The 72,089-nt window shown below is 41.2% G+C and overlaps 3 long non-coding RNA genes across 3 annotated transcripts; 1 reads left to right on the forward strand and 2 right to left on the reverse strand.

The window, feature by feature from the left end:
* Window positions 1-15,105: 15,105 nt before the first annotated feature.
* Window positions 15,106-17,919, reverse strand: LOC108433616. Its single transcript, XR_001858309.2, has 2 exons — window positions 16,852-17,919; window positions 15,106-16,275 (listed from the first exon to the last, which is right to left on the reverse strand). It is a non-coding gene; the product is annotated as an uncharacterized LOC108433616 (long non-coding RNA).
* An 18,736-nt stretch (window positions 17,920-36,655) lies between these two features.
* Window positions 36,656-41,634, forward strand: LOC119263678. Its single transcript, XR_005130453.1, has 3 exons — window positions 36,656-36,881; window positions 38,261-38,533; window positions 38,624-41,634. It is a non-coding gene; the product is annotated as an uncharacterized LOC119263678 (long non-coding RNA).
* An 8,921-nt stretch (window positions 41,635-50,555) lies between these two features.
* Window positions 50,556-54,145, reverse strand: LOC108414792. Its single transcript, XR_001856913.1, has 3 exons — window positions 54,057-54,145; window positions 51,505-51,611; window positions 50,556-51,227 (listed from the first exon to the last, which is right to left on the reverse strand). It is a non-coding gene; the product is annotated as an uncharacterized LOC108414792 (long non-coding RNA).
* Window positions 54,146-72,089: the final 17,944 nt, after the last annotated feature.

Here is a 72,089-nt window from a genome sequence, read left to right on the forward strand (position 1 = left end):
GCCAGAGAATCAAAGAGGTTAATCTTAACATCCCCGAAACGCTCGCGAGACCGGCAAGGAAACGCATCGCAATAACGTCTCTTCCTTGGCGCAAAACCCAATTTGGTATCATAGCCGCAAGAATTGACAGTCGGAGTTTGTGTAGAAGCACTAAGAACGGTTTGATTTACACTTGCAGAAGACATTTTGCAGCAATAGTCGTGCAGTCCACCAGTGAGGAGAATGCTTAAATACTACATATGTAAGCCACACCCTGCTCCCCCCACAACGGTGTGTTGGTGTTAGAAGGGGATGGGGTGGGGGGGGGGGTGTCATAAAACACACACCACAGGCTGACCTGTCCCTCAAACCTGCCTGTCACAGAGAGGGGGGGTCATAAATTGACCTGTCACAGAGGGGTCATAAATCAAGGATCATAAATCATGGGCCATAAGTCACACTGGGGAGGGTCATAAATCATAAACTGATTGAAAGTCCCTTTCGAAGTCTTGTGCATGAATGGTAACAGGGTCTGAGCAGGTTTTGTACAACATGTGTCTATTGTGATCATTGACTTGCTCATTAGTTGCATAAATATGTAGATCAGTTCTGTCCTCTCCTTCACCTGTTTTAGCATTGCGATCATGTTCCAGCATTGCATCTGTTCTTTTTCTTTTCCTTAAGTGATTGAGTAACTGTGCAAACTCCATCTTTTTGTCTCATTATATCTGTGAGCTCAGCCAAAGCAAAATGATTCTGCCATAGATTCACACTTACAGAATCAGCATACAGAGGTTTCCCTTTACAGGACCAAGCTGATAGAAGTCTCCCACTGCAATGATTGAAACTTTTCCAAAAGCTGAGAAATCACCTGTCTGTCTGATCTGTCTCAGTCTGCCATGAATGTAAGCAAGAGGTTTGATCAACCGTAGAAATTATCAGTAATTAGGATCTCCAGCTTTCCCAGCTTGGCTCTGAGTGAATTTATTTTCTCATCTCCTAGTGATAAGGTAATTTTACATCTGTTCTGATGGAGAACAAGGTGTGAATTGTTGCAGCATTGATGTTACAGGCACTGCCACCAGTTGGAGCTGATAATAGTACATGTATTTCATCAGGGTTGTCTGACAATACAGACAGGATTCGTGATGCTTCATAATATACGGCTTTAATTAAGACAGACTTTCCTACTCCTCCAGGACCGGAAATGAACACATGAAATGGGTCAGGATTTTCACCACATGCATTTTGTACACACAAGTTATGAATCTGATAGAATATTTGAGACTGTTTTTCATTAAGTGAACGAAGCAAAGCCACTGCTTCTTTCTTTGGTATAACACAAGGATTATCATGTACCACACTGGTTTCCTTTGGCAGCAGATCTGGTATGATATCATTACTTTCCCCAAATTCAGTGTCTTGTACTGATTTACTGGCAATACATTCTAATTGTTCACGTTCAGTTTTCTGCCCATGCATCCTCCATTGGACCATTTCTCTCTGTCTTCTTCAGCTTCATGTATGGAATCAGCTTCTTTCTCAAACCTTGCTGTGTTAGAATCCACTATACTTTTCACTGCAAGTAGTTCATCAGAAAATGTCACAAAGCCAGTCTCATAAAAATCTTTATAACTATGGAAATTGTTGGGTTTCAACTGATCTTGTGAATAATGAGGTAAAAACAGCTGCAAAATGCTTTGATGATATTTCTCAGGATTCTTTGTTGGAGAGAAACGGGCATATCTTACAACAGCAGCTGTGTGTGACCTTCTCTTTTATGAAGCCTAATCTTTTCTCCAGCTTTTTTTTTTTTTTTGCCTGTCTTGTCTGGCAGATTTGCAATCAGAATTATGGTCAGACTGCATTACTGTGTCAAACAAATTTACTTTTCCAAAATGAGCACTAGATTATAGGCTCATCTTGTCAGTGTTTCTTTCTTTCTTTTCATTTTGTTTATACATATGTGATATTTTTAGGATTGTAAATGTGTTATCATAATGCCAGACTTGACAGGCCAGGGGAATCTGTAAAGAAGGGAGAGGAGAGAGAGAAGGGGGGGGGGAATAACAAAAGGGCAGAAAGAACACAGCACAAATGACACGGCGATGGTTTACCAACTGCTGCTCCTGAAAGAAGAGAAGAAAGTGTACCTGAGACATACAGCACTTGGAAAGACTACACAAATGATGTGTGTGTGTGTGTGTGTGTGTGTGTGTGAGTGCAGAACAGTATATATTTGTCACAACATGCACTTAATAGCGAGGGCGGAAAGCTGCGACATCACCCCAATATGTACACACACACACCCATATATACACCCCCCCACCCCCCTAAATGCCTAAATGTACACGTTCACCCACCCATACAGAAAGAGAAAAGGACATAGACACACAATCATCCACATCCATACACCCTCTGAGTGTGTGTGTGTGTGTGTGTGTGTCTGGGGGTGGATGGAGGGGGGGTACGTAGATCCAGAGCCAATGGTCCTCTGGAAGAGGAGAGCCAGCTGACTAGCCCACTGCAGCGCAAGTCATCCCCGCACGGGCAGGGACCCAGCACGGGGTCGGGCGGTCCCAAGGCATCGGCCCCGGGTCCTGCCACCAGCCCCGGAGGGGAGGGCAGCTACCCCACCCAGGGCCCGCACCCCGAGGCAAAAAGGTGAGACTTTAATAGAAGAGAGAGTTGTTTTTTCTTTATTTAGCTTTAACTGGTTAGCAAGGAATTTTCCGGATTTATTGCTATGTTCAAAGTTCTGCCAACGCAACCTTTGCAGTAAAAATTGTCTTTTGATTTCATTTAATTCCAATTTGAGTTTTCTCAGCTTGCTCATTGTGTGTTCTTGTGGTGAAGCAGCATGGGCAGCTTCTAAGGATTTTATTTTTTCTTCTATGTGTGCAGTAGGATATTATCTTCCCCTGCATTACTGCCTTTCCTGCTTCCCAAAGAACATACGGTGATGTTCCTGGCAGATCGTTATTTTCTAAATATGTTGTCCATTCCTTTTTGAAATAATTAATGAAATCTTGTTCTTTAAGTAATGATGTATTTAATCTCCAGTTCCTATCTGTTGATGTGGTTCTTTTCTGTGCCAAAGAGAGAGACACCGGTGCATGGTCACTGATAGTGATAGGATGAATCTGAGTGTCTGTGACATCCATCATAATAGAATTGCTAACTAAGAAGTTGTCTAAACGAGAATGTGAATGGTGTACTGCTGAAAAGAAGGTGTAATCCCGGAGAGTGGCGTGATGTGAACGCCACGCATCAGAGAGCCCAAAGTCGTTCATATATTGTTTTAGAGTGTCTGCAGACTGCCAGTTCCTTTGACTCATTGTTGTACTGAACCTGTCAATATTTGGATGAAGCACCAGGTTGAAATCTCCTCCTATTATTAGTTTGGTGTCAGAATGATCAATGATGGTCGTCAACATTTGGCCCATATATATTAGCAATACATAAATGCGTATTTAGAATAGACAAGTTAAGTATTATAAATCTACCTTCAGGATCTGTTATATTGTTGCTAATGGAAAAGTTTATCCTTCTGTTAATTAGTATGGCCACCCCCCTTTGTTTTGAGTTGTAGCAGGCTGAGTACGAATGAGGGAACTGAGGAGAGGTCAGTGTTTATGTAGGTGTTTTGAACATATGTGTTTCCTGTAGAAAGACAATATCTGCTTGCAAGTCGCTTAGCCGATTAAAAATTTTCAATCTCTTTTCCCTCAAACCAGCTCCACGTACATTCCATGTAACAAACCTCAGTGTACTCATGTTAAAACTGGCTGTTTGAGTGTTGGATGTTTACTAAAGGTGTATGTGTTGTAAAATTGTGCTGTATGCTGGTGTTGTTTGTTTTGTGTGTGTATCTGCACTATATGTTTTTGTGTGTGTGTGTGTGTGTCTGTGCCTGCATGTTTTGGTCGTGTATGTCTATGTGTCTGTGCTGTGTTTGTGTGTGTCTCCTGTGTGTTTGTGTGAGTGTGTGCTTTGTGTCTCTGTGTGTGTCTGTTGGATATGCCTGTGTGTGTGTGTGTGTGTGTGTGTGTGTGTGTGTGTGTGTGTGTATGTGTGTGAACAAATCGCTTAAAGTAAGTGAACAAATCGCTGGGTGGGTGTTGAAAGAGAAAGGGAGAGGAAAAAAAGGTGATACGTAAAATGAAAGTGCATATACAACAAAAAAAAGGATAAACAAATACAACTTAAGAAAGAAGAAAACATTTAGATCATTTAAGGCATATTAAACCGACATTAATTATTCTTTCTTAGACAATTAATGTCGGTTATAGTATACTAGTCGAAAAGTGATGTTATGATAAAGTATTAGGATAAAGGCGTCTGTGTTGATACAGATCACCTGATTAGTACAGCCATGGTGTGATATTAATGTCGCGGTAGAGTTGACCGTTAACGTAGAGTTTATCCACGGCAAGGCAAGGCAAGTTTATTTATATAGCACCTTTCATACACAAGTCATTCAAAGTGCTTTACAAATGAAAAAATACAGAAAAATGTAATTAATGTAAATAAAATAAAATTTATGTAAATTAAAAAAAAAATTTAAAACATAATTAACTTCTTTTAAATCTATTGTTTTAATCAAATTTAAAAGGAGATAAAAAATTAGAATAAAAATAAGAAACATGATTAAAACAATAGATATAAAAGAAGTTAAATGAATGAGGCCGTTACAGGATAAAAGTGGATCAAACTGAGCTAAAGGCCTTCTCAAACATGAAGGTTTTCATTCTGGATTTAAAAGTGTCTAGTGTTGGGGCTCTTCTAATGCTCTCTGTCAAATGGTTCCATTTCAGAGCAGCGTAGTAGCTATATGCCGCCTCTCCGTGTTTAGTTTTTACCTTAGGCTGCACTAACTGACCAGTTCCTGATGATCTGAGAGTTCTGCCCGGCTCATATTGCTGGAGCATATCTAATAAATATACTGGTCCTGCACCATTAAGACATTTATAGACCAGTAATAGTACCTTAAAGTCTATCCTGTAACATACTGGTATCCAGTGTAGGGATTTAAGGATAGGAGTGATGTGCTCCCTTCTTTTACTCCTAGTGAGAACTCTGGCAGCTGCATTTTGAATCAGCTGAAGCTGTTTGATTGTCTTTTTTGGGAGTCCAGTTAGGAGCCCATTACAGTAATCAATCCTACTAGAAACAAAGGCGTGGATGAGTTTCTCCAGGTCTGCTTTAGCCAGAAAATCTCTGATTTTGTTGATGTTTTTGAGGTGATAGAAAGCTGATTTGGTGACAGCTTTGACATGACTGTTAAAAGTGAGATCAGAGTCCATTTGTACACCAAGGTTACGTACTAGTTCTTTAGATTTTAGGCCTCTCAAATCTAGATAGGCATCTAGTCTGTGTCTTTCATTGCTATTCCCAAATAAAATAATCTCTGTTTTATCTTTATTCAACTGCAGAAAGTTATGTTTCATCCATTTGTTTATGTGCTCAAGGCATTTGCACAGTGAGTCTAGGGGACCATAGTCATTTGGGCAGAGAGCCATGTAGATCTGAGTGTCATCTGCATAGCTGTGGTAAGATATCCCATAAGTATGCATGATTTCACCTAGAGGAATCATATATAAATTAAATAAGAGTGGCCCAAGAATTGAACCCTGGGGTACACCACAGGTCACTGGCACAGTCTCAGAAACATTACCTTCCATTTCCACAAAGAAGCTCCTTCCTTGAAGGTATGAACTGAACCATTTTAGGACAGTTCCTGAGAGTCCAACCCAGTTCTCAAGTCTATCTATGAGAATTTTGTGGTCAATGGTGTCAAAGGCAGCGTTGAGATCAAGCAATAGTAGAACAGACATGTTTCCTGAGTCTGTATTTAGGCGAATGTCATTGATAACCTTAATTAGTGCAGTCTTAGTACTATGATTAGGTCGGAAGCCTGACTGAAATTTGTCTAGACAGCTATTTGTGGACAGAAAGTGCATAATTTGCTTGAAGACAATTTTTTCTATTATTTTTCCAATGAATGGTAGATTAGAAATTGGTCTATAATTATTTAACAGGCTTGTATCTAGAGTTTTCTTTTTCAAGAGAGGCTTCACAACTGCAGTTTTTAATGCACTCGGAAATACACCTGACATGAGTGAGGAATTTACTATTTGAAGAATGTTCACTAATATTGAGGAAAAGACATTCTTTAAAAACTTGGTTGGTAATGTATCAAGACTGCAAGTGGATGATTTGAGATGACTCACTGTATCAATTAAACCTTCTTCATTAATAACACTAAACTGGAACATGTTGAACATGCTTTTGTGTGGTTTTGGAGAGAAAATCGTCTCGTTGGTAGATGTAGGCGTACAGATAGCTTGTCTGATGGTGTGGATTCTAGTATTAAAAAATTTTGCAAACTCATTACATTTCTTGTTGAAACTAGCTCAGGGGCCATATATGTAGGTGGGTTTGTTAGTCTGTCAACCCTAGTGAAAAGCACTTTGCTATTGTTAACATTATTATTAATAATGCTAGAGAAGAAGCAGCCTGCAATGACAGCCCGGGAGCCTCCTTGAATGAAACTCTTACGGATGGGGAACAGGACCTTGCGTCGCTCCAGGACCTCCTTGGGGAACTGGTCGTTAATACTAAAGTCCGTTCCTCTCAGTTCCCGGCCGCGGGTCTTTAACAGCTCTTTATGTTGGATGTGTTCAAACTTAGCCACGATCGGTCTGGGTCTTCGTGCATCCGGCCGTTTACCCCCCAGGTGGTGAACTCGGTGGAAGCCGATGTTTTTAACGGTGTACTCTGGAAGTTTTAGGTGAGTTTGTATGAAAGATTTGACTGTACTTACCGGGTCTTCGTCTGCCTTCTCCGGGATTCCTGAAAATATTAGGTTGTCCCTCATGCTGCGGGACTGGAGATCAATGACCGTTTCTTTAATTTTTTTATTTTCTTCCGAGAGCCGGGTCATTCCCTTGGTGAGCGATTTCACCGACTCTCTAAGAATCGCATTTTCTGCAGCGAGTGATTCTACCTGCTGCTGGCTGAACTCCACTGACTCCCGCAAGGCCTGAAACTCTTGGTGGAGTATTTCCACTAGAGCCAGGCGCGCGTCAAATCTGGATAGCTTGTTGTTGATGGACTCCAGAACTTCCAACGTGCTGCTGGTATGTGGGCTGGCCGCTCCTGGGGATTCTTCGGGGCGGCTCCTCTTGGTGGATGGTGTCTTATTATTTGACTTGCTCATGATAACTCTATCAAAGCAGTCGTCTATATAGGTAAATATATTGCAGTGCTCCGGAGTTTTGGAGTTGTTGAAAGTAACTAGATAAGAAATAAAGAAAAGAGAACCTAAAAATGGTTACTTATTTTTTATGCTGTCTAAAACTAAGCTAGCGGGATAGAAATAAATTAGCTGAAAAGTTTGTTAGCAGTGGCCTGCCGCCATTTTCAAAAAGCTCCGCCTTCAGCCGGTTTTGCAGTCTGCCGACTACTGTCATTTCCGACTCTCTAGCAAATCCCCTTCTCCAGCTTTATGCAGTCAGTGGATGGACTCTCAGATTGTGACAGAACTCTGTACTCAGATGCAAATGTAGCCAGACACATTTCCACTAATTCTGTACTTTATATCTGTCACTTATGCTGTGCGTCCAAATGTTTTGTCTGTCATCACCACATTCAGCTTTCCTCTAACACATTGAGCGGTAGACTCATTCTGATAGCATCTCCAGTTGGAACAAACTGCACTTTGCGAGATCCTTGTTTTAGTTTCATGTTAGTGAGGCGATCTACACTTTCCTGAGCTGAAACTTCACGGTTATGTAGAAAAACACTACCCAGTTTGCGTAAAGCTTGTTTGGCATCTAGATTTCTTTGTTGTGAAGCCTCTTTCTGAGCATGTGACAACAGCAGTCCCATCTGTCTTTCTGCTTTGGAAATGTAGGAGATTATGTAGACAATACAGGAATATCCATCAACCACAAACTGAATGTCTATGTTTGCATTCCATGCCAGTAAAAGATCTCGGTTATATTGATTCACCCAGACATCACATGGTTTTCTCTTCAAAAGGACACTAGTCTTTCTCGTCATTCGTATGTAAGCAGCTTCAAATATTTCCTGATTTATTCCAAGTGAAGTAAATAAATCAACAGATTCAAAGTTGTGCTCAGAACTCAGTATAGCATTCTTTACCTCTATAACTTGATTTAACTCTTATGGACAATATATATCAAACAAAAAGTCCAGGTTTTTTGCAAATCGTCCATCTGCATTCAATATTCTTGTATTTAAATATCTACACAATGTGAGCTTTTCTTGCCCTTGATCATGAAAAGTGCCTGTGCCTTTTGGAAATAGAACCAGAAAACACTCATTAGATTCATCACATAGAAGCCTCACAGGGTCATTGGTTTCCCCAGGTGCCCCAGAAATGATTCCTTCAAAGTGTTGGTCTAATACCTCCTGAGCTCTATCAACAGGTTGAAGGCATGTATCCATGAACATACCATGTTGTTGTCTATCATGCAGTGTCATCAATGCTGTCGTCCTCACAAGTGCTCTGTGTTTTCCTCATCAATATATTGATCATAAGCATCATCATGCTTTTCTGCTTCTGGAGTTTTACTGAGTGGATTAATCCAGTCATTGTTAAACTCAACATCACTGTAGAACTTATGCTCTTTCAGATGTCAGCGCAGTTTTTACCTTTTCTGGATGGACAAATTGATACTGATAATGCCCTTTGTACGTTAATTTCCTCTTTAATTTCACACGGATCATCAGATCTGAATTTTCTGATCTTGGTAAAACTTGGGCTACATCTGCAACATTGGATGGCACACAAGTTACAGGTCCATGAACACCATTTTGTCCCCCTTTTGGTAAAGACACAAGTCTCATGAATGGAATATGCAATGCAATTAAATGCTTTTCAAGTGAGTTTAGACTCTGTAATTCTGGAGGAATTGGATCCAGGGTAAGATTATTTGCAACACTCTCTGCAGGCAGTTTTTTATTCAGAATCTTTCTGTGACATGTGAAGCAAATCCATCGTGACCCAGCAGGGCCGGTTTTAATTGAGCAGTGATCAGAGCACACAGCACTGCAGAGATGTAAATATGTGTCTGATACATTTTTCTGCTACAGATGCAACCAAATGATCTTTTTTGAGATATTCCTCCTTTCTGCATTTCAGTACTTGGTGTTTGAACAGTGTTCGGTGACATACTGAACATGCATATTCTGGCCCTCTGCTTATTTTTTCTCTGAAATTCTGAATGACGTGGTTTATTTCTTGGCTTCTGTTCTTTTCTGTCTTTCTTCTTTCTGCATTTCTGATTTTAGGGGCATTAGCATCCGCACTGTCTGTCTTATATCTCTCAATAGTACTTTGCTCTTTAGCTGTTTGATGGACTGAAGCTGTATGATACAATTCAAAACTCTTCCTTTTAAGTGTTTCTCTGTGAGCTTCATTTCTGGAATATTTATCGATGCTTAATTGCTTCACATGCTCTCTGTGTTCCTGGTCTCTGGAATATTTCAATGCTTGATTGCTTCTTCTGCTCCTTATACTGTACATTTGAACTGTATTGATCTGAACTCTATTTCTGCAAATGTCATTGTCGTGGCAGCACTTTATACCTTTCAGAATGTTTTCTCCTGTTTTCTTCATTGTCATATCGCTTTTTCTCTCTCAAGCTGCGGCGCGTCGATGCATTTTCAGACTGTTTTTCACGACTAAGTGAACAGACTCCAGTTCAAGAACGGCCACCAGTTTTAACACACATCACAACTTCATGGTGTGACTGATTGCAGTGCTTCAGATCAATTCCTGCATCTGGACTGCAGCCCCTGGACTGACGGCACGACGTGTATTTCAACCATTTGTTCTCCGTGTTTGTGAAAATATTTACACCAAGGAAATCAGCAGCTGCTTGAATTTCTAGCTCAGTGGACCAAGCTCCAACATATTTCATTCTACTTTCAGAGATATACTGTGGAGCAGGAGAGTAACCGTCTCTGAGCTGATGGACAGAAATAGCCTCGTTTCTCTCCATGTGCGACACAACAGCACGTCTGGTTTTCCTGAGTTCCAGTTCACTTCCAGAAACGCCCAAAGCTGAAGACCTGAAGCAGCAGGTACCGCCAGCGGTCATCACCCGTGTCTCCAGGGCTCTGCCACTGCAGATGAGGTTCATTACTACACTCATTATACAGAACCCGCAGTTTTAGACCAGCGCTTTTCTGCTGCTGCGCTGTTAAACGACTGAACCGGAAACTTTCACTGCGTTTCTCAGATCAACACAGCGTCGCTGACGAGCGGCTCCGCGCTGCGGCTGAACCGTTCAGCTCGATCATCTGCCGAGACTTCACTTTCATCATTTACCACAGACACACGTTCAGCATCAGGTGCTCTCCGTTTACCCTTCACTGCATCACTGTACAGGAACTGCCCCCTGGACCGCTTTACACCGCGCTGTGAAACGTCACCCACCTGTCGAGGTTCGTTCTCTGCGTGTTCGTCGTGGGTTTCCCGCTCCGGGACGTCAGTGACAGAAACGCCGTTACCTTCGAGGCTTTCCAGCTCCGAGCCCGCATCGGCTACAGTCGCGACCCCGCCACTGATTTCAAACGGCGCTCTCTCCGCTTAATGACCGCCCCAGAATGGTAACGCGGTTTAGGAGAGACTCCATGTTGGCATGGTAAGCTACTGAACTCGTACCTGAATCTTCATCCTCCTCCTCACCGCGTGCGTTTCGTGCGTGCGAGTCAATGAGCACAAACCACGAGCTCTGCTTGATGATGGCACATGTATTGACTTCACAGTAAACCAGCATCAAACTGCGACAGCACTTATTATAGCTTCATCATGTGACAGACACCCTGCATTTCCCCATATTCACCAACTCCAAACAGCCCCACAAACACGTCATCACTATAGCTCAGTTCAAACCTGTGACCATGCAGTGAATGCTCTGTAGGCAAGTCTCTAACTAACAGGTAACCTGACGCATCATGAAGTACACCTGCATCTCTAATGCTACTGTAGAGTCGGTCTCCATTCAGCAGCACGTCATCCAGGTCTCTTGTGGTCCAGCTCAGCGCGTTCTTCACTCTAGACAACATAATGGCTGTGACACTGTTAGCAACACATTGTTTATTCGCATTAACACCAAACCTTGGACGTCCTTGATGGAAGGAGCCTCTCACAGTAGGTTCCCGAGGAAATTCAACAGACAGATGACATGCATTATGTACATTTTCAATGATATTGCCAAGGTCATTGCCAATCGCTCTGCCAAACTCATTGCCAGAGAGCAAAGTCCGAAGACTGTGAGTCAGTTGCTTTTTTGGGGAGGGGGTATATCAGTCAAGGCCTTTTGGTTATGGGGATGAAGCCTAACCCCCTTGGTATGGGGCATCTGAAAATACACACATCATGAAATCTTAGGTCTTCCTTTTCAATACGTTCAGTGATCATATATCTACAGCTAGTGTATTACAGGAAAGTAACCAAATCCTAAAAATAGTTTATTTGGTACACTAAAAGATTCCAGTCTATCATCCAACTCAAGGAAAAGCAAAGATTAATACCTAAAAGTTTTAATGACACCTAGATATGAACTTTAGTACTTATATGCAAGTGTATGTGTGAGATCTCCTCAGTGATGCTGCGCAGCTTTCTCCAACACATCATCCTTGTCTCTTGCTTAGAACAGGAGCATCAGCAACAACTTCCAATTTTCACCTGTTGTACTTTTGCATAGTCAATGACAGTGATGTGATAAGTGATGTGATGACAATGATTTTAGTCATTTTGCATTTGATCATACCACAGAGTCAAAACCACTTTTCTGAGGTTCCTTAAAAAGCAAAGGTGCTACGACACACTTTCAGTTAAGTAACACAACTGCATGGTCCATCTATGACTATTAGTTACGTCATGCTTAAACAAACAAATATGAATTATGAAAATGTGCAAACTGTTTAACAAGTTTCAGACCAAACAATATTCTGCAACTTACACCGAGTGATTCTAATGTCATAACATAGTCAGTATGGATTCAGCACTGCTCATTAACCCTGCTGCAGTGGATCCACCGCCCTGCAGCATATAAACTGTTCTTGGTACCATTACATGTTGCTCATCAGCTGCTTATCAAGGGGCATTAGACATGTCAACTGGAGATTAAATAAAACTGTTTAGGACAGTTAATCTACATGAATAAGATTAAGAAATACTGCCTTTCAAGGGACAAACCAGCTTTGAGAGGTATTCCCAGAAAGTGTAGGTCATGTTTCTCCAAAGTGAAGAATTAACAAAGTGAAAAGATTAACTGGAGAGAAAATACGAAGTGTATTCATTCACTTGGGTGGCTATGAATATTTCCCCAGATCTCTTCAAACCACAGAAAGAAAGTAACGACTTTTTCAGTGTTTACATTATTTCATGAATATGGATGGAAAAACGTATGCATTGAACTACATAATTATTCTCTATGACTGATTTAATTCTATATACTTCACACGGGACAAAGAAAACACACCTTCAACAACTTCTTTCCAACCGATGCACATTCTATCCACAGGCAATGTCGCCGCACATACAGATAAACACACACACAAAACAAAGCAATAAGCCACAGTCAACGCTATTATGATTATATTATACAGCATGAACCTTTACAGGTAACATCTACAAAATAATACAAAACACCGTAAACAGTGCATGGTGTGATCATTTTTTATGCTATTCTCAACTCGGGTCAAATACAGAATTTAAGTCAAGTGTGGCCATGACCCGCACAGCTCCACGGCCCCAGCTCCCTGCAGCTGCACTAAACAACCATTATACCTCTAGAAATAAATCAATAATGTAATCACACTTTTCACCAAAAAGACAAAGTGATCAGCTGCCCATCCTGTGCGTCTGATGCTGTTGCCTCTATTGCCTTGATTGGTGCTGCTGCTCACCAGCCTTCTGGACCGGTTTGACCACCACTGAGCTTCTTGCTTTACAGCGCTGTGCAATCCTCACCCTCAGATCTTTTCTTTTCCCACTTTACTATAATACTTCATACTAATAATGTTTGTTGTCCGGTGTCAACCATAGGAGGATGGGTTCCCCTTCTGAGTCTTGGTTCCTCTCAAGGGTTCTTCCTCTTTTAGGGAGTTTTTCCTTGCCCACGTCGCCGCTGGCTTGCTCATGGGGGCTCGGACCCGGATTTTCTTTTCTTTTCTCTTCTCTCTGTAATACTGATTGTTCTGTAAAGCTGCTTTGTGACAAAACCTGTTGTAAAAAGCGCTATATAAACAAAATTTGCTTGCTGTAAGACATTTCCAGCCACATTAAACAGACAAGAATATCTTTACAAACTTATATTGCTGTATTGAAATATAAAATCACATTTATAAATTAAACCTTTAATAACATCAAATGGTACATCAATGTTTCTCTTCCAAATCACCACAAAAACTCCAGTTCATGATTAGTGATCAGCACACATGGGAAATATTTCGACAGTAATCTAACTCTCCAAGGTCTACTCAGCCTGTAGCCTCTCTATGTGAATATGACTTTTATATTCATTATGGTCTCTCTCCATCACTTAATCATTGCACCATGGATTACTAGCTTAAACTGCTATAACTCAACAGTCATTCCTTCAATCATCTCTGAATTGTAAGCATTTCTATATATGGAGATTCTGATGTGCAAAACTTCATCCAGATTGGCATATATGGGCAACTGAGCACTCAAACTAAATCCTTTGCAAATGTTATGATATGACAAAGTCTGCAGGGAGATGTTGTATGATTCATTTCACTGATCTGAGTAACTTTGTAATTACATGTTATGTCATAAGTTGGACTCCGTTCCTGGTATTTTGAATTAGTTATTGAGACTACAGCTTTGATCCTTAGAAGATGTGATCCTGATTGGCCCATAGGTGGCACTTCAGCACTGACAGACAGTTCAAATCTTTTAAAAATGTCATTACAATGATACTGCAGAGCCTAAAGATAAATAAGAAGTGTCCTTTCATTGACTTCACTGATCTGAATGTCATTGTAATTACATGTTATGTCATAAATTGGACTCCCTCTCTGGCATTTTGAAATTCTCATTTAAAGACTACAGCTTATTATACCGAGGTTAAAAGGTCAATGTGAACAAAACTCAGCGAACATCTTTGTTGAAGGTCCCTGATTTGTTTTCATAACATGTGGAGACCTTTACACCAATTCTTCACTGAGCTCCTTTATTCTAAAAGGGCCCTTATGAGTGCATTGGGTCTCATTGTGTTTGCAAAGTATTTTGTTTCTTCATGTTAAAGGATTTGATAAGCATGAAAGACAGAAATTTTACCATTGCTCCATGTATTCCTTCAGACCTTTTGTAGATCAAACAACTGAAATGTAAACATTTATCAAGTTTAAAACCCCCTGCTAATTGTTCACGACAAATCAAGGCCTTTTGAACTCTGACTTTACAGCCTCTCTGCCTCAGATCTATGAAGTCTTAAATACTTCAATACAGTAATTAATATCATATCACTAAACTAGCTAAATTGATACCACACATTTCTGAAGTTTCCAATTCTAAGACCGACTAGCAGCGATTACTATGGAACACATTTTACTAGACATTAATCTACAAACTGTTTACAATGTCAAACATATTTGGAGTACCTGTGATATTTGATTAGAACCGACATATACACTCTTGTCAGCAAACAGGCAGCGAAACCACAGCCTTTCATGCCAGCAACTCGAGCTTAACACTCAGCGATACAAAAAACCTACTGGATCAGTGGAGCTCCGCTTTGTTTGAAATGAACTACGATGCCTGTTTGCAGGTTACACTGGTCATCTTTCAATGAGAGTAAATTCATTTTACGATACCACAAATGCTGTTAACCGCATATGTAAGTGAAATCATATGGCAAAACGCATAATATCTCATTTTACTGGATGAGGACAAACATTGCCAAGTGGCCACTAACGGAGATGAGCTTACCGTGCTAGTAGGATACCACAGCACCACAAACATAGATTCAGCATTACGAAGTGCCACTTCCAGACTTCAATATGTTAATAAAACATCATAAAACCACTGCCCTAAAAAATATCAATGCATATCAGAGAAACATTATAAAACATTTTATTAATAACAAGAAAAAAAAACAAGTAAACATGCAAGTAACACACATGAACTGCGTAAACATTTTCATGAACATAACACACCATCTTCATATTGGTAGGATAAATAGAAACAGAAATCGTCTGAAATAAAAAGCATCATTTAACATCATTAAAAGTTAATATAATCACTAAACAGTAAACAAATAATTGCAATACAACATTTACATTTCTACAAGTTACACAAAGCATCAATATTGAAACTCAAATGGCCCTTAAAAAGCATCAAGACAGCTAAACCAACCCAGCATAGCACCACCTGATGGCAACAAATGCCTTATGGTTAATTAAGGGTTTTGTTCCAACAGTTCCAGGGCCTGAGCCATATCATGTACTTGGTCTTCCTCCTGGATTTCAGCAGAACCTGCAGCAGTACTGACGTTTGCAACATTCCATTCGCTTTGTGGAGGGTTGGCCTCGGGGCGTCTCCAGTGGAAGACTGGCTGAGCATTTCAGACTGGCCACCTCTGTGCCCAATGTCATTGAAGTCACCGTGTTTGCCTCATTATGTTCAATGAACAACTGTGGAGTATTGAGGAGATACTCCTCAATGCTTTCTACATCTTGGAGGAGATGACACAGCTGGTTACACTCTAGAAATTCCCTCAGCACAGTCATTGTGAGAGTAAGATGAACATCTGCACTTCCACAAGTAAGTACCACAGTGCCGCTAACCTTTGCAGAAAACGATGCTGTCTTCTGTAGTAGGCGACACGACTGGCACCTGTGGTTTAACGATTTGCGATCAAACGCAGTTTGCGTTTGACGGCAGTGACTGTAGGTTCGTCTCTCCCGCAGCTCAATTCCACTCACCAAGCCTTTGCTCCTGAAGATTACTTCAGCTGGTGCTTCACAGTAGGAAAATGCTTCTGGTACCTCAATGGCAGGAATTTCTTGTACAGTGGTTGAGCGTGTTGTTGTCGTGTAGTCCACCCTGGCTGCAGGTGGAGATGTAGCGGAATTCATATGATTGGTCCACACTAACCCGAGGAATCACAGCGTCATATAAAAGTAGCCGGATTTTCCCTGCGTCATCTGCAATCCAGCATCCCCGAAGGCACTCACCACCTCAGAGCTGGTCTGCAGAAAAATAACCTTCGCTGCTACTTTCCTGATCTATACAACAAAATGAAAAACAAAACACACACACACACACAAACATTATACGAAATGGATTTCATGCTTCTCTCTATATTTATCACTGCTGTCAAACAAAAACTAATTGTATCTCAATTAGCCATTTTACAGTTACCCATAGAATGTCAACATGTGTTTCTGCCTTATACAGTGTGTGTGAACATCCTGATGAATGGACAAAAAGAAAAAGGCCCAACATTACTTGGACACAGTCTGGTTCCACTGACTTACATGTAAAGTATTTTTTCTTATCCTGTAAAGTTATAATTTCGGAGATACAAGATTGTCTGCCAATAGCAATGATTATATATATATATATATATATATACATATATATATATATATATATATATATATATATATATATATATATACACACACACACACACACACAAACACTGAATTGTTGCAACACTGTGCTAAATGAAGTAAAGAAGCTGTGTGGAAGCACCAACAATAAATGTTTACTTTCATTTATGTTCTTAAGAAACCGTCTAAATTAAGAATTGAAATAAAAAATGCTCATTAAAGACTTCATAATAAATGCTCGCTTACTTTTGTTTGACCATGAAGATCTAATATATTTTTAACCTTCAGAACTCGACTGTCTGGCGGAGGCTTCATCCCGAACTCTACGTCTCCAACTTCAAGTGATGAGCCTTGATGTAACTGAACATCGAACTCTTCCCCAAAACCTTATAAAATAATCAACATTGGTGCAAACTTGTACTTCTGAAATTATAAAACTTACTTCAAGCTTTACTTAGGCTATTGATTTAAATGACTTCCCTAAAGTTTTCCTGACGTTCCTCAGCCGAACAGGTGTACATGTCTGCGCCGCACGCTCAAACTCCCTGTGCTTATCAGCAGTGAAGACCACCCCACGGTGGTATTGATGCCGGCTCACTTGTAAAATGAAACTGAAATACTTGTTCTTAGCTGAGATTTTTTCAGGGCTTACATTGTGGACGAAACCCTGCAGTTCTCCTGGAGCTGGAGTGTCCACTCTAGCTTTCTTAGATGGACTTGCCATGTTGCTGTGGCTCCCTGCCTGTAACAAAAAGCCACTTGAATGTTCCTACAGGTGACCTCTGTTTCCCAACAATTACCTCACTTCCCCACCTCTTGCAATTAGCCTGTGAGGTTACTGTATATAGGAGGTCATGAGCACATTAACTTGTGGTTGGTGGGAGGACTGGTTGCCATGCAGATAAAGATGTTCTGGTCCAATTGCAAGCACAGTTGACACCGGAGTGCTGACTGCAAAAGGTGGGAAACGGAAGTAAAAAAGGCGTTTTACAAGCAAAACACCATCATCTCTGCAGGAACATGAACTTAAACACAGAGCACAGAACTCTGTCGACTCTGTATTTTTCCGTCGTCCATGATCTGAGGGATGTTTGTGGAAAGCGTGAGCAGCTCGGCGCTCTACTGAGGTTCATTTCATCACCAGCCTGTAAAAACTCTCCCGGCTACCATCAACACGAACTGTACAAAACCCTTTTCCATTCGGCCGCACAGCTCCACGGCCCCAGCTCCCCGCAGCTGCACTAAACAACCATCACAAACCAACGAGGAACGACAAAAAACCAAGGGAGCTAATATTCCTCACATACCGCTGTGGGAAAGATCAGGAAGCGCACTTCCGCTCCGGCTCTTTACGCTGTAGCCGCTACGCTAAGCTAACGCGCGTGCACGACTCCTCCCACCGCAGTTCGGGCTCGGTTCTAGCGACCGGCTGCTTGAACCCATCCGTTTAGAGGATGAGGACACCTATCTGAGCTCAAACCCACATGGCTGGCGTTGAAGTGACAGATATACAGCTATGAGTAACTGTTCTGTGGGGCTTTGGGCCGAACCCAAGGCAGGATTGCTGTTCAGTAAAACCCACCGCAATTTGGGCTCGGTTGTAGCGACCGGCTGCTTGAACCCACCCGGAAACTCCTTAATAAAACTCACATCGGGAACACTTCATACCCCACACTTCAATACTACTGGCAGGAATCTGAAAACAGGCACTGAAACAAACCTTTCTTTCGATTCCTCTCACATCTCTCATTTACAATCATTTCAAAATAAAAGCACGACGGAGTAATTGACTGTTCTGTAACTTCAAACGGCCTTATTCACCAAACGCTATGAAATTTCTGCTTAAAAACCACTCGCGCAATTTACTGACCTTCACTATTCTATAAAAAGACACGGCTTTATGCAGAATTAAAGATACATGGCTTCAGTAAAAAAGTATGGCTTGTTATTTATTAAACCTGACTGTTAGAAATTGGTAAATGTAACATCTCCACAACAATCACTTGTACACCTCTAGAAATAAATCAATAATGTATTCACACTTTTCACCAAAAAGACAGACATTTCCAGCCACATTAAACAGACAAGAATCTTTACAAACTTATATTGCTGTATTGAAATATAAAATCACTTTTATAAATTAAACCTTAAATAACATCAAGGGGCATTCTGGGACATGGCGTGAGTAGGTGCATGTGAGAGGGGCTCCCGACATTTATTTCGAATATACCTATTTTTCCTGTTATTTGACTGAGGTAACTTATTAATCCTATACTGTACACAACCTGGAGCATCTTCGGTTAATAAGATGGCAAGCAAAATGCATCTCCGAAATAAACCAGGCGATAAAGAAAGCGAAGTCATGATGGCAGCGCCATTATCGCCAACACTCCCGGGAGAGTTGGAAAAACTCCGCTCGGTACTGCGGACGGATATGGCAGACACTGTACAATCTGCATTAAAAACCGAACTTGAAAAAGCTCTATCGCCTGTGAATTCTACACTGGAGCTAGTCAAGTCATATTATGAAACTCATGACGAGCGAATCCGTGGAGTTGAGGATGGCCTGAGTGACCACAGTGACCGGCTGGTGAGCGCTGAAGCAGCCATTACATCGCTACAAAATGAGAACACACGATTAAAAGAAAAGTTAGATGATCTTGAAAATCGCTCAAGGAGATCTAATATGAGAGTGGTTGGCATCCCGGAAAACCTGGAAGGTCCGGATCCTGTTAAATTCATGTCGGAATTTTTTGAAGAAGTTTTGGGACGCGACTTTTTTCCGAGGCCTCTTATACTCTCGCGCGCTCACCGAGTTGGTCCTAAAATGTCTAACGGCGCAAAAACTAGTCACACGAGACCAAGAGTGTTTCTGGTTCTCTTCCATGACTTTCAGGACAAACATCGTGTTATGAACCGACAGAAACGGGAGCTTCATTATCGTGGTCACCGTGTGTTTCTACACAAGGATTTCAGCAGTGATCTGGGGAAAAAGCGAGCGGCTTTCAAAGAAGTGAAGTCTTTGCTCTATGAGAAAGGAGTCAGGTTTGGTCTCCTGTATCCTGCCCGGCTACAGGTGTTTCACGAGGGGAAAAGACATCTTTTTGAAACCCCGGAAGCAGCCAAAGATTTTTACTGTTCGTGTTGGGGTCACAGTGAGTCATGAAAGTACTGAATGACTTTTACCTTATTTGATTATGCAGCAGTTACATTGTCATCAGCTGCATTTTCTTAGTACTATGGAAAAATTTATATACGTTGGGCTTGATGGTTGTATTGCTTATTCCCACTCTTTAATTTTCTAGTTAACCTCTGATTTCCAGCTTTTGTTTTCAAATGGTTGAATATGTATATACATAACGGGTGTAGACATCACAAAGTTGGGAGCCACCCGCATTTAGGTTTGAAGTTGTAGAGAATGTTTTGGAAGTCTTACTGTTTAGTTATACCTGCGATCATCCTCTGTTGGGGATTTAGATCTAGGTTTTGGGTGTTAGATATTTTCTTTTGGTTTGTGTGGGGGGTGGGAGGATTGTTTGGGATTTGGCATGGCAGCTTTTTTTCTCTTTTCTTTTTACCAATGTATCTGATTTATGCCCATTCTTTGACCTATGCACTCTCATCCACAGTTTGTACACTTTCAAGGTCTCATATAATAGACCCTGTAATATGGCCACTATAGGTGCAACTGATGGAGGTCATCCTGTAAGATTTTTATCCTGGAATGTACGAGGCCTTAATGGCCCAGTAAAAAGAACTAAAGTATTTTCTCACTTAAAACAACTGGAGGCTGACATATTATTGTTACAGGAGACGCACCTAAAATTGGACGATCATAACAGGCTTCGTAAACCATGGGTTAACCAAATTTTCCATTCCAGATTCAATGGTAGGTCCAGGGGGGTGGCTATACTAATATCTAAAAGGGTACAGTTTAATCCATCCAGTGTAATTAGTGATCCTAACGGTCGATTCATCATTGTGTCTGGATCCCTTTTCCAGAAATCGGTTGTTTTAGTGAATATTTATGCCCCTAATTGGGACGATGTTTGCTTTGCGAATAAAGTCCTATCACTTATACCTAATTTGAATACGCATCAACTAATCTTTTCTGGTGATCTGAATTGTGTCATTGACCCACTACTAGACAGATCCAGTTCGAAGGGGCTTCCTTCTAACATGGCTAAGGCATTCTCAATGTTTATGCAAAGAAATGGCTGTGTAGATCCTTGGAGGTTCTTAAATCCGGCAGCTAAGCAGTTCTCCTTCTTCTCTCACCCACATCAGACTTTTTCTAGACTTGATTATTTTTTTATAGATAGCTTGCTTGTCCCAATGACTGTAAAGATTAAGTACACTGCTATAGTTATATCAGATCATTCGCCAGTTATGATGGACCTGTGTTTTCCCTTAAACATCAGGGAACGCCCCTTATGGAGACTCAATTCCCTTTTGCTTTCTGATGAGAAATTCTGTGCTTTTGTTTCTACTAATATTGACATGTTCTTAGACACAAACAGACAGGAGTCAACTTCATATTCATTACTTTGGGACACACTCAAAGCCTATCTTAGGGGACAAATTATATCATATACCTCACATGTCTACAAAAGAAATAAGGGTGATATGCAAATGATTTCCCAATCTATTAAAGATTTAGATAAACAAATCTCTGAGAGTCCTTCTGCTGAACTTTATAAGAGCCGGATTGATTTACAGACTAGATTTAATTTGTTGTCCACCTATCATGCAGAACAGCTGATACACAGGACTCGTGCAATTCACTACGAATACAGCGACAAAGCTAGCCGACTGATGGCTCATCAGTTAAGGCACCAAAGTGCTTCAAGGCTTATTCCACAGATAAAGGGTGCTGACCAAAGAATAACGAATGATCCAAAGGAGATTAATAACATTTTTAAGGCTTTCTATGGTTCTCTTTACACCTCTGAATTCCCCACGGATGCTACAGACATGGAAAGTTTCCTAAACGACTTAGAAATACCTGTCCTCGACTCAGAAGAGGTTGATCATTTAGACCGACCTATGGGAGAGGAAGAGATTGACAATGCCATTATGGCAACACAAAATGGTAGGGCCCCGGGCCCTGACGGCTACCCTATAGAATTCTATAAAAAATTTAAGGCCAAGCTCGCTCCACTTCTGTTAGAAGTTTTTCTGGAATCCTTGAGAAGTGGTTATTTGCCTCCGACTCTGTCACAGGCATCTATCTCACTTCTTCTTAAAAAAGATAAAGACCCTACTCAGTGTGGATCCTATCGTCCCATCTCTCTCTTAAATGTAGACATGAAAATCTTGGCTAAAGCGCTAGCATTTCGCTTGGAACTCTCTCTTCCCAAAATAATTTCAGACGACCAGACGGGTTTCATACAGAAACGTCACTCCTTTTCTAATATCCGTCGGTTAGCTAATGTGATCTATTCCCCCAGCACCACTGTAAACCCTGAGGTCGTTATCTCCCTCGACGCTGAGAAGGCCTTTGATCGAGTAGAATGGGCCTATTTATTCAGGGTTTTACAAAAATTTGGTTTTGGCAATACATTTATAGCCTGGGTAAGGTTGTTATACCACTCCCCTTCAGCATGCATTCGGACAAACCAGTGCCGATCAGACTATTTTCAGCTTATCCGTGGTACCCGTCAGGGCTGCCCACTTTCGCCGCTTCTTTTTGCAATAGCAATTGAGCCTCTTTCTATTGCTCTGAGATCAACTACACAGTTCCGGGGTGTTAAGAGAGGAGGTGTTGAACACCGTGTTTCTTTATACGCAGATGACCTTTTACTCTTTGTGACTGACCCAAATGACAGTAGTCCTGCAATTGTCTCTCTACTTGGTCGTTTTGGGGCTTTCTCTGGATATAAACTGAATCTCCAAAAAAGTGAATGTTTTCCGATTAATAATTCGGCCCTAGAGATTCGCCAGGAGTCCTTCCCTTTCCCCCTACGCCCGGATGGTTTTACATATTTGGGAATTCATATCACTCGTTCTTTCTCATCTTTGTTTGAGGCTAATTATACCTCTCAATTTAATCACATGAAAGCTGAGTTTGATAGATGGCGCAGTCTCCCTCTTACTATAGCAGGAAGAATACAATCTGTGAAGATGACAATACTACCCAGGTTTCTTTATTTATTTCAATCATTGCCGGTTTTCATACCCAAGTCGTTCTTCAGGTTAGTTGATCAATCAATATCCTCTTTGTGTGGAAGGGTAAAGTACCGAGGCTTAATAAGTGTTATCTGCAGAGGGGTCGCGAGGTGGGTGGGATGGGCCTTCCAAGCTTCATTAATTACTACTGGGCATCCAACATCCAAAAGATTTTATTCTGGCTTCATCAACCCAATACGAACTGGTGTCAGTCTGAGATGAAATCATGTCACTCTTCAACACTCTCAGCTTTAGTTTACTCTTCCTTACCATTAAAGCTTTCCCAGTTTACTTCTAGTCCCGTAGTTTTATCCACCCTTAAAATTTTTTATCAATTCCGCCGTCATTATAAGTTTACTATGGCCTCAGCGCAGGGCCCAATACTTGGAAATCACATGTTCCAACCATCTCTTCATGATTCAGCCTTTAGGCAGTGGAGCTCAAATGGTCTTGTGTGTATTAAAGATTTATACACAAACAATGTATTTGATAGTTTTGACAGCCTACGCAGAAAATTCCTCATCCCAAACAACCATTTTTTAAATTATTTGCAGATTCGTCATTTTATTAAATATACATTCCAATCCTTTCCAAATAGTCCAGTGGAGACACCGTGGGAAAAGATAACTCTCACCTTTAAATTCAAAGGTCTTATCTCTGCATTATATTCCCAGCTGATGTCATTAGACATTCAGGACACGAATAAATTTAAGACCAGGTGGGAGGAGGAACTGGGTTTGGTTCTGTCAGAGGAGGATTGGGAAGAAGCTCTAAGCAAGGTCCACTCCTCGTCGTCCTGTGCTAGATTGGGGTTAATACAGTTTAAAATTCTGCATAGAACTCACCTAAGCAAAGCCAGACTTGCTACTATTTACCCTGGGCTTAATGCTAATTGCAATAGGTGTTCACTGTCCCCTGCTAATCTGGTCCATGCTTTTTGGTCTTGCCCCCAGCTCAGTAATTATTGGGGAACTATTTTTAAAACATTAAGCGAAGCCCTTGAGGTACTATTAAAACCCTGCCCACTTACAGCCATATTTGGTGTGGCGGACGTGATAGTTAACAAAAGGCAATCGAACATCATCGCATTCACTACCCTTTTAGCCCGCAGGAGGCTCCTACTGGCTTGGAAATCCCCTAACCCTCCATCAGCTGCTACCTGGCTAGAGGACGTGATGCTTTACCTTAAACTTGAAAAGTCTAAATTTACTTTAAGAGGATCTGTGAGAAAGTTTTACTTAAACTGGGAACCTTTTCTGTCTTATTTTAAGAATATTACGGTGTTACCTTGACAGAATAAATGTGGATACTTTGACTGTGATTATGTGGGATGGATCATGAGTATGTTTAGCTCGATGTACATGATAATTTAAGGGTATATGAACATGTGACCTCGAGATAATGAGTGTGGATTTACGGATGTAGATGTGCAGTTTTATTTTGAATGATAAATGACTTACGTATTAGACCAGCTGCCTGCCAGAGGGGGTGGGGGGGTTAATTGGGGTTATGTTTGTTTTATCTGTCTGTTGTTATATTATATAATAATAATGGAAGAAACTGTCCGAACACATTTTCTCTGTACTGCATTTGCCTTCCAATAAAAAAAAAAAAAAAAAAAAAAAATTAAAATTAAATAACATCAAATGGTACATCAATGTTTCTCTTCCAAAACATCACAAAAACTCCAGTTCATGATTAGTGATCAGCACACATGGGAAATATTTTGACGGTAATCTAACTCTCCAAGGTCTACTCAGCCTGTAGCAGTGGAAGACTGGCTGAGCATTTCAGACTGGCCACCAGACACCTCTGTGCCCAATGTCATTCAAGTCACCATGTTTGCCTCGTTATGTTCAATGAACAACTGTGGAGTATTGAGGAGATACTCCTCAATGCTTTCTACATCTTGGAGGAGATGACACAGCTGGTTACACTCTAGAAATTCCCTCAGCACAGTCATTGTGAGAGTAAGATGAACATCTGCACTTCCACAAGTAAGTACCACAGTGCCGCTAACCTTTGCAGAAAACGATGCTGTCTTCTGTAGTAGGCGACACGACTGGCACCTGTGGTTTAACGATTTGCGATCAAACGCAGTTTGCGTTTGACGGCAGTGACTGTAGGTTCGTCTCTCCCGCAGCTCAATTCCACTCACCAAGCCTTTGCTCCTGAAGATTACTTCAGCTGGTGCTTCCCTGTAGGAAAATGCTTCTGGTACCTCAATGGCAGGAATTTCTTGTACAGTGGTTGAGCGTGTTGTTGTCAAGTGTAGTGCACCCTGGCTGCAGGTGGAGATGTAGCAGAATTCATATGAATGGTCCACACTAACCCGAGGAATCACAGCGTCATATAAAAGTAGCCGGATTTTCCCTGCGTCATCTGCAATCCAGCATTCTTTCTTTTCAAGGGTTGCCCCGAAGGCACTCACCACCTCAGAGCTGGTCTGCAGAAAAATAACCTTCGCTGCCACTTTCCTGATCATTACAACAAAATGAAAAACAAAACACACACACACACAAACATACGAAATGGATTTCATGCTTCTCTTTATATTTATCACTGCTGTCAAACAAAAACTAATTGTATCTCAATTAGCCATTTTAGTTACTCATAGAATGTCAACATGTGTTTCTGCCTTATACAGTGTGTGTGAACATCCTGATGAATGGACAAAAAGAAAAAGGCCCAACATTACTTGGACACAGTCTGGTTCCACTGACTTACATGGAAAGTATTTTTTTCTTATCCTGTAAAGGTTTAATTTCGGAGATTTTTGGTCCGTTCATGAAGAGGAACCAGAGAGTGGATCACCTGTCCTGTGGAAAGCCTCAGTCGCAGCGAGCGCGCTCGGTGCAGGAAGACAGAACGACTCTCTTAATCAATCAAAGAGTTTATTAAGTCTTCTGCACAAAGAAAGAAGGGCACTCCTTCTTTTATACAAACACGTCCTGCCCTGTTGCATACAAGCAAACAGGGTGGACCCAAATAAGTTGTCTAACAGTCATGAAATGCTAAGCTGACACTCACGGACCACCGGAACTGCCCAAAGGAGGGGGGCTTCTGCTCTGTGTACGATAATCTTACCTACGAAAGACAACAAATGGTTCTGGACAGAATGTTGTCCCGATAAGAGGAGCAAGTTGTTTGTGCAAACTGCCAAGGACAGTAGCTATGCTTGCTGCAAAGTCTGCTTAGAGCAGAGTTAGAGCAGACTTAACCCTTTCATTCCCCTCTTTTATGCCTCACCAACTGGTGAGGCATAACAGGGCTAGTTACTGTGGTGCGTGAGAACACACATACATATGGTTGGTGCTGGAGATGAGAGGCTGGTATACGGGCCGCGGGGGTCGCATCGCAGAGGCCAGCGCGTAGACCCTTTCCATGAGGCATCTGAAAAAACAAGGACCCAAACACAACAACAGCAAAACCATACAGATAATGGGGACAGCCATGGCAAAATAAGGAGTAAGTAGTTAATAAGGAGTTAGTAAGGAGTTAGTAAGGACATATTTAAGAATGTACTGCAAACATGTAGCAAGATCTGTAGTGTTGCGAGTTTTAGAACAAAAATCCTGTGATAAAGAAAGAGAATAATTAATGTGAGGGTAATCATAATGAGTAACATTCAAGCAGTCAGGAGACAGACAGGTGTGTGCTACAGCCTGCAGAGTAGCAGAGAGATCCAGAGGGGCCGTAGTCATGGAGTGCTTGTTCACACTGGAAGGCATCAGGTGACACACGTAGCAGGAGTCATTGGTGTACTGCTTGGCTGTCCAGTTAGCATACTGCCAGAAAACGTTATCCATGGGGGATCCGCCAGCACGTTCCACCAGGCACAAGATTAATATTAGCTGCAACATACTTCTGTAACACAGGACAGGTTAGAGATAGGAAGCAAAAATAGTTAGACGTCTAACATGTATATACATCACTGCGGGGCTGACTGACATCTGGAGGCATGAATCCACTGTGGAAAAAGATCAGTTAATACCCCCGTGCGTGTGACAGCGAGTACAGTAGTGGGTTCAGAGAAAGGGGAGTCTGAAAAACCCTTTCTCTCAAATTTCTTGACCAATACCTGATCGCCCGGCTTAAAAGCATGGGTTGAGACCCTGGGAGGGTCTGTGATAGTTTGGTTGACCCTCTCCCAGTATTCATTCAGAACAGTTAACAACCCTGCGGTGTACTCGCTGCGACGCACATCCAAGTCCGCCGTTCCCCCTCCCATGGCGTCAGAAATCGGCTCTGGGGGGAACGGCGGACTTGGATGTGCGTCCCATGACAATTTCATACGGCGACAGACCACCCAGAGTGTCTGTGCGCGCCATCCGCAGTTTGGCCAAAACTACAGGTAAAACCTTCACCCAATTAGTAGTGTTCTGCGTCTGCATGGCCTTTCATAACCGCCCTTTTATAGTCCAATTAACCCTTTCGACCATACCCGAGGATTGAGGGTGATAGGGGATGTGGAAAGCCCAGTCTATGCTCAGGTGCTTCGCGAGCATCTGTGTGACTTTGGAGGTGAACGGTGTGCCTTTGTCGGAGTCTGTTCCTAAGGGGACACCGTAACGCGGTATGATTTCTTGGCATAGTTTTGTCACAACTGTATTTGCATTTTCTTTATTGCATGGGAACGCGTCTGTCCAACCAAAAATTTATCTACTAAGACCAGTAAATATTTGTACGGCCCTACAGTCGTCATGTGTGTGAAATCGATTTGCCATTCTTGGAAAGGTGTTTCCGGTTTAGGAAGAACTTGGTGCGGTCCGGCCGGTTTTGGGTTATTCTGTGCACATGTAAGACAACGGTCTAATATGCGATCAATGGCAGAGTTCAAATTGTGAATGCAAAACAATTCGGACATGTCACGCTTTACCCCTCTTCGTTCCCGATGCGAAATACCATGAAAATCGGGAACGAGGAACAGAACACAATGTGCGGGCGTCGCGCAGCGGTTTGACGGCTGGATCGTAGCCCGATGACAGCCAATGCTTGATATCAGAGTCCGAGGCGGTGGCCTGAATACAGTCAAGATCACGACCAGGAAGTAAGTCAACCGTGAGTGCAGCACAGGAGAAGGAAGCCGAATTCATAAAAGGGCAAGTGGGGCCATGAAGAGCTCCGCGTTTTGCGGCAGAGTCGGCGGTATTGTTACCAACAGAGTCGGGGTCGCTACTACGCTGGTGAGCGCGAACTTTAACAACGGCCAGTCGGGAGGGCAGGAAGCTAGCCCTGATCAGGTCCTCGATAAGCGACGCATGGGAAATGGGTTTGTTATCAGTAGTAACGAAACCGCGTTGATGCCAGATTCCCCCAAAATCATGAACTACGGCGAAAGCGTAACGGCTGTCCGTGTATATAGTGACATCTTGGTCTTGAGCCATCCGATGATGGCTCGGAACATGATCCATCAACATAAAATGCTAGGCCAGAAGGCAACAGGGTGGAAGACACGTCAGGGCGAATAGAAGTTTCACCGGCCAGACGGGTCTCGCAGTCATGCACGTCTAGAGTGGGACTGGAGGCGTCGTGTGGTAACAGAAGTAAACGCATTAAAGCGGAAGAGACAGTATCTAGTGAGGAGTGCGGACGCACAGTGAGGTTTTCGGTGTTCAACAAAATGTTCTCATAGCCTGCACGCCGCTGAGCAGACAAGTGCTGTGTAGAACAGTTATTTAGGAGCTGACAGACCTGATGAGAGGTGTGTAAGGTCAAGTCATGACCTAAAACGATTTTTTCAGCATCCTGTACCATTAGTGCGCACGCCGCGACCGCTCGGAGACAGGACGGAAGGCCTTGGGCCGTAACGTCCAATGTTTTAGAATAATATGCGCAAGGGCGCAAACCTCCCCCGTGGGGCTGAGCCAGAACCGCAGCAGCAGTGCCCCCCGACTCCGACACCCACAGGTGAAATGGCAGAGCGTAGTTGGGCAGGCCCAAGGCTGGTGCAGACTGCAGTGAGGACAGTAGAGCAGAATTTGCACAGTTCATGGCTGTAGTCCATGTGAGGCGATGAGTCATGGCCTGTTCGTGAGTGAAGGAGGCACGCAGTGTTTTGTCATGCGCGGAGCAGTCAGGAATCCACTGTCTGCAGTAATTGATGAGGCCGAGGAAAGACATCATAGCCTGCTTGGTGGCGGGCTTGGGAAGCTGCGTGATGCATGACACTCGGTCAGCGGAGAGGAGGCGTTGACCTTGAGATAGTTCATGACCCAGATATTGGACCCGTGGTAGGCAGAACTGCAGTTTCTTTAGTGAAACCTTGAAGCCCAGGGTAGCCAAGCGCATGAGGACCAGTTTAGATGCCTCAGTGCATGTGGAGCTGTCAGGGGCCGAAATCAGAAGGTCATCTGCATACTGCAGGAGCACAGCACCCCCGGGGAGGGAAAGGTCAGAAATGAGGTCTCGGAGTGACGCGGTGAACGCCGCAATCGAGTCGCAGAAACCTTGCGGCAAACGAGACCACGTGTATTGGTGTTGGCGATGAGTAAAAGCGAAAATCGGCTGGGTGTCAGGTTCAACAGGAATGCTGAAAAAAAAACAGAACTAACATCTAAAACAGTAAAAAATGCGTGTTGACACGGAATGGAGGTCAATATCAAAGAGACATCAGGCACAATTGGGGCGATAGGCACGATGGCGTCATTAAGGCGTCGAAAATCTTGAGTGAATCACCAAGAACCGTCCGGCTTGGGGACTGGGTTAATCGGTGTGTTATAAGCACTTTGACATGGGACGACCACACCTAAAGAGAGAAGTTTCTGTAGAATAGAGTCTATACCACACAGTTTGTGCTCGGGCAAAGGGTATTGTCATGATTCAGATGGTTGGCAAGGGGAGGAGCACATTTTGGTAACAAAAAGTGCAGCTGTCCTGTTATTTATCTGTCTTTTCTTAAACCTAACTTGCCTGGCACTGCTGTGGATTGAAGTCCACATTTCAAAAAAAAAAATACACAGTAGTGATCAGACAATGCAACATCCTTAATAGAGGCTGAAATGTTAAGACCCTTTGAGATAACCACATCCAAAGTGTGACCATGGCAATGTGTGCTTCCAGTCACATGCTGAGAAAGTTCAAAAGATTCAAGTACATCATAGAGTTCTTTGGCGTAATTATCCTTGTGATTATCAATATGAATGTTAAAATCACCAGCAATAACAAAATGATCAAATTCAGTAGAAATAAAAGATAACATATCTGTGAAGTCATCAATAAAATTAGCATTGTACCTTGGAGGTCTGTAGACAGTTACTAATAATATTCTTTGTGCCCCCTTTAAAATCGCATCTAAATATTCAAAAGATGTGAAATCACCAAGTGGTAACTGCTTGCATTGGAAAGTATCATTAAACAGCATTGCTACACTTCCGCCTTTCTTGCCGGTGCGTGAAACATTTAAAAAGTTAAAGTTTGGTGGAGCCGTCTCAGTTAACACAATATCAGCACTATATGAGTTTAATGTCTCTGTTAAAAGCATGAAATCAAGCCTGTGAGTTGTAATTAAATCATTAATTATATAAGACTTATTTGTAAGAGATCTGATATTCAGTAGAGCTAACTTAATAACCTGTGCACTTTGTTTCAAAGACTGTGAGTTACTTCTAACATACTGCAGGTTGGATGTATTCACAGTATCTGACCTAAACTCCTTGTTCTTTCTGCTTCTGATACGAACTGGAATGGGAAAGATAATTTGGACACAGGGTCCATGCTTGTTTTGGAAACAATACCGCTGATATCATCACTGTAGTAGCACAGACCCAAAAGAGAGAATGCAGAAAGGCTGAGCGCAGATGGCGTAAAACCAAACTTCACACACATAAAGAGAGTTTCTTCAGTTCATCCCACACCTTTTTCATGTCATACCACGATTTATAGCTTTCATTCATGTAAGATAGGTCTCATCCGGGATCCCCTATGCCCTCATTAATCCCTGGGGTATGCGGGTATTTGCGGATTACTTTCGGTCCAACCAGCTAGGTTGGACAAAAATGGATCAACATAATAGCCCAAATTACATCTACGCATCCATGCAGCCGGTGTCTCTTCCGGCTCTGGTTGGAACGACGTGCCCAGTATGGAAAAATACAGTGAGAGCTGTACTGAGAGTTTCCACCATAGGACGTTCCCTGTCTCCCACTAAGCGCTTAGGTTTAAATGTACCCTCTCTACTCTCACTCTCGTACTCCCGCCCACCCTACAGGGCTGGGTCGGTTCGCTCTGAACACCCAGGTGATCTCGACAACCAGGTAGAGGTCCAAAAACGATTAATTGGACTTACCTGGGTGAAGAGAACACGTCGGAGGTCACCATTTGAAAGGACCGGCCGTTTTTGGTCCGTTCATGAAGAGGAACCAGAGAGTGGATCACCTGTCCTGTGGAAAGCCTCAGTCGCAGCGAGCGCGCTCGGTGCAGGAAGACAGAACGACTCTCTTAATCAATCAAAGAGTTTATTAAGTCTTCTGCACAAAGAAAGAAGGGCACTCCTTCTTTTATACAAACACGTCCTGCCCTGTTGCGTACAAGCAAACAGGGTGGACCCAAATAAGTTGTCTAACAGTCATGAAATGCTAAGCTGACACTCACGGACCACCGGAACTGCCCAAAGGAGGGGGGCTTATGCTCTGTGTACGATAATCTTACCTACGAAAGAGAACAAATGGTTCTGGACAGAATGTTGTCCCGATAAGAGGAGCAAGTTGTTTGTGCAAACTGCCAAGGACAGTAGCTATGCTTGCTGCAAAGTCTGCTTAGGGCAGAGTTAGAGCAGACTTAACCCTTTCAATAACAATGATATATATATATATATATATATATATATATATATATATACACACACACACAAACACTGAATTGTTGCAACACTGTGCTAAATGAAGTAAAGAAGCTGTGTGGAAGCACCAACAATAAATGTTTACTTTCATTTATGTTCTTAAGAAACCGTCTAAATTAAGAATTGAAATAAAAAATGCTCATTAAAGACTTCATAATAAATGCTCGCTTACTTTTGTTTGACCATGAAGATCTAATATATTTTTAACCTTCAGAACTCGACTGTCTGGCGGAGGCTTCATCCCGAACTCTATGTCTCCAACTTCAAGTGATGAGCCTTGATGTACCTGAATATCGAACTCTTCCCCAAAACTTTATGAAATAATCAACATTGGTGCAAACTTGTACTTCTGAAACTATAAAAATTACTTCAAGCTTTACTTAGGCTATTGATTTAAATGACTTCCCTAAAGTTTTCCTGACGTTCCTCAGCCGAACAGGTGTACATGTCTGCGCCGCACGCTCAACCTCCCTGTGCTTATCAGCAGTGAAGACCACCCCACGGTGGTACTGATCCCGGCTCACTTGTAAAATGAAACTGAAATACTTGTTGTTCTTAGCTGAGACCCCACTTCCGTCGGGTTTGGTCATTTTAAGGCGGAGGTACAAGAACACTATCTCTCCCCTCGTTGTCCTCCTCTCTCTCTCGTTTTCCTCATTCATTACTTCTTCAAAGTACTCTTTCCATCTACTCAACACTCTCTGTTCACTCACTAGTACATTTCCCTCTTTATCCTTTATCAGCCTAACCTGCTGTACATCCTTTCCAGCTCTATCTCTCTGTTTAGCCAAACAATACAAGTCCTTTACTCCTTCTTTACTGTCCGGCCTCTCATACAGCTCATCATAGGCCTGAGCCTTTGCCTTTGCCACCATTCTTTTTGCTATGCGACTAGCTTCACAGTACTCCTGCCTACTTCCTTCATCTCTCTGGTTATCCCACTTTTTCTTAGCTGCCTTCTTCTTCTGAAAACTCTCCTGGACTTCCTCATTCCACCACCAACTTTCCTTGTCTTCTTTCCTCTGACCACACGAAAACACCCAACACATTCTTGCCAGTTTCTCTCACCACCTTAGCTGTAGTTTCCCAGTCCTCAGGTAGCTCCCCACTGCCCCCAAGGGCCTGTTGCAAATTTTCCCTGAACTGCCTGCAACCATCCTCCTCCTTCAGCTTCCACCATCTAATCTTTGGCTCTGTCTTCACTCTCTTCCTCTTCTTTGTTTCTAATCTCATTCTACAGACAACCATCCTATGCTGCCTTGCTACACTTTCCCATGGCACCACTTTACAATCTCCAATCTCCTTTAGGTGGCATCTCCTGCTAAGGATATAATCCACCTGTGTGCACCTCCCTCCACTCTTGTATGTCACCCTGTGTTCTTCCCTCTTCTGAAAATACGTGTTCACCACAGCCATTTCCATTCTCTTTGCAAAATCTACAACCATCTGACCTTCCGCATTTCTGTCTTTCACACCATACATAACCAGAACCTCTTCATCCCCTCTGTTCCCTTCACCAACATGTCCATTGAAGTCTGCACCAATCACCAATCTCTCCTCTCTAGGGACACCATCTACCACTTCATCCATCTTACTCCAAAATTCCTCTTTCTCCTCTAACTGACAACCAACTTGTGGTGCATAAGAACTGACCACATTCAAAATCATACCATCAACCTCCAACTTCAGGCTCATGATCCTGTCTGACACTCTCTTTACATCCAGAACACTTTTCCCAAGCTGTTCCTTTAGGATTATCCCTACTCCATTTCTCTTCCTCTCTACACCATGATGGAACAGTTTGAATCCACCTCCAATGTTCCTGGCCTTGCTTCCTTTCCATCTGGTCTACTGGACACACAGAATATCTACCTTCCTTCTCTCCAATCATGTCTGCAAGCTCTCTGCCTTTACCAGTCATTGTCCCTATGTTCAGAGTCCCTACTCTAACCTCCACACTCCTGCCTTTCCTTCTCTCTCGCTGCCGTCTAACCCGCCTTCCTCCTCTCCTCTCTGATGGTCTTCGAACTACAGTAGTCCAATTTCCACCGGCACCCTGCTGGTCAACAGCAACGGAGGCTGTCGTTGTGAACCCGGGCCTCGACCGATCCGGTATGGCAATCATATTTGTGATCCGCATGATAGTTTTGGCACAAGTTTTACGCCGGATGCCCTTCCTGACGCAACCCTCACCATTTATCCGGGCTTGGGACCGGCACCAGAAGTACACAAATTACACCCCTAATGGCTGGTTTGTGAATATGACTGTATATCTAAAAGACACTAATACCACTTTGTTACCTCTCATTTAATCCACACTGTGAGGAAAGCCAAAACTTTAAAGGTGAGTAAACAACTTGTTTGAAATAATCATGTTTTTTCAGTGTTTCTGTATAAAGATAATGTATGTTGCAGAAATTCAGTGTATTATCACTGATCCTTCATATTCAGTGTTTAGTCACTTTTTTAAATTCTTCACAGCCCTCTCAGCAGAAACAAGAACAAGAACAGTTCATTTAATATCCAAAATGGTCTACAGCCCTAAACACAACAGAAACACATTAGAATAAACTAATTTCATCAAAACATCAACACTAGTGTTCTTTCAGAAACAATAACAGCTGTTGATAATAAGGCAGATTAACTCTGTCTCAGTCAATTAAGTAGTAAATCATTATTTCCAACTGAAATGACAATGTGTGTATATATAAATATATATATATATATATATATATATATATATATATATATATATATATATATATATATATATATATATATATATAAACATGAAACAGTACATAAGCAAGGAAAAAAGGTACGGGGCTCAATCTACCTGGTGTGGTCTGCAAATGTAGTTTATTTTCAAGTTTGCTTCTGAAGTTCAGTGTATCAGTTTTGCAATTTGGGCTACAGAATTACAGTTTTGGTATATGATCAGTTTGAAAAAGAGAACTTGGTTAATGCTGCAAAAGCTTGTAAGCAAATGTAAAAAACTGTAGTATAATAATGAACTTAATTAGCTCATTTCAAATATCCTGTAGGATATAAGCCCTGCAAAGCTGGGATAGCAGATTACATGTAGGGCAACCTCACCTTTGTATTCAAGGCTGCCTCACAGTCTTTACACTGTCGGCCTGGATGTGCATCAGGTGCTATTGGATATGTGCATCGTCCAGGAGAACAGATGTCCTCACAGCGCAGAGCGATGCTGGACATGGCAGGATTCTGAAAGCTCAATAGTCCAGTCAGTCAGAACACACACTGTCTAAAAGGTTTACTATAGACTCACTGATCCAGCCCCTCCGAGCCACGCCAGCCACGGGCTGCTCTCCGGGCTTTCCCCCTTCAGCACTTTGTTTTGGACAGCGAGCAACCGCGTGGCCCAGGGGGCGGGGCGAGAAACCACCCGCGCAGCTGCAGCCGCTCACTGGGCTGAGGCAACGCCGTTAAAACAGCTCACTGAACCTCAGTCGGGTGAGTAGCTTTGAGCCGTACTCCATGTGTGCTGACTGCTGTGAGTAGTGTATATATTTTTTTTTGATCAGTGTATGATTTATGACCCTCCCCTGTGTGATTTATGATCCTTGATTTATAACCTAGATTTATGACCCCTCTGTGACCGGTCAATTTATGTGTCAGGCCGGTTTGAGGGACAGGTCAGCCTGGGGTGTGTGTTTTACAACACCACAATCAGTGGAGTGGGGGGGGGGGGGGAGTTTATCAGTGTGATTCCAAAAGTGTGTTAAGTGCCACAAATTAGTTTGAAATGTTTATTTAGTCTTCCTGAAACTGTTTTGCTCCAGAGAAGTTTATTGTTTATTTTAATATTTGCTCTGGTTGTGTACAATATTTAATAAGAGTCTGACCAGGTTTGAATTTGTCCAAAGAAACATGTTTTCAGTTTTGTTTTTTAAGAATGAAAGAGGCTGTTACACTATAGGATAATGTTCAGTTGGGCTTTTAAAGGCTACAATAAAGGCCACAATAAGGTTTTCAGTTACTTACCTGTCATTTGGAGAGATTCTGAGCTTTATTTTGAGGTTTTGCCAGTGAAGCTGCTACAAGTTTCTTCCATTAGATTGTTTGTTTTCATTGGGGGTTTAGAAGAAACTAAAAAAGAAATCCTTTTTGTAAATTTTCTTTGGAAAGAAATGCTAAATGCCTGCATGTGGGAGGGGTTGAGGGGGTGTGTGCGATGGGGCTTAGGTGTGTGATGTCTAACCAATCAGAACTCGGATCGACACAACGTGGGACAAGAGGTGTGGCACATGAGAAAATGGTATATAGAGCCGTGCAATAGCGGCCCCACATACTTTCAGCTCCAACCTTTGCTGTTGAGAAACTGATCGAAGCCGTGGACTCCAACATTCTCAGTGAATATGCTGCATGCTGTAGACTTTTGCCCAACATTGTTATAAGAAATTCAAGCAGCATCACAACATTTCTTTGTTTAACAGGATTTTCTTGGTGCATCTGAGCTTGAAACGATCCTTGCTATTAGAAGTATTGAAGGATTATCTCAACTTTGTGAAGGTTTGTCACAGTCTCTCATTTTATTTGTAGTTGCTGACATTGTCAGAATAATTCTTACTTTTTTGTTACAGAATCTGAACACAGTGGTTATGAGAATCCATTGGGTGAGTTGACTGTTTATACTGTATATTTTTCTGTTAGTTGTTGGTGTGTAATTGTAACGCAGATTTCAAAGAAGTTCATTTATTATAATGTATTACATAATACATATAAATGTATTATTAATATTATTATTATTATTATTATTATTATTATTGTTAAGTAAATAGATAACATTAGATTAGTAAGAAAAAAAATCACTTTTCTCTAAGGTAACTTAATAATAGAAAATAATTATAAAAATTAAAATCCATATTATTTATCGGTAACAGTATTTAAACTGCAAGCAGACTAGCTTGTAGAACCCCTGGGACCGCCCACTGCGCAAAATATTAACCAATTAGCAATCAATAAGTTTCGCTACGCGAGAGGATCTCTCTCTGGTTGGTGGCTGAGCGGTCTGGACGTCTCTCCTGCTACGCGCTAAACACTTTGGATTTTAATAAGTTTGTGAGTAAATATTGCAGGCTAAGCAGCATCTGCAGCTTTACTAAAGCTAGAAAGCTTAAGTTCGCTAATTTAGCCGCTAAACTGACCGTGAGGAGGACCGCTGGTGACTTTCGTGACTCGCACACGGGAGCCGAATTATCGTCAGGGGTTGCCAGATCGGAATGAAACCCCTAGATTGGATTTGGTGAGTGATCAACTTGTGAAAGTTAATATTTTGGCTAAAACAATGCTCACAGTTAAAGGTCCAACTTCTAAAATAGTACTGTAATATACTAGGAGTGGGGTAATTGAACTGTTTTAATTTTAGTCATATTTTTCTGTTGGGTTACTGTTGTAAGATGGTTCTGTGTTATTTCCAAGTTAAAAATGTTAATTGTGTAATTATATGATGATGAAACTGCTGTATATAGTCCTGAATGTAAAGAAAATTGTGATTAGATACTAAAGGCCCTGTATTACAAACAGGCCAGTTTTGTGGGGATGGAGACCTGCGGCCTGGTTACAAGAAACCCAGTCGTGCAGGAGACAGGATGGCGAGCCACAGCCCAAAGGGCTTCTTTCTGATCTTCAAACCTTGAATATCCCTATTTTTCACCCATGAGGACTTTTTTTTTTTTTTCACGAGTAAATTGCACTTGACTCTCACCTAATGGACAGGAGTTAACAAACTCACAGGAACTGTTGATCGATGGAGTAACAAGTCTCCCTGAATTCAAATGGTTGATTCCCATTCTCAAGTGTTATAGTTAATTGAATTGATTGAATTGGTTTGTATAGCTGATTATTAGTGGGTTTAATATCAGTCTATTCATATATTTGTTTTATTTTTGTGAAACCGCTCATTTTTGTTATTCGGATTGTTGCTGATAATTATTGAATACTTTGAAAGAGGAATAGTAAGTAATTATTTAAAACTACTTCAATATTTTACTTTTATTACAATACTCATTTCAACTCTTTAGACTTTAACAATTTTTTCCCCTTATTAGGATACTTACCCTAATACTCACCTGGACCCTCAATAACCATATTTACCCTAAAGGCTGGTCCGGAATCCTAAAAGAACCTGAAAATAAAGACAAGTTATCCCAATAATTTATACACTAATTATAAATACCTACCTGAGCACTGAGTAATAAATACAGGAAGCCAAACCTAAAACAACAATTACTAGCGTAAAATAAGTACTCATTTAGTATAATAAGTATAACTTTAATAAGATACTAAAGAGAAGGAAACCAAAGAATACATACCTGTGTTCTGATATTTTTGTTGTACTGAATTGATTTAGTGGTCTTATTTGTTTTCTTTGGGAAATCTCACTGCACCCATTGTTTATCTTTGTTTACATTAGTTTTTTTTATTTAACTTTATTTTGTGGAACCCACTTTAAACGTGTTAATACACTAGTTTTCATTCACCCGGGCTTGTGTCTCTTATTTCCACTGCTCCCAGAGTGAGCCTATCTGGTCCATATTTTTCCCTTGTATTTAGAGAGTAATTGTTAAAGTAAGCACCCCTAGTGGGGCGTTACATAATACTAACTCTTATTTTCTGTAGCAGCTCTGACCCGTTTGGTTGAAACAGGCATCTTAACACCGCCAGGATTCGATGCAGCACCCGGTACCTCCACGGCTTGTGAACCTGGCGCTTTGACTGCATTTAGGCCCTGTTTAACAAGCAGTCCTGGGGGCCTGCCACAGTGTGGAGAGAGTCAAAGTGCTGATGATGAGTCAGCTTCCCGTGGAAAACGTCCAAGAACGTGTCTGAGTACAAATAACAGCTCGATTTCACACGGGAAACGTCTTCGGTTAGATGATCGTTACAAATCTGTGGGTAAGAAAATACAAATTAAAGTGAACACTTTACAATGTAATTTTTAACATTAACTGCTGTGTGTAAATTTTTTCCTTAAACTGTTTACAGATTTGCATACCAGTGACCGAGCTGCATGTGGTGGTGGTGTGGAGCAGACAGGAGCGGCTTCGGAGTTTGACGCTGTTGTCTGGACTGAAGCTTTTGAATACGTGGGACCAGAACAGTTTCACAGAAAAGCCGGATGATGCTGTGGATACTGGACTAATTAATACAGGACAAATCCAATATCAGAAGTGAGAGACATTGATGGAGAGGTTTTAAAAGCAAATCAGCTCAAAGCAGCTCTTACCTTTCTAGCGACATTGGTGGGTCAGCAATCTCATGAAATTACGAAAAATACTATTGAGCAGCGTAGACAAGGCGCTATTGTGCGTAGATTAAATAATATTGTTCAGAAATGAGCAGAAAAGAATCAGGAATTGGCAAAAGAAAATCCTATACTGTCTGAACAGGTAAAGCATATACATGTGGTACAGGTTATGCGCGAAGAACAAAACACATTTTAAATCTTTAACAGACGTAATATTTAAACTCAACAGGGTTTTACAGTTAAAAACTTCAACAAAATTGTCTGTTTCAGGGTCATCTATGTAGTTATTGGTTGGCAATTTGAAAATATTTCCGTTCTTTACATATTCCTGTTTACCTGTTAAACAAACCACATCATCAGTACATGATAGATTATTGTTTTAAATAATAATTATTAGCAAAAAGAAGCAGACAATAAAAATAATGGGGTCTAAAAGGTGTCGGGAGTCAGACAACACTCCATGCGTTAGCGCAACAAATGATGTTTGGGCACAGATGTCTATTAGCGATCAATTGCAGTGTTTAAATGACGAGTGAGTCGGCTACTAGTCTCAATCTGCAAAACACTCAACACGACGTAAACGTTAATGATTATACCGTACATGATGGTTTACAGATGACATTGAATACAATGCACAGCCCAACAACACGCCGTAGACGCTGTGATAATTATGGACATGCCATAGATTTTATGTATAATACAGCCATAACTGATGCCTGGGAGCAGACATCTATTAGTGGACGCCTGATATGCTTAAATGATGAGCGAGTCAGCTCTAAATTTCTTAGAAAACCTGGTAGAAAATAACATGCTACACTTAAACAGAGAACAGACAGGCACTGGTCTGCAGACACAGATTTCCTACACTCAATCCAGCAGCTCCTAACTTTGGTTTATGTAGTGATGACGTGTCACAGTTGGTGAGAGATGGTGAAGTGGATGTACTGTAGTACCGAGAATTGGGTTCAAGTGTTGTGCTACACAGGACATTGAATTTACGTGATGCCCCATCCACAGATATGGCCTCATACTGTCTATGTACATGTTATCAGACATTGTATCGTTCTCCAGGGTGTTGGCTGGTGATGGCAGCGTTATCGACATTACTCTAAGAGGTGGTAGTTTAACGTCTGATGTAAATGCTGTGTTGTTTTCAAGAGACGGTTACAACATTGACAGGTTTGCAGATGCAATTGAAAGGGTTATGCAGAGTAACAAGAACATTCCAGCAGATAATAGTTTGGTGTTGAGTCTCCATAGCTATGAGTAAAAATGGTGGTGTTCGTCGTAAAGTGCGTGATATTGCACACAATCAGGTGATTGATGGGAACAGAATGAACCTCTTTTGCCCTACAAATATTTCAGATCTGTCTTGCTCATTTTCTGAACCCACATGCTGCACAACACGTTAGAAACTATAGCCGATCAGATACAGGCAAAGGCTGGTTACACGCGCGATCACAAGGTCGGGTTTGATGACATTTGGTCGTTTCGAATACAAGTTTGGTGTCCTAGTCGTCTTCCACTAGAGCAGTTCAGGTGGTTTAGAGAAGTACCAAACAAGACAAACCACATTCAAGGACTGTTTCTGTATCTCCATGACGGTCATATTACGTGATAAATTTGAAAGCGTTCGTGGGCGTGTCATATGTACAAGTTTTGTTAAAGGGTATAGTAACGCGAGAGATCCTAGTTGTAAATATCATTGTGATGTGTGTCAGGACACAGATTGCAGTCAGAAACCCGACGTATCAAGTATTGTGAAGACTGTTAATGCTACTGTAAATCTGATTATTATGAACAACACAAGAAAAACAGCTTATTACTGGGGAGATGGCGTCCTCATGTGATTTGACAAAATACTGTAGATCATGCGGTCGACATTATCATGTTAGTTTAACTAAACCAAAACCCCACAAGTGTGTCAGGATGTTGTGTTCACTGCGGTGAAGAATTAATATCAGATACAACACATGAATGTTACATACAGCCAATCAAATTAAAAGAACCAAGTGAATCTTGCATCTTCTTTGACTTTGAGACACGATTTGAAAATGGTAAGCATGAAGCTAACTTTGTCTGCGCAAACACATTTGACAGTAGAGTTCACAGCAGAGGGGTCAGACTGTGTAGAACGACTCCTCAGAGTTTAGAACCCCCAAATATCAGGGCTACACATGGTTGGCGCATAATGTTGCCGGTTTTGACAATTTCCTATTACTGGAATATTATCCAAAAGCGGGCATTGCTGTCAAAATCACCATGATGGGGTGTAGACTGATCTCCATGTATGACGAAGCATACAAACAGCACTACATAGACTCGCACTCGTTCATTCCAATGCGTTTGGCTAATACAGCATCGGCGTTAAATCTAACATGTTCAGAGAAGAGACATTTTCCCCACAAACTTAATCTGACAGAAAATGAGAACTGTGTGGGACCAGATCCTGAGCAGAGTTTTTACGGCTATGACTGAGTGACGAGGACAGAAAGCAGTTTGAGTGGTACACTGTAAAAAATTTCCCTGGTAAAAAAACGGTAAAGAACTGGCAGCAGGGTTGCCAGGAACTTGCTGTTAAATTAACGGTATCATACTGTAGTAAAAATGTAGTTCATTACCTTTCCTGACAGGTACAGCTACAGATATTTCCTGTAATGTAATGTTTTTACTGCTTGTCTTACCAAAACAACAATTTGTCCTATCATAGTGAAGACAGGTAACATGGCATTTTCAATCATGTGACTTTAGCAACGAAACAAAAACAGTATGTCTTGCAAGACACTTGTTTGTTTATTGTAAATAAAGTTTTGATTCCACTTGTGATATATTTGAATATTTTTCACACAAGAAAATATCATTTCAACAAAGAAAACCATTTAGGCATAAGAACATACAGCAAGTATTCTCAAGTTTCTCTTTGAATACAATATCAGCATAAACAATTTTTCCCCATTTTCTATAATCAGTCTGTGACAAAATATTCAGCTTAAAGAACTTACAGCAAATAAAAAAACAAATGAAGAAAACAAACTAAAAACTGTAGCTGCCATATTATCAAAGCCAAATTCGTGTTCTTGGGTATCAGGCTGTGTGACAGACATTGATGACCAAAATGCTACATTATCAAAATCAAGGAAAGAATGCCAGTATAAATGTAAACTTCACCTTGCTAATACTGGTATTATCTGAGAGTCATGTGACTATATAGCCGATCATATGTGCCACATAAGCTAAATGGATATTATACTGTAAACAAAATTCAGTGTACAGCATATGGTGCATTATACAAGTATAACACTTCAAAACAGTAACGGCTGTTGACAGTAATGAATGTAAGTGAGAGAGCAATAGGGTGTCATGGGAGTGAGTGACTGTGTGAGCTCACTGACGTATATGAAATCCCACTCAAAGTCCACAAGCTTCCTCAAGAGACTGGAGACGTTGCGATTGACTGTTGTTATTTTCTTATGGATGACTGCCAGTTTTCTTCGACGGCACTTTGCCCCGTCCAGCCTTTGTGCCCCTCTCTGGGTTTATTCCCACAAAGCATCTGAAAAATTATAGAGTAAGCTGGAGATGTTGTGCAAAAGTAACATCTTGTAACGCAAATGTGTTTTAAGCTACAAAAATGATACTCTTCAAATGTTTTTTCAAGAATTCTTTAGTAAAACAATGTTTCTATATAGAACCATGAACACCCAAAGAACTATTTGCATGCTTAAATGGTTCTTTGCATAATGAAATTGTTCACAGATTGATGGATAATTTGTTGTGTATGGTTCTGTATAAAACCTTTTTGACAATGATTACAGATAACATCAAAAATGGTTCTGCTATCCTTAAAATGTCAAACTTATAACAATTGATAGATATACAGCACAGTTTCTGGTGGTGTTTGATTTCAAAAAGGAGTTGTTTGTTTATGGCAGGAACGATGTTTTACTACGTGAAGCTTGCATAAAGTATTGTGACGAGTTTATTCAGTGTACAAAGCTAGACCTGTTTAATTATACAACATTAGCATCATGTTGCATGGCTGTGTACAGGACACTTTCTTCCCAAAGACACACTAACGCTGACACACAATGCGTACATTAACCAACACAAGACCTTCTCAAATGTTTCAATTGAATGGCTTGAGTATATTAGGAGTACCAGAGGTGTTGATGTGCACCACACGCTAACTCATGGTGAAATGAAGTTTGGCGTGTATTATGTGGACGGGTTTTATGAAAAGGATGGTGTACGAAAAGCCTTAGAATTTAACGGGTGGGGGGCGCTAGTGAGCAATCAATGGAGTAGGTTGCAACTTTAGTGAGCTCTGCACCAAAGTTATAATTTTCCCTTTTTAAATGGCGCTTTGGTCGACTGTATAATATTGAAAGGCTACCCAAGATTACGTTACATTTTTTTTAGACGATATATTTCCTGACGAATGTAAATGGCGAACAACCTGCGCAAATACAAATATACGGACAAGCCCGCTACTAGCAAGACGAGTGGCGTCACACCTAGCAACAAAACTAGCCCGCCGTCCGAGATGGATGAACAAGCTAAACAACAAACTGGTATGATGACGGACATAAAGACAGAGCTGTTGTTGTCTATTAAAGCGGAGATGACCAAGCTTTTCCAAACTGAGTTTAAGTCTATCATGGCTGAAGAGTTTAATGGAGTGAAGTCGGAGCTACAAGCAGTCAGACAGGAGATCGCTAGCAACACCTCCGCACTTCGGTCAGACTTGGATCTCATCAGGACAACGGTGTCAGACGTGGAAAGAGGACTCTCGGGATGTTCGGATGATATCACGGAGTTACAAAATACTGTGCGTAAACTGGAGGAAAATGTTCAAAGTCTACAGGAGAAATGTCTGGACATGGAAGGGCGGATGCGGAGGTCAAACATCCGTCTATTGAATGTAGCTGAGGTAGATGGTTCCAGTACCCCTGCCTCTGTATCAAAGCTGATTAAGGAAGTCCTCAAAATGGATAAAGACGTGCTGATTGATAGATCTCACCGCACCCTGCAGGGGAAACGGGCAGACGGTAAACCGAGAGCGATCGTAGCAAAATTGCATTACTATCAAGATTGTGTGGAAATCCTCAGACTTGCACGGGAATCTGGTCCGCTACAACACAAAGGTTCAACCATACTTATCTTCCCTGACTACCCACCGAGTATAGCCCGCGCCAGGTCGGCGTTCAACGAGGTCCGTAAACTACTATGAGGACGGGAGGGGGTCCGTTATGGGCTCCTATACCCAGCCCGACTCCGGATCACATACAAAGGGAAGGATAAGCAGTTTCAAGACGCAGTAGAGGCCATGGCTTATGTTAAGGACAATATTCTGTAAGGTAGCGTCGTTTTTATACTGTCAACAGACTTTTTGGTGAGTACACGAACTTGGGCTTGAACACGTCTGAGTCTTTGGTGATGGGGATTGGAGATGCAAGAACTACAGCAGATTTGTTTTTTCAAGAATTTCTGTTAATTTGATTGAACTGTGGTACATTTATTATTGTTTTTTTTTTTATAACCTATATCTCTCCCTTATTATTAATCACTGTGTATCTCACCTAATTGTTTACCTGTCATCAGTATTATAGCCTGAGATTAGATACTAATTGCCACTTTTACTTTATTTTTAATTGAAATGTTTGGGTTACCTTATTTGATATTTTAATATATAGTATATGTGCAGAGCAAGCTGCAGAGCTGGAGTTCTCTTAAAAGCACTTTATGTGTGGATTTTCTTTTTGCGAGGGGTTAGTTTCTCACCATGTTCTAGTTGGTGACTGGGGAAGGGTTACTGTTGCACTAAATGTATTGCTCCTATTTTTTTGTTGTGCTATCTTTCAGGTTAGTGGAGGGATCCTCTTCTGTCTGCATTACACAAAAATTACCCATGGTACATCCATATTACTACAACTCATAAATACATAAGACTAACATAAATGGTTGCTCACACTGATAAATCAAAAACTTGTTAGATAAACTTTGTAAGTTGGAACGTTAAATCCTTAAATCACCCAGTGAAACGCCGAAAAGTACTTTCACACCTTAAACAACTAAATGCAGACATTGCCTTCCTGCAAGAAACCCATTTGAACACGTTTGACCATTTTAGACTTAGAGGGGGATGGGTTGGACAACTTTTCCATTCTAATTTTCATTCAAAATCTAGGGGAACAGCTATTTTAATTAAAAAGACCATCCCATTTGTAATGTTAAAAGTTGATGCTGACTCAGCTGGTCGTTATATAATAGTTGTGGGCAGACTGAACAATACACCAGTAGTTTTAGTAAACATATATGCACCTAATTGGGATGACAGTGCATTTTTTACCAGCCTCTTTTCCCTTATACCCGATATAGACACACATCATCTCATATTAGGAGGAGATATTAATTGTGCCCTGACGCCCTCATTGGATCGTAGTTCACCCAAGACCACGCAACAAACCTGTTCAACAACTGTGCTTAATCAGCTTCTAAAAACCTATGGAATGGCTGATGTATGGCGCTTTCAGAATCCTGGGCGCAGATGCTACTCCTTCTATTCACCCGTTCACAAAACATATTCTCGTATTGATTATTTTTTGTTGATAGTAGCTTATTGCCATTAGTCACGGAATGTGAACATCAGGCAATAGTAATATCAGACCATGCACCATTGTTAATGACATTAAACTTGCCTACTTGCAGCAGTGGATATCGGCCGTGGCGATTTAATACACTACTTCTCTCTGATACTGAGTTTGTTAAATTCATTTCTAGAGAAATAGATGACTTTTTAGAATGTAATCAGACCCCAGGAATGTCCTATTGTCTAATTTGGGAGACGTTAAAAGCCTATCTCAGAGGCCAAATCATTTCATACAGTGCCCGTGTAAAGAAAAAACAACAGGAGCGGCTTAAAAAGATCGAAAGCGATATTCTGCAGTTGGATGGGGTTCTCTCACTTTATCCATCCACTAATTTATTTAAGGAACGATTAGCTCTTCAGACAGAATTTAATTTGCTATCTACAAAACTTACTGAGAATCTGTTAAACAAATCTAGACACAAGTCATATGAACATGGTGAAAAAATTGGAAAAATCTTAGCCCATCAATTACGGCAACAGAGTGTTGATCAGTCAATTCTTGAAATTACTGATGAACTTGACAAAAAATTAACTGATCCTTCAGAGATTAATAATAGGTTCATGGAGTATTACTCACTATTATATACATCTGAATCTAGTAAGAATGAGTTATTGTTTGACTCATTTTTTAGCAAAGTTACGTTACCCACTATAGATGAACAATTTGCCTTAGATTTGGAGAGGCCATTTTCAAAGGCCGAAATATTTAAAGCTATTGCCTCCATGCAAAGTGGGAAATCGCCAGGGCCAGACGGCTTTCCAAGCGAATTTTTTAAGAAGTTCTCCTCACAACTTTCCCCTATACTGCTTGCTGTCTATGATGAATCCTCCATCTCTGGATCATTGCCAGAAACCATGAGGCAAGCCGTTATTTCTTTAATTCATAAAAAGGGTAAGAGTAAATTGGATTGTAGCTCATATCGGCCTATTTCATTGTTAAATGTTGATAGTAAAATATTTGCCAAACTTTTAGCACTTCGATTGGAAATTGTTATACCTTCAGTAGTGTCTGATGATCAGACTGGGTTTATTAAGAATCGGTATTCATTTTACAATATACGTAGACTTTTGAACATCCTCCATCATCCCACTCCACTCGATATACCTGAGGTGCTTTTGTCCTTAGATGCTGAAAAGGCATTTGATCGGGTGGAGTGGGATTACCTCTTCTATACATTGAGAAAATTTGGTTTTGGTCCAAAATTTATATCATGGATTCAGGTTTTATATTCCTCCCCTTTGGCAGCAATTCGGACAAATAATAATATATCATCTTTCTTTCCATTAGGTCGCGGGACTAGGCAGGGCTGCCCCCTATCGCCCTCGTTATTTGCACTGATGATTGAGCCTTTAGCAGTTGCAATACGGTCTGATAATACTATTAAGGGCATACGGAGGGGTGAATCTGAACATAAAGTGTCCCTCTATGCGGACGAGACCTTGCCTCAAATATTGTCATTACTTGGTAGTTTTGGAAAAATATCAGGCTATAAAATAAATTTGCAAAAGAGTGAACTTTTGCCGATCAATACAGCAGCCAGACTAATCACATTTGACTCCTTACCATTTAAACTGAGTAAAGATAAATTTAAGTACTTAGGTATTTGGGTTACTAATAACTACAAGCATCTCTACAAAGCAAATTTTATTCCACTGATGGACTCTATAAAACAAGATTTCAAACGCTGGCGTACATTACCGATTTCATTAGGAGGCAGGATAAACACTGTTAAGATGAATATCTTGCCAAGATTTTTATATCTGTTCCAGTGCATTCCAATATTTTTAACTAAATCTTTCTTTTTACTCATAGACAAGCTAATATCAGCATTTATATGGAATGGGAAAAATGCACGCATCCGCAAAAGTATCCTGCAGCGACATCGAGAACATGGTGGACTATCGTTACCCAATTTTCAGTATTATTATTGGGCAGCCAATGCCCGCTCTATGTTATATTGGTTTAAATCATATATTGATGGTCCTGAGTGGCTGTCTCTTGAGAATTTGTCATGTCAACCTGCCTCATTACATGCATTGCTCTGCTCAACGTTCCCATCACCTCATCCAGTATGCAAATACTCTCTAAATCTAGTGGTTAACCATTCTCTCAAAATATGGGGACAGTTTAGAAGACATTTCTCACTTAATGATATCTCCGTCCATGCTCCCATAGCAAAAAAAATCACATGTTTACTCCTTCTATTATAGATGACTCTTTTAATGCTTGGTCTTTAAAAGGTCTCAGGGTATTAAAAGATATGTATGTTGAAGGCAGTTTTGCAACTTTTCAACAAGTGAAAACCAAATTCCAAATTCCTAATGCTCACTTCTTCAAATATCTTCAACTTCGCAGTTTTATATCATCATCTGTTTGTAATTTCCCTTCATTACCATCTGAGTCGCTTCTAGAAACTCTTCTAGAAGTGAATCCGTATTCTAAAGGAGTCATTGGTAAAATTTATAGTATAATGAATACTCATAATATGGGACCACTGGCTCGCGTGAAGAGGCTGTGGGAAGAGGACCTGGCTACAGGAATAACTGAGGATGTCTGGCAATCTATATTGAAAAATATTCATCTATCTTCGATATGTCAAAGACATCGAGTGATCCAATTTAAAGTGGTCCATAGATTGCATTGGTCCAAAGTAAAACTGGCAAAATTTAAACGTGAGATAGATCCTCACTGTGATAGATGTGAAGTTGAGCCTGGAACTCTGTACCACATGCTTTGGCTTTGTCCAAAACTTGAAGATTTTTGGAAGTCTATATTTAGGTTTATCTCTGATATATTGGGGACAATAATAGAGCCTGATGCCATAATCTCTATAGTTGGCATTGCACCACAGTATTCTCATTTAAATCAAAATAAAAAAATCCTTATAGCCTTTACTACTCTTTTAGCTCGAAAGCAAATACTACTTAAATGGAAGGATAAGTCCCCTCCAACTTTTAAAATGTGGTTTATTGAACTTTTATACAATTTGACTATGGAAAAAATAAGGTATTCTATAAGAGGTTGTGCCTACAAATTTTTTGATATCTGGCAACCGGTTTTGGATCAAATTAGGGAGATGGATCCCTCGCTAATCTCATTCTCACAGGAGTAATGTACATATTTTGTAATTTATCATTTTTTTTCTTCTCTCCTTTTTAAATACTAATACTTTATGAATCTTTTCAAATCTATATTTGCATTTGTGCAACATTTGGGAGTTGTTTTGGGTGGGGGGGTTGAAATAATGGCAAAAAATAAAACGTGTATTATATAGTGTATTAATGCTTAAGATGTTCAATAAAAACACTTTGAAGAAAAAAAAAGAATTTAACGGGTGTATGCATCACGGTCATGAATGTCGTTACAGTCCGAACCAGCCCCATCTGATGTCAAAGGTGTTGTACGGCGAATTGCGAAAACAGTGTAACACCAAGGTTGAGATCCTTGTTCGGGCATATGGTTTAGATGGATTTAAAGATCCATGAGGTTTGGCATTTTCCAGACAGTTCTGAGACGTTGTTCTGCGAGTATGTAAAGACTTTTTTTTACAGTACAAGTAGGAGGCCAGCGGTTATCCAGCACACGCTGTCACAGAGGAAGAGAGGGCAGAGTACATCCGGGATTATTTTGAGAAGGAAAAGATTCAGCTGAATCCTGACAAGATGAGCCTGAACCCAGCACGCAGGTCTATTAACGTTGTTAAACAGCTTGTGGGGTCATTTTTCAATGAGGGGAAAACTGGCCAGTGCCTGAGTTGTTGACCGATCCAGAACAGATTTCACAGCACATATTTGGTGACTGATGATGTTAAACACTTCATTTGTGTCTGATGCCACAGCGCTGATTCAGTGGTGCTATTCTTTCAGACAGCTGCCCAACACGTGACATTAATGTGTTTCTCTGCGCTTTTACACCAGCGCACGCTCGTTTAGAACTGTGCAATCTGATGGGTAAATTAGGTGACAGACTTTTGTACAGCGATACTGACAGTGTTATTTGTTTCTCGTGAAGACGATTGGGAACCCCCTCTGGGACCCTACTTAGGTGACTTGACAGACGAAATTGGTGGTGACAATTGGTGAAATTGGTGGTACAGAGTTCTGCTCCGGAGGGCCCAAGACATACGGTTATCGCACAGCAGCCGGTAAAACATGTATGAAAGCAAAAGGTATCACACTAAACTCTGACAATTCAAAAGTCATTACACTAGACACACTGATTGGTCTTGTTGATCATTGAGGTAAATCGTGACCGTAGTCGACACATACTGGCTCATGCAGACGGCATCGTGAGAAATAAAAAGAACCTGACATTGAAAAACAAGTTAGTGGTGAAACGCTTTAGTCATATACAACAAGCGGGTCCTGTTGTCTGATTTTTCAACGCTCCCTTATGGATACTAAAGGTGTGCATCATCATCTTGGGGTGCGAGATGTTGAAGGGTTTGATTTTAGCTTACAACATCCTTTTTTGTGTAATAAGTGGGCCATCAAATTCTGGAAAAACATTTTTTGTAAAACAGTTGATTGAACATACTGATGAGTTGGTTTCAAAGAAAATAGAAAATGGTGTACATTTATGATTGTTGGCAACTGCTTTATGATGTTAAAAATAAGAAATATTATAAACAAACAACCTTAAATGATGACACACTTCTACCACTTAACAGGAATCATTTATTAATTATTGGTGATGTAATAAAAGACGCTAGCAATAATGCTGAAGTGGAAAAGGTATTTACGCAGTATGTACACCATCGAAATTTAAGCGCCATTTACCTAATACAGAATTTATTTTTTCAAAGAAAGTCTAGTAGGACAATTGGTTTGAACACAAATTACCTCATAAATCATGGGTCATAAATCACACTGGGGTCATAAATCATAAACTGATTGAAAGTGTAGGATAAGTACTACTCATGACTTTTTGTGGATGGTTCTTTATGTTGTAAAGTCTAAACTTTGGAAAACAAGATGTAGAATGACTATCAACCAACAGTTTGTTTCAAGTGATTCCGTGTTTGAAAGCATTGAAACAGAATTGAAAAGACTGAAAACAATGAATTCATTGGTTAAGTACACAGACATGTGGGACTCTCTTACTTTGCAGACAATATCCATCAAAGTCTGAAGCCAGACTGTGCCAAGACAAAAACATGATGTGAAGGGAACTAGAAAATTAAAGATTACTGTTATCACAAGGGACACTAGTTAAGTCGTCCTCTCTGTCGGCCACATCGGACTGTGGAGGTACAGCAGAAGGAAGTTCTTCAACCATGTTGGATCCAGCTACTCTAGTAGACTCCCTTTGTGTGGCTGCTTTGGGGGGACTCTCTGCCTTCATGCTGTCAGCTACAGCTTTGAGGAAGTTACACAGAGGTGCACCTGAACTGAACTCCTGGAGATCCTCTGTTGTTTCCTAGCTGCAGATGCTCAGCAAACAGTCAATCACAGCTCTCACAGTCTCAGCTGTAATATGAGAGAGTATGTCTTCTAGAACCTCATGGATGTTGACATCTGAGTCTTGGGAGGCACTTAACCAGTCAGACACTAAGCACAGGCGCCAGAACTCCTGCACCTTGGCTGCAGTAGACAGGACAAGGTTTTCTGCAGTTTCTGTACTGGTACTTGCAGTCAGAGGAGAGCCATGTGGAGAGTTTGCACAGCTAAAGACCTCAATAAGAGGAGTTTATCTACAGAAACAAGCACAGAACAGAACATTTAACCTCCTGAGCATCTCAAAACATTCATTAACAGTATTTTACATCTTCAGAATTAAGAAGCAAACTGAAGAGTCAGTGATGCTGCATTTTAACATGTTAGCTGAATTTTAGCCAGTGATCACTGATGAGGGTATTTGGTTATATTGTGTTCGACACTGTGTACTTTTCATAAATTAACAAGTTGATTATTTGGTTCTTTAACGCATGGATTTTTAATGAGGATTACATTAAAGCTGTAATATCTTACCTGATCCAGAAAATCGTCCAGTAGAGTGGAAGTGAAGGTGACAGTTGCTTTTGTACTGAGCACATCCTTCCTCTCTAGCGGCAAAGTCCTCAGGATTGCAGTGACCTCTGTATGGATTTGGTTGAAAACATTTGGAAACATGACCTTTCAAACATCATCCGTGAGGCCAAAAGAGGTAGTGAGCACTAGCAGTCACTGAGCTCATATGGATGTCCTCACTATTCTGTTAAAGACAGATTCATATGGTGTCTCAGTGAAAAGCTCATTTTTAGTTATAAAGCAGTACAACTTTCCTGCACAGCTCATTCTGCTCTCTCCTAATGCAGAAGTGCTTACAATCCATCCATCCATCATCCAGTTTTCTCAAATTTCTTTTCCCCAAAATTTAGATGGATGGAAAACAGGCTTAAATAAAAGATAAAATAACTTATGTTCATGTGTTTCTGTCCTACAATCAACATGAAACCTGAAACAATAATTCAAACTTAAAAAGACGGCAGAAAACTGCATACGGTCAAATGCCAAGTGAGAGCTGTTTCTGTAGGATGATCACTGTGAAGCAGCATCCAACTTAAGCCCATTTCGAGCTGGATTAGTTTTACCAGAGCAAGTCCAGTAATGTAATTTGTAAGGAGTCTGACTGGCTGATTTGTACAAGATGAAGTATCTGTGCAATTAGAGTTTAATATGACATTATTTCATCTTTATCATGATAAATTACATCACAATATGCCACAATATGCTTTTCTGGGCACATCATGGATATTATCAGTGCTAAAAATCTCTTCCCAAATGGGTGTTTGATTAAGAATCGAGTATAATTAGTCTCGATTAACTGGATTCAGTGTGTAAAATGCTGAATAAATGTAACTGGATTCATAGGATTGGAAAGCCTTTTTAAAATGTGGCACTACTTTGTCTGTTCTTACTTCTGAGATGTCAGGAAAATAAATATCATATATTGTTTATTGTAGAAAATATAATGAAGTATCGTCATATTACATTTTGTCATTTCTCCAAATGACCTCATATAGCTCAGATAGAAATGTCCCAGCCCAGATGTTGACTTCAGCATTTAGATTAGAGTTAAACTTTCCCAAAGGACAAATAACAGTAACTCCCATTTAAAACCAGATTATTAGGCTAGTAAAGTGAACTCACTTAACTAAACAAACATCCAACAGGACTGTACTGTACTGCCTTCTGAGAGGGACTTTCAGATATTTCATTCTCCTTCTATTTAGCCCATCACCGGACTTTTTTGCTGTTTTGAACTTGATAATAATAGAACTGAGCTCAGAGCTCCATTTTAGCGGTTAGCATCATGTCCAGGTTGGCAAAAAATAGAGGTGCTATTATTTATTTCTGGGATTTGTTAACACAGAATCATTAGGTGGATTTGAACAGGACTACTGTGGCTGAAGGAGCTCCAGGTTTGATGAATTATAGAAAGGAACTCACTCTGGAATTATTACTTAGCAGACGTGTGAAAATACAGATTTGTATCGGATTAAAATCACAGATCTCACTGATAATCACTCAAATTACAGCTCCTCTCCAGATAAAACTAATCCAGCCTGAACAGGGCTTTGGTAAATCAGTTTACCTGACCACACACATGTGTCCAGTCTTGTTTGCCTGCACTAACCTGGATTAACCCGCTCCGCATCTCCCGTTTCTTTGCGGTTATCCATCGTTTGTCTTTTTATTTATCTCATTTCTTGTGTTCTTTGTAAGACTCCCTTCCCTGTGATAAAATCGCTGTAACTCACTGCCTCGAGTGGCTTATTGGTTTCATAAAATGGCAGGCAACACAAAATATATTAAAGCCCACAATGTTCTAGATAATTATTTAAGTTCTTATTATCGACATAAACGAGTTTTCCGCCAAGAAATGTAGTTCCTTTAGAGGGCGGTATCGTTGCTAAGCAACCAACTGACCGCTGAATGAGGAGATCGTTCTGTCTCCAATCTCTATAAACTGCGGTCATTTCAAGATTTTAAAACTTTTTTCGGGCATTAAATAACTGCGAACACATGATAACACAGCACTGTTTAATGTAAAAACGTTTACTTGCTGCTTCGCAAATTACCGCCGCGAGTCTTCAGCCAGTCTCACACCACTTTTCTCACGCTGGGGCTGAGTCTCAAACGGCTCCCTGCTCCCTACATAGTGCACTAATTTAAATACTCCTAAGTAGACTCCTGCACCCCAACAATGCAAACTATCATTAAAAACGGTCATTTTGGATTCATCCACATTCAACCTCGACAGGCAGTCACTATTTCACAGCAGAAGCTAGAATATCTAAACTTAATGTTACAGAGCTAACTACACTATTTATCTAGGAGCACGGAGCCGTTTGGGATTCAGCCTGAATTTGACGCTGCTTCTGACTGAAACTCGGACATTTGAAGCGTGTAAGTGATATTAATGTTGTAGTTGTTGAGCATGTTTGATATCTTTCAGCCTGTTGTCTAGCTGAGCAGCCTAGTTCTAGTAAAGACGGTAATCTTTCAGTCTCTCAGTTTTAACAGAACCGGGTTCTTACCTCATCAGTTCACTCGGTGCTCCGTGCGATCACAGATTAATCCATTAACAGCTGAAGGGCTTTTCGTGCCGTGGCGCAGTGATACAGACTTCAGTAGCTGTGATGCGGTCACAGCGGCGGTATATCGTAGATTTATCAACGGCTTCGAATGCGGCTCAGCCAATCAGATTTCAGGACCGGTGTTCCGGTAAGTTCAGTTCCCTGTTCCCCCTCATTGCGCATGTCGGGGTCATGCGGTCTTCAGGTGCCGCTGCTCTGCGGGGCTCATATCGGCTTAGTTCGGTTGTGTTTGTACGTGATTTCGTCCCGTTTCTCGCGGTAAGCGATTATCACGTTGTTGGTAAATGGACTTGTAATTAAACTCGTTTTAAAGTATGAAATGTGCTGTTTGTGATGTACATCATTTATGTGATCTGCGTATCACGTGACGGGACACAGTTATGCAGCATGCCGCCTGCAGTTACGCGTTTTGATTGCTGAAGAATAAAGAAGTCACGTTATCTGTTATATCCTTCGTCTTTACCTTATTTCAAGAAGGTACAGAACATAGCATGGTACCAGGAGTTTCGAACTCACGTTAAGCTCGCGTGCAGATGAGCGAATGACTGTTGAAGGCAACAAGAGGCGAGTAAATCAAGACAAAACAAAAAGTTAGCCTGTAAGTGGCTAGCTACGGTGCTCGGGAGTGGGAACTAGCTTCGAGCCGGGAAGATGGAGCAGTATCTAAAGCCACCAACCGAACTAAAGTTGACGGGAAATGTCGAGGAACAGTGGAAAAGGTTTAAGCAGCGGTTCACCCTGTATTTGATTACAATGGGGGCAGACGAAAAGGAGGACACTCAAAAGGTAGCACTGTTTCTGACAGCAGCAGGAACCGACGCCCTGGATGTTTTCAACAGCATGCAGCTAACAGCGGAGCAACAGAAAGACTATGCGCTGGTAGAGAAATTTGAATCATTCTGTACGCCCCGAAAAAACGAGACATATGAAAGGTACATGTTCAACAGTAGATCACAGACAGAGTCAGAGTCTGTTGAGGAGTTTATTATGGACTTGAAGTTAAAGAGTCAAACATGCAATTTTGGAGACCTTGTCAACTCGTTGATACGTGATAGAATAGTAATGGGGGTGCGTGACAAAGGACTGACTCGGAGAATCGGATCTGACGCTTGAAAAAGCAATACAAATTTGTCAGGCAAGAGAAGCAACACAAAGCAGAATGAAAACCATGGGCTAGTCAGTGGAAAGCCTCCGTAATGAAAATAGACTGTGCCTCCAAAGCAACGGGCAAGTGGCAGAGTGGCGAAAAGCACGTGAAGAAAAACGGAGAGGGTGTAGAATGTCGGCATTGCTCGCGCTGTGGAAGTAAACAAGCCACGCCAATGTCCAGCATTCGGCAAGGAATGTAGGAAGTGCGGCATAACGAATCACTTCGCAAAGGTGTGCAGACAGCGTAAACAGCAGAAAAAGATCCACTGTGTCGAAAAGGGCGACGGGTCAAGCGAAACCTCGGGTGATCTTTTCGTAGGAACAGTCTCGGGAACGGAACGAGGCGAGGAATGGACAGCTACGTACACAGTCAATGGAACGGACATCGCCTTCAAACTGGACACTGGAGCACAGGCCAATATTCTGTCTGAAACCGAACTGGCTAAACTGGAAATTGAACCAGTAGTAAACACTAAAGACAAAGTGAAACTGAAGTCATACAGTGGAGAAGCTATCCCTACACTGGGTACGTGCACTTTGGTGATGTACATAAAAGGTGAGAGATTTGATGTGCCATTTGTGATTGTGAAAGGTACCAAGCCTCCTATCATTGGGTTAAAAACATGTAAGATGCTAGGTCTGGTGAAGCGGGTAAAGGAGGTGAAAACTGAAAGTGATGCAGAGAGGCAGACAAATGTAGAAGATGCATATGTAGATGTTTTTCAAGGTATCGGGAAACTCAAGGTTACACACAGAATAGAGCTAGAAAAGCCAAACAGACCAGTCATTCACGCTGCCAGAAAGGTACCACTAGCCCTAAGAGAAAGATTGAAGGCAGAGCTACAAAGGTTAGAGGCCCTAGATATAGTAGAGAAAGTGGAAGAGCCTACTGAGTGGGTACACTCACTTGTAATTGTTGAGAAAAAAGATGGCTCATTAAGATTATGCATAGATCCAAAAGAATTGAACAGATTTGTGAGACGTGAACACTACCAACTGCCAACAAGAGGAGAAATCTTTGGTGATATAGCAGGTGCCAAATATTTCTCAAAATTAGATGCCTCCACAGGGTTCTGGCAAATCCCTTTAGATAAAGAGAGTACCAGACTCTGTACATTTAATACGCCATTTGGCAGGTATTCTTTTAAAAGATTACCTTTTGGACTGACTTCTTCTCCAGAAGTGTTTCACAGAACAATTCAGCAGATCTTTGAAAATATTCCAGGCACTAAAGTGTACATTGATGATATCCTGATTTGGGGCAGGACAATTGAAGAACATGACCAGAGGCTGAAAATGGCATTGGACACAGCTAGAACTAGTGGTCTAAAGCTAAACGCAGGCAAGTGTCAGTACAGACAATCTGAAATTACATTTCTTGGTGAAAAACTAACACAAGAGGGTGTTGAAATTGATCAGAACAAGGTGGCTGCCATAAAGCACATGCCTCCACCAACAGACAAAGAGGGTGTTCAAAGATTTTTAGGTATGGTAAACTATGTAGGCAAATTTGTACCAAACCTAACTAGCCACACAAGTCAGTTGAGAAGTCTACTGTGTAAAACTACAGCGTGGAGCTGGAACAGTAATCATCAGAAGGAGTTTGAGGAGCTGAAAGGTCTAATTATGAAAGCTCCTGTCCTAAAGTATTTTGATGAAAAAGTCACACCAAAATTTCAGCAGATGCCTCTAAAGCAGGGATAGGTGCAGTGTTGTTGCAACAATATGGCACAAGGTGGAGCCCAATAGCATATGCCTCGAGGGCATTAACGACTTCAGAGTGCAACTATGCACAGATAGAAAAGGAGGCATTAGCCCTTGCATATGGATGTGAGAAGTTTCATGTATTTATATATGGCAGAAGAGTTTGGGCAGAAACAGACCATAAACCTCTTGTTACAATAGCTAAAAAAGGCTTAGCCAACACACCACCTAGGGTGCAGCGATTGTTCTTAAAAATGCAAAAGTACGACCTACAGCTAGAATACAAACCTGGAAAAGAACTGTTAGTCGCTGACACATTGTCACGTGCTTATGACAGCACAGTATCGGTACAACACTATGAGCATGATGAAACAGTACATGTAAATCTGGTCAGGAAAAGCTGTCCAGTCTCTGATGAGATGTGGACTGTGATTGCACGAGCCACAGCAGAGGACGAAACACTGAAGCAGGTCATTAAAGCAATCACACAGGGGTGGTCAGTACAGTCTGTACCTGCTCCATACTAGCATTACAGAGACGAGTTGTCATTGTTAGATGGCATTCTATTCAAGGGCTCAAGGATTGTAATTCCCAAGGTCTTGCAGCATAACATGTTGTTGAAAACACATGAGGGGCATCTTGGCATGCAGAAATCCAAGAGACGGGCTAAAGCAGTGTTATACTGGCCAGGTATGGGTCAAGACATTGAGAGAGTCATTAGGTCTTTTGAAACCTGTCAGAAATACAGGGCTAAGCAGAGCAAGGAGCCAATGTGGATTGAGGACAGTGAGGTGCATAGGGCATGGAACAAGGTGGGCATAGATTTGTTTGAGCTTGATGGAAAAAACTGTGTACTCCTAGTAGACTATTACTCTCACTACCCTGAGATGGCGCAGTTGAGAGAGACCACAGCAACTCAGGTTATAACTCACATCAAATCATTTTTTGCACGTCATGGTATTCCTGACGTATTCATAACTGATAATGGACCGCAGTTCAGCTGCGCGGAGTTCCATAAGTTTGCTAAGACTTTTGAGTTTAGTCATGTGACATCAAGCCCACGTTATCCGCAGTCTAATGGGCTCATTGAAAATGGAGTAAAAATAGTCAAACTGCTGTTGAAGAAAGCAATGGATTCAAAAACAGATCCTTACTTAGCACTGCTTAATTACAGGTCAACTCCCTTGTCACATGGCCTGTCGCCAGCAGAGCTTCTGTTTAATAGAAAGCTTAGGACCCACATGCCCCAACTGCTCGAAAGAGAAAGTGTACAAAAAAGGAACATAGTCATGGACAAACAAAAGGCAAAAAACGCACAGAAAAGATACTATGACAGAGGGTCAAAAGAACTAAAGGAACTAAAACCAAATGACAGAGTGAGGTTGCATGATGGAAAACATTGGAGCCTAGAGGCACAGGTGTTACAGAATGTAGCTCCGAGGTCCTATGTGGTCCTAACACAAGAAGGAATGACCTACAGGAGAAATCATAGACATTTGCGGCAAGTACCTGAAAAAGAACAGAATAAGGAAGAGGAAACAAACGTGGGTGCAAACCACAGATTAGACAGCCCGGTACACAAGACACCTGTAACTGAAATTAATGGAAAAACAGAGACACAAATGGAAGTCAGGAGATCTTGCAGAACCATTAAAGCACCTCAAAGGCTAATAGAGCAAATGTAAATACTCAAAATTCCTAACAACAATCAAAGCACGTAAAGTTGGGCACACAGTACGTAAGGTTAATTAATACACTGATTGTTAATTAAAACATGTTGGGTGTTGAGATCACACATTTGTTTATCGTGTGAAACTGTATTTTTTATAAAAGTAAATGCTACTGATTGTTGTCACACTAGTATAAACAATGTTCTTAACAGGAGGGATGTGATGTACATCATTTATGTGATCTGCGTATCACGTGACGGGACACAGTTATGCAGCATGCCGCCTGCAGTTACGCGTTTTGTTTGCTGAAGAATAAAGAAGTCACGTTATCTGTTATATCCTTCGTCTTTACCTTATTTCAAGAAGGTACAGAACATAGCACTGTTAGCGGATGTTTTAATGCTTAAACACTACATGGACTTTCTTGCTGGCGCTGCTTCGACTCCGTTTTCAGCTCCCAGTAATATCAGATTAATCACCGGACATGCAGACACGCTCTGCTGTTCACACTTCAGTGGTTTTTAAGGTGTATTTATGGCCCAAATCCTCATCAGGCTGCTAAGTTGTGTGAATAGAATTGAAACATTTGTTGCTGAAATAAATAAACTGCATTCCGCAGCAGAGGAACTAGTCTGTGTTATTACTGTTAGTCTACTCGTCTCAGTGCACCTAGGAAGTTAGATTCCCTTCAGTCTTTGAGGATGAAGTCTTACTGCTGTGGTACTGATGTGACTTGACTTTACAGAAACTTTATTCATATTATACCACCTTTACACTGAGAATACAGGGGGACGTCTTTAACCAGACCACCTTTACACTGAGAATACAGGGGGACGTCTTTAACCAGACCACCTTTACACTGAGAATACAGGGGGACATCTTTAACCAGACCACCTTTACACTGAGATTACAGGGGGACGTCTTTAACCAGACCACCTTTACACTGAGAATACAGGGGGAACATCTTTAACCAGACCACCTTTACACTGAGAATACAGGGGGACGTCTTTAACCAGACCACCTTTACACTGAGAATACAGGGGGACATCTTTAACCAGACCACCTTTACACTGAGAATACAGGGGGACATCTTTAACCAGACCACCTTTACACTGAGAATACAGGGGGGCGTCTTTAACCAGACCACCTTTACACTGAGAATACAGGGGGACACCTTTAACCAGACCACCTTTACACTGAGAATACAGGGGGACATCTTTAACCAGACCACCTTTAGACTGAGAATACAGGGGGACGTCTTTAACCAGACCACCTTTACACTGAGAATACAGGGGGACACCTTTAACCAGACTAGCTTTACACTGAGAATATAGGGGGGACATCTTTAACCAGACCACCTTTACACTGACAATACAGGGGGACGTCTTTAACCAGACCACCTTTACACTGAGAATACAGGGGGACACCTTTAACCAGACCACCTTTACACTGAGAATACAGGGGGACACCTTTAACCAGACCACCTTTACACTGAGAATACAGGGGGACATCTTTAACCAGAGGCTGGGAAAATGGTTTCCCCTTGTTTGTTCCAGCTGGAGTTGATTTAAACTACAACAGTGATACTGATGATCTATTTTTGAGCAAAATCATTTTAGTAAGTCAGTTTTTCTTTTAACTTTCTTTTTTATACGACAGGTAAATGGAATGATTGATTTACCCAGTGCCTCTAAAAAGTCATTTCCTGTAACATTTGGCAATCTTTACCTGACTTGTGTGATTTTTCTCAAATGTAATTACTACTACAAACAGGTGAACTACACCACAATGTTTCTGTTTACTTTAATTGTATTAAATTAATTGTTCTTTATTACCACGTTTAATGTAAGTAAATAAATGGGAATGCATTTGCGGTTATTTTTTACCCTTATATATTAACTGGGGTGTTATTAATGTCAGTGCATGACTGTCATACCAGGTGAGCTACAGGTAAAAAAAAAAGTTTAGAATATCAGAACAAGAGATTTTAATTTACAATTCAATAGTAATTTTGCATTTAGTGCAAGACATCAAGACACAACCACTTCTACCAGGCCAAGGTGCTTCAATACCTGCCAAAACTGTGAACAACTGTAAAAAATAAATGTTAAATTCAGGAAATTCTGTCTGTTCATAGAAAAAGAAAAATAGAAAGAAAAAGAGGACAGTGTACTCGTATTTAACAGCACAAGAATTATTTAAAAATATGTGCATTGCATATACATTTTGAGGTAAATAAACTAATATCTGTAACATGAATAACAATAGTTAAGAATCAACTTACTCTTCTCAAGATCTCACTGATGTGTGACAACAGAGGCTGGACTCTCAACTGTAGGAAAAGGAGGTACTGGTCGTTTAACTGCAGGGACAGGAGGTACTGTGCTCTTTACTGCTGAACCAGGAGGTGTAAGAATCTCAGTTGCTGGAACAGCTGGTGCCACGCTCTTCTCAGCTGGGACGGGTGGTGTTGTGCTCTTCACAGCTGGTGTTGTGCTCTTCACAGCTGGGACAGGAGGTGTCGCGCTCTTCACAGCTGGGACAGGTGATGTCGCGCTCTTCCCAGCTGGGACGGGAGGTGTCACACTCTTCACAGCTGGGACGGGTGGTGTCGCACTCTTCACAGCTGGGACGGGTGGTGTTGTGCTCTTCACAGCTGGGACGGGTGGTGTCGCACTCTTCCCAGCTGGGACGGGAGGTGTCACACTCTTCACAGCTGGGACGGGTGGTGTCGCACTCTTCACAGCTGGGACGGGTGGTGTTGTGCTCTTCACAGCTGGGACGGGAGGTGTCGTGCTCTTCACAGCTGGGACGGGAGGTGTCGTGCTCTTCACAGCTGGGACGGGAGGTGTCGTGCTCTTCACAGCTGGGACGGGAGGTGTCGTTCTCTTCCCAGCTGGGACGGGTGGTGCCACGCTCTTCTCAGCTGGGACGGGTGGTGTTGTGCTCTTCACAGCTGGTGTTGTGCTCTTCACAGCTGGGACAGGAGGTGTCGTGCTCTTCACAGCTGGGACGGGTGGTGTCGTGCTCTTCACAGCTGGGACGGGTGGTGTCGTGCTCTTCACAGCTGGGACGGGAGGTGTCGTGCTCTTCACAGCTGGGACGGGTGGTGTCGCGCTCTTCACAGCTGGGACGGGTGGTGTCGCGCTCTTCACAGCTGGGACGGGTGGTGTCGCGCTCTTCACAGCTGGGACGGGTGGTGTCGCGCTCTTCACAGCTGGGACGGGAGGTGTCGCGCTCTTCACAGCTGGGACGGGAGGTGTCGCGCTCTTCACAGCTGGGACGGGAGGTGTCAGAATCTCAACTGTTGGAATAGATAATGAACACTCAACTGCTGAATAATAGAATGCGCTTTTCCTTCTCCACAAATGACATCAAGTGATCCAGATGAATTTTTGGAAATTTCACACCGTCATCATCAGTTAAATCTGCACTTTTGCCTTGTAGGGAAGTAAAGACACCCAGAAAATCTCTGTCTAGCTTTCCTCCTTTTCTCTGCTGACGTCTGATGCTCCTCCTGAGAACCTTTTTCCCCGACAGCAAAGGTATGTGATATCGCCCTGGCTGCTTCTTTTCTTGCTCTCACTTTGTGCCTTGCAGCTTGCATATTTCTCTTCACTGCCTCAAACACCTTGTCCTGCATGTTTATGGCTGGTTTGAGAATTTCTGCCTGTAGCACATTTTCCACCGTTTCACTGACCTTGGAAAAAAAGTTCAATTTCATGTACAATTTCAGAGAAAACACAAATTGATGTGAATCCAATAAAATTTACTGTAGCTTTAGAAACATTTAAACAAAATATCAACATTAGTTCACACAGAACAATAACAGAACACACAGATTAATAATGAACAGATTCATCACAGGATAAACTCACACTGAAAGATTCAGGTACTTCTGAGAAGTAGCGTGCCTCCCGTCCAAACATGAGAAAAAATGCTGAAAACTGTGTTGTCAGTTGTTTTTTTGTTCTTATGTTAAAAAGCACAGCATCAAGGTATTTCTCCCATGTTTGTGGTTTGTCCTTGCACAGTTTTCCTAGGATCCTAAAAAGGGATGACATGTTACAGTTTTTGTATTTCCTCTGTTTCTGCAATATGTGTAACAAACAAAAGGCTATATTATTATTACAGTGATACAAACTGCCCCCCACGGACTCACAGAGCAGGTACTATTTGGGTGGTGAATGGTTCTCAGCACTGCAGTAACACTGATGTGGTGGTGGCATGTTAGTGAGTTGGCCTAGCAGTGTGGATCAGACCTGTGTCTGTCCACTGTCTGTCTGCGCTGCTGGAGTTTTTAACACTGCCCACTCTATTAGACACATCTACTTTATTGGCCCACCTGATATTTGGAAATAGTATCTCATCTGTTGCTACAGTTGGTCTTAAATCATCCTCTAGTCCAGGGATGTCCAGTCTTATCTGCAAAGAGCCAGTGTGGATTCACTGTAGGTTTTCACTCCAAACAAGCTGGAGCACACCTAAATCCATTTGTTTAATCAGTCAGTCTTAGTCTTCAAACATTTTCATCAGGTGACCTCCTGCTTTGTTGGAGTGAAAACCCGCAGCCACACCAGCCCTCTGCAGATAAGTTTGGACACCCCTGCTCTAGTCCTTCATCAATGATCAGTTTCTGACCACAGGACACTGGATGGCTGGATAGTTATAGTTGGTTGACTATTCAGACCATCAGTGACACTGAGGTGTTCAAAAACTGAGGTGATCCACTCAGCATGTATAAATACAGACAGACAGACAGACAGACAGACAGACAGACACACACAACCACACCCTCATCACGTCAGCGTCAAAGCAGTGCTAAGAATGATCCACCACCTAAATGAATAGGTAGTGATGATCGTAGATTAATAAACAGACCTCTGTATGGTGCCATTCATCTTTTCCACTAATCCATGGGTTTGTGGATGGTATGGTGAACACAGGCTGCGCTTTATGCTGAACAAGTCACAGACTTCTTTGTTGATCTGGAGAAAAGAATTAATTGTGATATTTAAATAATTACAGTTTAATCTTAACCAATAGTCTAAATAATAATAATAATAATAATAATAATAAACACATGACAAAATATATGTTCCCTTAAAATGAACCTAAGTCTGTATTAGCATTGAATTTTGGTAATCATTGGTAACAGACTCAGATATATTATTTGGGTATCAGTACACAAGGACTTATTTTATACACTGCTGTACAAAAGGGGGCCAAGCCTAAAATATACTGGCTTTCAATTATGGTTTTGGGCTGGTTAGAGTCCAGATTTAAACCCTATAGATAATACTTGGTGTTTGAAAAGCAATGCTGAGTGGAAAAATACTGATGCTTCTTTCTGTAAAAGACTCACAAAACTTCAACATTTAAAGAAATCAAAGAGAAAATCTTCCTCATTCAGTTACTTTAACAAATCTTTAGAGAAAATGTAAGACTATTAAAAGCTTAATGTTTTACCATTTTGGACTTGACCCATTTTTGGCATGGGAGTGTAAATGTCCCTATTACACAATGAGCTTTTAAACACAACAGTGTTAATTACTGTACGCTTTAATATCACTGTCTGTTAAACATAAACAAAAAATGCATGCAAAAAAAACAAAAGTGCCCCAAACCGATAAATCATTTGTACAATGCAAGCTGTGACGACATCTGCCGATTTTGAGGCCAGTGGAAAAGCTTCCACCCATTTTGTAAAATAATCGAGTGCACATATATACGGGTTCCCATTCGAGGATACTGTCAACTTGCTGATCAAGTCCATCCAATCCAACTAACTCCCAAGGTTCATTTACCTAAAAAACAATTCCCATCCAATCATAATAATAATAATAATAATAATAATAATAATAATAGAAAAACATACAATAATGGGAGTGTATTCATCCTGATGTTTGATAGGCCTACTCACCTGGCATGTGGAACACTCTTTAATCTGCAGATAAGAATACATGTTTTAAATAATTATTCCATGTAAGGTTGTTTTGGGGATGGTAAGAACATTTTTCAACAACTGGTGCTGTTATGACACATTGACATACATGATATATTTAATATTAGCACATATCAGTAAAACTCACCAATTTATTGATATCAATCGTCATCCCTGGCCAATAGTATCAGGTAGAAATGGCATCATTTGTTTTCTCCTTGCCACAGTGCCCGCCTGCATCACTGGCATGAAATCCTTTAAAGATACTGTCAGCTTCCACAGCATCTTTTCTGTGCCCTTATGATGAACAGAAAACTCCATCTACATCAAAATAAAGAAAGGCATTAAATATCTGCTGATAGTGGTATTGCAACAGTGTGGACAGCAGCAGAATGCAAGTGCAAGCTGGGAGTTTTATTGTAGTATTGTACAGTATGAAAAGAGAAGCTAATCAGGAAAATGAACGCTAATACTAAAGAAATTATGAAAAACCGATCTAGACAGAGTCCGAAAGGAACACCTGGGAACAACTACAGCGTGGGGTAACAGATCAGAAACAGGTGAGGGGCATGACAGAAGGGTAGAGCAGGAAAACCAAACTAAAAACACAAGCACACGGCCAAAGACATGAGAGACCGTAAACAAGAAGATAAAACAGATGAAGACGAGGGCGAGGCAAGACAAGAGTTACCAATTTTAAAGAAAAGAGAACCATGCAAAAGTTTGGGCACCCCAAGACATTTGTGCTCTTGTGCAAGACTGAACCCTTTCAATATAAACTATTTTTGTAGTCAACCATGAGTTTTTGGAAAATGAACCTATTTCTTATCAGCAACATAACAAGACACAAAGCAAGCATTGAACTTCTTGAGTTTACTGAATGTACAGACCAACTAAGACTTCTGTACTTGTGAATGACTAAAATATCCAATAATTCATCATTTTTTTATCATATTAATAAACAAAGACCTTTACATTATTACCCTTAAAGTGAACAAATGGTTGAAACAATCAAAGTCACTTTAAAGATTACATAAGCTATAATCACATATTACACAGATTGTGTCATTTAAACATATTACACTTATTACATACATTCCATATGCTGGCCCAGCGTCATATACATGCAGTGTTTTTGTGGGTCAGAAACAACTTTTCTGAGACTCATGATGAGAAATGTTTAGTCTTTGGTTTCACTGTCAAGTCTATTATACTACTCAAAACATCATTTACTGCACTAATTCCAAATGTTCAGATTATGTCCGAACTGTATCTCAAAATGTGGAAATAATGATCTACTATTTAGTTTTTTACTGTTCACAAGAGGGACCTTCTAGAAGGAGTAACAGACAAAAACATTTCTAAACATTAAATATGGAATCATTCAGATAATGAGTGATTCATTTGGCTTTGGAGGTGGTGTCTGTATCGCCAGGTGCCATATTTGTTTTTGCATATGACAAGATAAAAAAAAAAACCCTGAAAATTATATTAAATGATCAAGTAACAGATTGTCTGTTATTTAGAAACATAAAAGTGAGTATGGTGACATACTTGCTTCTATAGAGAGACAATACCTGGAAAACAATGTCCAGTCCACTGGATATATGGAATGAGGAGGTTATGTTAACATCTAGGCATGTGGTGTGATTATTACAGTTCTTGAAAAAAATCTAGTGTCTCAAAATAAAGAAAAAGCTCACTGGGATTTTACAGTCAATGCATGAAGCATGTCTGGAACTTGCGCAATAAAAGAGGAGACGTGTTACTGACATCACTGTATATTAAATTTATCCTAATTCTCTGCTCAAAGGTGTCCCCCTGTATTCTCAGTGTAAAGGTGGTCTGGTTAAAGACGTCCCCCTGTAATCTCAGTGTAAAGGTGGTCTGGTTAAAGATGTCCCCCTGTATTCTCAGTGTAAAGGTGGTCTGGTTAAAGATGTCCCCCTGTATTCTCAGTGTAAAGGTGGTCTGGTTAAAGGTGTCCCCCTGTATTCTCAGTGTAAAGGTGGTCTGGTTAAAGGTGCCCCCTGTATTCTCAGTGTAAAGGTGGTCTGGTTTAAAACGAGTTTAATTACAAGTCCATTTACCCACAACGTGATAATCGCTTACCGAGAAACAGGGCGAAATCACGGTCCTGGAATCTGATTGGCTGAGCCGCATTCGAAGCCGTTAATAAATCCACGATATACCGCCGCTGTGACCGCATCACAGCTACTGAACTCTGTATCACTGCGCCACGGCACGAAAAGCCCTTCAGCTGTTAATGGATTGATCTGTGATCGCACGGAGCACCGAGTGAACTGATGAGGTAAGAACCCGGTTCTGTTTAAACTGAGAGACTGAAAGATTACCGTCTTTACTAGAACTAGGCTGCTCAGCTAGACAACAGGCTGAAAGATATCAAACATGCTCAACAACTACAACATTAACATCACTTACACGCTTCAAATGTCCGAGTTTCAGTCAGAAGCAGCGTCAAATTCAGGCTGAATCCCAAACGGCTCCGTGCTCCTAGATAAATAGTGTAGTTAGCTCTGTAACATTAAGTTTAGATATTCTAGCTTCTGCTGTGAAATAGTGACTGCCTGTCGAGGTTGAATGTGGATGAATCCAAAATGACCGTTTTTAATGATATTTTGCATTGTTGGGGTGCAGGAGTCTATTTAGGAGTATTTAAATTAGTGCACTATGTAGGGAGCAGGGAGCCGTTTGAGACTCACCCCAGCGTGAGAAAAGTGGTGTGAGACTGACTGAAGACTCGCGGCGGTAATTTGTGAAGCAGCAAGTAAACGGAGCGTTTTTACATTAAACAGTGCTGTGTTATCATGTGTTCGCTGTTATTTAATGCCCGAAAAAAGTCTTGAAATGACCGCAGTTTATAGAGATTGGAGACAGAATGATCTCCTCATTCAGCGGTCAGTTGGTTGCTTAGCAACGATACCGCCCTCTAAAGGAACTACTTTTCTTGGCGGTAAACTCGTTTATGTCGATAATAAGAACTTAAATAATTATCTAAAACATTGTGGGCTTTAATATATTTTGTGTTGCCTGCCATTTTATGAAATAAGCCACTCAAGGCAGTGAGTTACAGCGATTTTATCACAGGGAAGGGAGTCATACAAAGAACACAAGAAATGAGATTAATAAAAAGTCAGGCGTTCGTGGAAAAAGAAGCGATTTAGAAGCCTAAATTTTATTACTGAAGCAGATTATTAGATTAATTTTACAGAAATTTAGGTTAGAATAGTGAACTACAGTTAGAAACTACTGAAAGGAATCAGGTGGATGTTTATCCTCTTCCTCTTTCCACGAGGTTGAAGCTTCGTCTTCTCCAGCATCTTATTTCACTTTTCCGGTCCACCTTAAATCTCTTACGTTACATTAATGTTGCCCCGGCACCAGAATGTGAATGCAGCGCCATTTAAGGTGGAACGGAAACTTGAGTAAGACGCTGGAGAATAAATATCAAATCTCAGCTTCATAATCTTTTCCACAAAGTTCTGTGAAAATGTTTATTTCTGGGTTCGTCTTCGTTCCGTGTACCGATTGTTTATTGAATCCTAATGAAGGGCGTTTTAGTTGTGGCTGGTGAGCAGCGCTAAAGCTGCTCATTAAACAGACTCACTCGAGAAAATTACAATGGAAAAACACCGAGTTGAAGAGTCGACTCATAGAAGTTCGATTCCTTGATTCACTGTGCAAGAGTCGACTCCAACTCCTAGACGTGCTGAAATTGAAGAACCGATTCTTTTGGAATCGACTCAGCGCTATCGGTAACGATGGATAACCGCAAAGAAACGGGAGACGCGGAGCGGGTTAATCCAGGTTAGTGCAGGCAAACAAGACTGGACACATCTGTGTGGACGGTGTGTGTGGTCAGGTAAACTGATTTACCAAAGCCCTGTTCAGGCTGGATTAGTTTTTTCTGGAGAGGAGCTGTAATTTGAGTGATTATCAGTGAGATCTGTGATTTTAATCCAATACAAATCTGTATTTTCACACGTCTGCTAAGTAATAATTCCAGAGTGAGTTCCTTTCTATAATTCATCAAACCTGGAGCTCCTTCAGCCACAGTAGTCCTGTTCAAATCCACCTAATGATACTGTGTTAACAAATCCCAGAAATAAACAATAGCACCTCTTTTTTTGCCAACCTGGACATGATGCTAACCGCTAAAATGGAGCTCAGAGCTCAGTTCTATTATTATCAAGTTCAAAACAGCAAAAAAGTCCAGTGATGGGCTGAATAGAAGGAGAATGAAATATCTGAAAGTCCCTCTCAGAAGGCAGTACAGTACAGTCCTGTTGGATGTTTGTTTAGTTAAGTGAGTTCACTTTACTAGCCTAATAATCTGGTTTTAACTGGGAGTTACTGTTATTTGTCCTTTGGGAAAGTTTAACTCTAATCTAAATGCTGAAGTCAACATCTGAGCTGGGACATTTCTATCTGAGCTATATGAGGTCATTTGGAGAAAGTGGGCATAGAAATGAGTGATATGACAAAATATAATATGACAATACTTCATTATATTTTCTACAATAAACAATATATGATATTTATTTTCCTGACATCTCAGAAGTAAGAACAGACAAAGTAGTGCCACATTTTAAAAAGGCTTTCCAATCCTATGAATCCAGTTACATTTATTCAGCATTTTACACACTAAATCCAGTTAATCGAGACTCATTATGCTCGATTCTTAATCAAACACCCATTTGGGAAGAGATTTTTAAGCACTGATAATATCCATGATGTGCCCAGAAAAGCATATTGTGGCATGTTGTGATGTAATTTAACATGATAAAGATGAAATACTGTCATATTAAACTCTAATTGCACAGATACTTCATCCTGTACAAATCAGCCAGTCAGACCTCTTACAAATTACATTACTGGATCTGCTCTGGCAAAACTAATCCAGCTCGAAATGGGCTTAAGTTGGATGCTGCTTCACAGTGATCATCCTACAGAAACAGCTCTCACTTGGCATTTGACCGTATGCAGTTTGAATTATTGTTTCAGGTTTCATGTTGATTGTAGGACAGAAACACATGAACATAAGTTATTTTATCTTTTATTTAAGCCTGTTTTCCGTCCATCTAAATTTTGGGGAAAAGAAATTTGAGAAAACTGGATGATGGATGGATGGATTTTAAGCTCTTCTGCATTAGGAGAGAGCAGAATGAGCTGTGCAGGAAAGTTGTACTGCTTTATAACTAAAAATGAGCTTTTCACTGAAACACCATATGAATCTGTCTTTAACAAAATGGTGAGGACATCCATATGAGCTCAGTGACTGCTAGTGCTCACTACCTCAGAACCTCTTTTGGCCTCACGGATGATGTTTTCAACCAAATCCATACAGAGGGCACTGCTATCCTGAGGACTTTGCCGCTAGAGAGGAAGGATGTGCTCAGTACAAAAGCAACTGTCACCTTCACGTCCACTCTACTGGACAATTTGCTGGATCAGGTAAGATATTACAGCTTTAATGTAATCCTCATTAAAATCCAATCCAAATATTCAACTTGTTAATTTATGAAAAGTACACAGTGTCGAACACAATATAACCAAATTCATACCCTCATCAGTGATCACTGGCTAAAATTCAGCTAACATGTTAAAATGCAGCATCACTGACTCTTCAGTTTGCTTCTTAATTCTGAAGATGTAAAATACTGTTAATGAATGTTTTGAGATGCTCAGGAGGTTAAATGTTCTGTTCTGTGCTTGTTTCTGTAGATAAACTCCTCTTATTGAGGTCTTTAGCTGTGCAAACTCTCCACATGGCTCTCCTCTGACTGCAAGTACCAGTACAGAAACTGCAGAAAACCTCGTCCTGTCTACTGCAGCCAAGGTGCAGGAGTTCTGGCGCCTGTGCTTAGTGTCTGACTGGTTAAGTGCCTCCCAAGACTCAGATGTCAACATCCATGAGGTTCTAGAAGACAGACTGTCTCATATCACAGCTGAGACTGTGAGAGCTGTGATTGACTGTTTGCTGAGCATCTGCATCGAGGAAACATCAGAGGATCTCCAGGAGTTCAGTTCAGATGCACCTCTGTGTAACTTCCTCAAAGCTGTAGCTGACACCATGAAGGCAGAGAGTTCCCCCAAAGCAGCCACACGAAGGGAGTCTACTAGTGCAGCTGGATCCAACCTGGTTGAAGAACCTCCTTCTGCTGTACCTCCACAGTCTGATGTGGCCGACAGAGAGGATGACTTAACTAGTGTCCCTTGTGATAACAGTCATCTTGAATTTTCTAGTTCCCTTCACATCATGTTTTTGTCTTGGCAAAGTCTGGCTTCAGGAAACATCTTAAAACTTGGTGCAAGCTTGACTGAAATATCAGTGGGGGATGCTGCAGAGACCCATTCGTACACCTCTTGTCTTACAAGAAATAGACCGCATGAATCAAGAGGAACTGGCTGAAACTGTGAAGAGCCCTAGTTCTCAGTCAGTTGAATTGGGAAGAAGAGAGCAGCTCAGTTGGGATCGAAGGGTTCGTTCGACTCCTTCTATTTCTTTACAACTCCCCTGCGTTAACAGTGCCGGACAGACAATGGTGGGTCATTTCATGTGAAATCAGACACTTTGGGGCCCGACCAACACGGATTTTAATCAAACTTTGTGTGCCTTTTTAGTGGCAAGGTAGAACCCCAGAACTGCATTTGCATGAATCTGCCACTAATATAAAGGGAGAAATGGACTAAGAATGTTTTAAGTAAGAGGGTAGGGCACTACACATTCAGCCTTGATTATGTCAATTTAAATTACAAACAGATGGTTTTGATGCTGTTTGAAAGCTCTTTTCTGGCTCTACAGAGTACACAAACAACATTGAACTCAACAGTTAGCCGAGTATAAATTATGAGATATTAAAATACTAAAATCTGAATATAAAAATAAAAAAATTTTTAAATGGTCAGTATCTTTTCCACACATAGCCTGCAATGTCATGAACAACCTCTGAAATATTAGTGCCAGATTCATGCAAATGCAGTTTTGGAGTTCTACCTTGCCACTAAAAAGGGCCTAACTGTTGAGTTCAATGTTGTTTGTGTACTCTGTAGAGCCAGAAAAGAGCTTTCAAACAGCATCAAAACCATCTGTTTGTAATTTAAATTGACATAATCAAGGTTGAATGTGTAGTGCCCTACCCTCTTACTTAAAACATCCATCCATCCATCCATCCATTTTCTAAGCCGCTTCTCCGTCAGGGTCGCGGGGGGATGCTGGAGCCTATCCCAGCAGTCTTCGGGCGGAAGGAAGGATACATCCTGGACAGGTCGCCAGTCCATCGCAGGGCAGGCAGACAGACACAGACAGTCACTCAAACACTCGCACCTAGGGGCAATTTAGCATGTCCAATTGGCCTGACTGCATGTCTTTGGACTGTGGGAGGAAACCCACGCAGACACGGGGAGAACATGCAAACTCCACACAGAGAGGACCCTGGCCGCCCGGCCAGGAAATCAAACCCAGGCCCTCCTCGCTGTGAGGCG

This window comes from Pygocentrus nattereri, chromosome 7, assembly GCF_015220715.1.
Source record: "Pygocentrus nattereri isolate fPygNat1 chromosome 7, fPygNat1.pri, whole genome shotgun sequence".
Lineage (NCBI taxonomy): Eukaryota > Metazoa > Chordata > Actinopteri > Characiformes > Serrasalmidae > Pygocentrus > Pygocentrus nattereri.